Source organism: Leguminivora glycinivorella, chromosome 2 (genome assembly GCF_023078275.1).
Source record: "Leguminivora glycinivorella isolate SPB_JAAS2020 chromosome 2, LegGlyc_1.1, whole genome shotgun sequence".
In the NCBI taxonomy this organism is placed as follows: domain Eukaryota; kingdom Metazoa; phylum Arthropoda; class Insecta; order Lepidoptera; family Tortricidae; genus Leguminivora; species Leguminivora glycinivorella.
The window spans coordinates 16,052,509-16,117,052 of NC_062972.1; the positions used below are offsets into that span (position 1 = coordinate 16,052,509).

A 64,544-nucleotide genomic window follows, 5' to 3' on the forward strand; every position below is an offset into this window, starting at 1 on the left:
AACACACAGCCGAAACCACTGGTCCTAGAGATTCCAAATTTGGCACGTAGGTTCCTTATAAGATGTAGAGGAGCACTAAGAAAAGATTTGTCAAAATTCACCTCCTAAGGGGGTGAAATGGGGGTCCAAATTTTGTATGGTAAAACAAGATTAGTTTGACTATATCACAGGGGGTTCCCTAAACATATTTGACTTTAGTACGCTGGCGAAGTCGCGAGCAAAAGCTAGTTATAAGAAAACCATAGACAGCAGTTACTTTTTAATCCAATTTCTAGAGGTATTTATTAAATCGGATATAAAAATTATAAATGAGTTGACCGTGACGCGACTCAAGTTGAATTCATATAACATTATTATCAGAAAGTCGTTCAAATTCGTTTTGACAGTTCTTAAAAAGAAACTGATATAGCTAAAGGGAAAGTATCATAAACAGCAAACACCATATGGGTCGTATTATTTTGGAAAATTCAGTAATTGTTACAAAAAAAATATATCAAATTCTATGGAATTAAATACAGTTTTCATGCCTATAATGACAGAGCTTTTAATGGACATAGACAAGTTTTTTGTGAGAAACAGTTTTATAACAAAATTATTTTTTCACTACGATAGGTAAGTACGTCCTGAAATAAGTGCCTAAATGTGAGCTATATTTAACAAAATGCCTGGATTTACAAATTGGGATTAACTCATTCCACAAAGAGCCAGTTTAAAAACTAGCTTAAAACAAATACCTGGCGTTTGCTAAAACCACTCGTGGGCGTGTATAAACAACAGAACTAATATGCAAAGTGCATTAAGGAATAAACATACGACTAAAAGAGTGAAATGAAATAGGAGTTACTCACCTTTAGTACTTTTGTAAGAAAAAATACCGATTCAACTTCAAATCTGCACGATACGCTAAATAACTGAATCTGCAAAACAAAAAATAGTACATTACGATACAAGTGCGGAGAAGGGGAAATTCGAAACGAGTAGCGATTAATTAAAACAAGAGTGTGCGAAATGTCATTTGATAATTGCTATAGTCGCTTTTCGGTGAAGGAAAACATCGTGAGGAAACCGGACTAATTCAAATAAGGTCTAGTTTACCCTTCGGGTTGGAAGGTCAGATGGCAGTCGCTTTCATAAAAACTAGTGCCTACGCCAAATCTTGGGATTACTTGTCAAAGCGGACCCCAGGCTCCCATGAGCCGTGGCAAATGCCGGGATAACGCAAGGAGGATGATGAAGAGTGTTTTAAATCGACACGAGTTACAAAGTCCCTCTTTGCAAGTGTCCTGGTACCTATCGTACGACGCTATTTCCGTTTGTGGTAAATGTGTAAACTCTTAGTGCGTTTTCACATTATCCGATCCGATATCGGGTGTCGGACCGATATCCCATGGAAAAAATCCAAGATGGCGCCTGTATATTACAGGCGCCATCTTGGATTTTTTCCATTGAAATCGTTCCGACATCCGATATCGGATCGGATAATGTGAAAACGCACATACGGTCACCTATTATCCTTTACATACTAAACTGCCTCTGTTAATGTAGGTGTAGTCCTTTACCAATATAATATTTTTACAGAAACGCACAAAGGTACAAAAACATTGAACTCAACTAAAGCAGCAATACAAATGCGAATGGTTTCGAAAGAACATTTTTATATTAAAGGAAAAAATGGAATGGAAATTGTTAGTGTTAAAATGTTTAGAATCGTTAGCAGACGTTTCTGCTTAATAAAAAATGGTTTCGAAAGAAAACCATCATCATCATCATCATTTCAGCCATTAATCGCCCACTGCTGAGCATAGGCCTCCTTCGTGTACGCCACATATCCCGGTCCTGGGCTAATCTCATCCAGAAGTGCCCCGCAGTTTTGCGAATGTCGTCCACCCACCCAACGAGCCATCGGATGCCAGGCGCTTCTTACATCCGATAGCGGCCACCATTTGGTCAACATTTTGGTCCACCTGCCATCACTGGGAGAAAACCGTAACCGATTAAGTAGCTATAAAACATTTTGCACTACCTATACATCTATACTTACCTAATTGGCTTAATTGCACAATGCACATTGCACGTTCACATTTACACTTAGGAAAAACAAATAAATTAGCCACTAAACTAACTAAGTAATGAAATAATTTCCCAATATGTAAATGTCAATTGGACACTAGTAGTACAATTTTTTTCACAAAATTTTTCCATATTGTTTTTTGAAAATTCCTGTGAAAATGGCAGAGGGCATAATAACTACCATAGATTATAGTTTTTTTTTGTGAATATCTACTGAATATTACTGAGTAAGTTGAAAAACAAGGATTTTTCTAGAGTTCAATTTGGTTAAACCAAGATAAGTTGGCAATGGTTTTGCTTGGCCTAACTTATTATGCTGTTGTTATTGTTATAGTCACGTTATACTCCTTCCTGCGTAGGTTTTACGGCCTAGCCACGACAATGGTCTAAGGCGGCGAGCGGGGCGGCTGGGCTGCGCGGGAAACGCGCGCGGGCGCTAGCCATGCCACGTACTTTTAGAAGCGGCGGCAGGGCCTAGGAGCGGCCAGAACGTTTTCATATTTAAAAACATGTTTTTTACTGTCGAATATGACTCTAAAGTGCATAGAATGCTTTAATTAGTCAATTACATCTTGTACAAGGAAATATGTGTGATGAATGAAGTACATGGAATTTATTTTATGGCTAGTTAAATGATACTTAATATAAATAACACTTAGACATAAATTAATCGAGTAAATACTATACAAAAATATGTTTTAAAACATTATTACATACTACAATACGCGAAAGTACAATTCAATTTTCATTAAATAAAGGTTTCGGGTTCAAGACGCTCATAATAAAAACAAAATGTTTTGTTTCGCGCGGAATCGCTAGCCCCATCTAGCCGCCTAGGCCGGTCGCGCCGCTGTAATGTCGTGGCACCGCCCGCGCGGCGCGCTACAGTTGTTTGAGTCGCGCGCCGCCCCGCGCGCCGCTCCCGCGGGTAGGCCCGTAAAAACCCGCGCGCGATTTCGAACAGCGGCAAGGTCGTGGCATGCCTGGCGCGCGCTGCGTTTTTGTTTTTGTGACTTACCGCTTGCCGCTGCCGCAAGACGCCTTAGACCATTGTCGTGGCTAGGCCGTTAGGTAGGTGATAAACTTTTTGCCCGATAAGACTGCACTGGCCGTGCACTGGCCGCAACAAAAAAAGTATTTAAAAAATGACTGTTACCAAACTTCAAATATACGTTGACAGGAAATTTTCGCATTTACGTCTGTTTGTATATATTTACTTTTTTGTAAATTCAAATAATAATTAAACAATGCAGTCCGTCGTGACTTTCGAGAAACCATTACCTCATTTAAGCTTACCTGATTGGGATGCCCGTCTCTACGGGTTAAAGGTAAAGGCATTTTCCTTTGAATTTGTTTATTTAAAAATTAGGAGCATATTTTTATGATGCCTCGATCGTTTATGAGGAAATAAAAGTTCCCACGCGATATCGTGTTTTTATACAAATTTCCTTAAAGAGTAGGTATTTGTTGCTTGTAGAAAAAAGTGTAGCCTTAAAAACTTGAGTACAGAGAGAGACTAAAGTTTTAATAACAAAAGACATATAAACTAAAATAAAATTGTTTTTTAGAAATATAATCGTTTTATAGCTTTTTAGCGAAAACTCTTTAGTATTAGTTTTTTCATTATTTTTTTGACGTAGGTGTTAAGGTGCGACCACACCGCTGCTTAAAAAACGGTGACGGTACGGAATCGCAGTGACGCATCGTATCCGTACCGTTTTTACCGCATGCTCCACAGACCGCTGCTCAAAATACGCAGGCGGTACGGAATCGCAGTGACGCATCGTATCCGTACCGTTTTTACCGCATGCTCTCCACACCGCTGCTCAATATACGCAGCCGGTACGGAAACGCAGTGACTTTCGTATGGGACACGTCATGCGTTTCCGTACCGTTGCCGTTTTTTAAGCAGCGGTGTGGGGAGCATGCGGTAAAATTGGTACGGATACGATGCGTCACTGCCATTCCCTACCGTCTGCGTATTTTGAGCAGCGGTCTGTGGAGCATGCGGTAAAAACGGTACGAATACGATGCGTCACTGCGATTCCGTACCGTCACCGTTTTTTAAGCAGCGGTGTGGTCGCACCTTTACTCGGCAAAATTTTCAGTTGGATTCTATCCTTGCACTATACAATACATGTAGGCACTTCTCTGTCTGCTAACCTATATGTTCCCATATAACCATAATCGGTCGTCGTTCCTACGCAAATCGTCCTATTTTGTGTACACACAGGTCTTCGGGTCTCAATGCTTAGTCGCAGTACGGTCGACGTTTAGTCGAGGCGACCCAAATGGGGACGATTGGTAACAGGCACAAATGGTCACAGAAGTGACAGAAGTGTGCACTACGCGTGCACACATTGTTACCGTTTGGCGACTACATTCCCAAAATCATTCGTTCATTTCATTCTTTTCAAATGGCGACTGTCAGAGACGTCAAAGTAAAAAAGAAATAAAAACATTTGACATTAGAATGTAATGGCGTAAGAATTTGTTAAAGATAAATATTGTTTGCATTTGTAATATAATGTGGGCTAATTATCATGGCCAATTAAATTGCTCGAGTGATTTCATAAAATAAGTCTAAATTTATCAACGCGCCATCAATTTACCTCAGTTTAACCAGCAATAATATTATTGACTACTCGGTGTTTGTGTACATAACTAAATTTATTGGTGAAGTTTTAGTGCTTCGGTGCATATACTATACTGAAATAATAAAAATAATGCCTAGAAAACCAATAAAGTTGTTAAAATATGGATTAAGACTGGGTAATATTCGATGTAAAAAACAGTCGTCAAACGGTCACCAAACGGTCAACAAACGGTGCAAAATGGTCGTAGCGTATCTTTATTGGATTTACAAAATGGCTTCTTGTATTATTTTTTCCAGGTATCCTCAAACTTTATAAACAATTAAATATGCCGTCGTACTCAGTTATCCTCACTGAAGAAGATTAAAAAAAAATGTAATATGCGTACCGAGCTGCTGGGTTGTAAAGGATCGGGGACCATATTATTATGGTCTTCTATAGAGCAACTAGTATTTTGCGGCATTTTACAATTGACACTTGTTGAAGTAGTCGTCATTATTATTACTATCAACATTAATTTCAGCGATCTGAACTTCTTTTGTCAAGATTTTTGTAGAGATAAGTGTCCACAAATTTGTAATGATAAAGAGAGATAAATAAAACGTAGTAGAGTAAATAATTTGTTTTTTTTGTAACCCAAACAAAACACTTGTAGATGCAAGTGCGGAAAAGAGGAAAATCGATACGAGTAGCGATAAATTAATGCACGAACGAAGGGGGTATTTTAAATCGACACGAATTGCGAATGTCCTTTTCGCACGTGTATCGTACGACGATTTTCAGTACCTAAATCTAAGCTAAGAGTTTCGACCAGACAAGAAATGAATCATTGCTCGCACTACTGCGTTAAAAAAAGCAGCATCTGTACTGAAAAAAACTATTATTGCGCAACAGAAGAACCCAATACATTTATGTCAAACTGCGTCACAAGTAGCTACCAGCATTCATAACAATATAATATACGTCGATTTTCATTAATATTACTATCAACATTAATTTCAGCGATCTGAACTTCTGTGCCATTTCTGCCTAAAAATAATGAAGGTTAGAATAATACTAACTACATTATGTATAGGAGTTTACTCTAGTATGCACTTCACAAGACATCTATTAATATCACAGTAAATACTCTATTTCATTTGATACCTACTTTTATTAAGGTGGATGTACTAGTGCTCGACGCGGTACTAGTACTCGTCACCCATGGTTTAAATAGCGATTAATAAGATAAGATTACCGTTACATTCATCGCAATTAGATTTATTAGATGAGAAATGTTTGTAGCCTTCACATTTCATACGCCATATTATAAAATATAGAAACTTTTTTCAATTAATGAATAATATATGTGATGACATTGTCATGAGCAATCAATCTCTCAATTTTGTTAGCGATTTGGTTAAGCTTTGCTCGTATTTGCTGACTTATTTAAAATACTTTCACGGTAAGTTGTGAACATATTCTATAATTGTGTTGGTGCTAGAATGTGCGGGAAGATATTTAAGTAATTAAATGTCGATTTCGTTCATTGTTACTGTGATAAACAAGCGTGTCATTTATTAGGACTGAAAACCGTCGCAAGTCTAAAACTCGACACGGCTGACATTTATTGGGACTGTTACGTTATTTTCCAAGTCCCAGTGTTTGTCGAGCCGTTTTTTCAGGATATCACGATTAAAGTAGCCAAAACGAAACGTTTACAGTTTCATATTATCAGCATATTTTTCTGTAAGTCACATTAACTTTACTGAAAAAAACAAATTACATGCACATAGACAGTTTTTTGTATATCTTTTACGGTTTTATTGATATGTTTTCTCGTTAAATGTAGTGAAATCTGTATAATTTCTTTGGGTAGTGCTTGACATGTCATTTTTCACAAAACTTTGGGTATATTTTCAGAAATGCCGCCTGATAAAGGTCAGTGGAAGAGATATTCTCAAGAAGACTTAGAAAAGGCCATAGGAGCCGGCAAAGTATTGCAGAACCTGTGGAATACAATTTTTATTTTGGGGGAATCCCTATTTTAGTTCATTACATAATTTATTTTGCTCAAAATGCGGAGCCGACTTGTTCTATTTTATTACATAAATGTAACACGTAAAAAGTAAATGTTATCAACAGAATACGTTTTTTTTTTATTAAATTATTTAATTTTGTAGTAAATTTTAACCCAAAACAAGTGTTTTTTACTGTTTTTCCTGAATCATACTTAGATGTCATCTATTAGGACTGCCAGCAAAAGCACCTGTCAGTTATTCGGACAAGCGTATTGACTTACGTTTTATTTAATTTTGAGATTTTTTTATATTATCACTGTATGAAACTAATTGCATTTAACAAAGTTAAAGGTCACATCTCCCAAAAAAGATGGATATGTTTTGTATAGATGGGTAAATTATCGTAATATCACGAAACACATAAATATTTTCCCTTAACCTGTCGAGCAGTGGTACATCCACCTTACATTAAGTAACTATAAAGTGCTTATCTATTTGTATTATCGTTCTGTACTTTTCTTAACTTTCCCACATTTCTATAAAATGTCGAAGAGTGCTTAAATGGTCGTCGTTGTTTATTATTATTTAATTCGCTCATATTTAAAGTTACTACGATCGTCATAAAACCTGAACGAAACATGAAACTTTATATAGCCCCTGGCATGTTTGTGAAATGATAAATCATTGTCTCGCTCGATAGGCCGCCGTCGTCCCAAACGTTTTGAGGTCGTCCTGATTTCGGCTTCAAATTAGAAAAGTTTTGCTTGTCCCAGACCATGTCAGTGAAATTGCCTTGCAAACAGGAATCGAAAAGCCCCCGTGACATTGAGTATCTATATGGCTTAGATGCTAAATTGACAGTTTTGAAGTGTATGATATCTGTCTTCAGACGAAGCATCCATTTTAAATTTATAAATAGTAGGTTATGTTAACAAATGGTACAAAATAATAATTCTCTTTATTTACATGAACATATTTACATAATTATATAAGAAACTAAGACTAAACTTAAAAGCTAGCTAATGTCTAAAATAGGCCCTTGAGGCATTGTACCAAGGATACTGGCGACATTTCCTCGCTGTATCGCAATGCTGATACGTTGTGCGAGGAAGTCGCCAGCTCTTCGGTCACCAGTTACCTCAACCAGACGCTTCGCGATTTCTGTGAACAACTTGTTCGCGCTGGGGCCCCATGGACCTAGAGTTTCTACACCAAAGGGTACAAAAAGGTATTCTTTGCCAAGACTTTTGTATTTATTACGTTTCAAAATTTCGGCACTTTCTGCCGCTGCGCCGCTTTTATCTTGGTCCGTTGGAGGTGAGACGGTGCCAATGTGTCTACGCAGGTAGCATCCCACACTAACATTCGTCCCATACTCCAAGGGACCAAGGACACTCCATCAGGCCTCTTGCCATCATCTCTGATTATGCCAGTCGGCTCAAGGAGAGCAGGCACATTGATGGTTGCAAGGGACCGACGGATAATGTCATTAAGCGACGCATGTCTCGAAAAACGGCCTGCACTTTTTTGACAAGATAATCCATGGTGTCCCAGTCGGTCCACGTCCGTGCCACAAGAGCATATGTGTGGCGTACACACCGAAACCCCAAGTCGCAGACCGATCGCCAGTCTAAGGGAGGTTGGATCCAAGAAAGTACCAGTGTTTGGTGAGGGATGGGCATGTAGCCAGTAACCGGCTTCCCGGGCTCCGACCGCCAAAAGCCTCGCGTGTTCTGGACCTGTGAAGTTGTTTAGAAGAGTATTGTAAGCTAAATCACAATAAATATTATCCCAACTCCTTTGTGATTTTGGATTGTCTGGAAAGTTTTTGCCTGGGCAGGCAATTTTGAAAGCATTTCTGGCATCCTCAAAACCCGCAATCTCATAGTTTGTGGGCAAAGCCCTTAAGATATTTCCTATGAGATTTGACGCGCCATGAGTAGATGCCAAAAAGGCTGGGGAAGCGATACTGGTAATTTTGCGAATACCTAAACCACCAAACCGAATAGGAAGGGATGCTTGAGACCAGGAGGCCTCACTCAAATGAATATTTAGGATTGTCTCTAAACTAATTTTGATTAAATCATCTATGGGTGACAGTAAATTTTGATGTTTCCAGAAAGGACAGCAACGGAGCACATATGTAAATTTAGGGACAAAAAGACAGAATTTAAGAATTACGAGAGCATAATGAGGGCTAATTTCGAGTAACCGATCAGTGTGACTTTTGAATTTAGATATGGAATTAGAAACGTAACCGGGAAAAGATTCTTCAAATACGGGAGAACCCAGGAGGCTAAGGGAATACTTAAATTGTCTACTATTTTGATATTGGGGGCCAGAACGTCAAATTTTGGTTTAAAATCAGTGAACGTATAAGAAGGCTTTTGAATAAAAAGTTCACATTTGCTGAAATTCAGCTCTAGACCAATAAGTTCGAAACTGCTTTTTATGTAAGACAAATCAGAAAGTACAGTATTCACGTCGCCTCCTAGGGTACCGTCATCTAAATACCAAACATTGAATTTTGATTTTAAGTTTTTAATTATTGGATTTATCGCCAAACTGAAAATAGCTGGGCCGAGAGGGTCACCTTGCTGACAGCCAACTTCAGATGAAATTTCGTGTGTCTTATACATTAATTTGGATGACTCTGAATAGCAATAGAAAAGGTAATTGTATAGTTCTGGAATTTTATCTTTGACTTCTGTCAGCAAAGTGTCTCTACTAACTGAATTGAATGCATTTTTAACATCAATTTTGACTAAAATTTCACAGTCGTCTAGTGAAAGGTAGGTCCGAAGGGCATGGACGGCTGCCTCGCACCCACCTTTCGTGCCAAAACCAAGCTGAATAGGCTCAAAAAGAGATTGCAATTTGGATCTAACGTGTCTAACCGCAATTTTTTAATTAATATAGAAATTTAAGACGATACAGGAGGGGTCAATTCTCCATACAAACGCTCTCGGCTATTTCCTCCCTGGTTTTTGAAGAAAGGGCAATGATTTTTTCAACACAGATTATAATAGTTTTTATCTGTGTCAGACCGTTTTGATTTTTTGATATTCTTATTTTTAAAGATGCCAGAGAGCTCATCAAAAATTGTGTTAATTTCCAAAAACGGTGTTAATTGATTATGGCGTAAAAGAAGGTGTGGTATTCAAAATTGGTGAGAATCAGCCAAAAAAACTAAACGGTCCGACACAGATTATTTTATTGTTATTCAGATTCTCAAATTTCGTTACGATTGACTAAGTTTTGAAGGAGGAAACAGTCGAGAGCGGAACCTCGATTTTAAAGATTTTTTCGCAATATCTTTTAACTGAGTTGTACTTAACGGACAATTTTTTTTTTCGATAAATCTAGTTAATAACACTAGTATATTAAATTAGAATTCCCAAATTGAAAGGGCGGCTCCTTTCCATTTTAGCATTTTCGCTCCTGTAGCGTCTTAAGAAAGACGCGTGTTTCTATTGAAAGCTTTTAGACATCACTCTCAAACCTTTTAAGAGCATAAGGTATTCTCCCAGCCGCAACGCATTTCAGGTCATCTGGTATTGCAGGTGTTCATTGGCTGCGCTAATCACTTACCGTCAACCGGTGCATCTGGTCATTTCCCTTCTATATAATAATATATGAAAACTGTTTAATAGAAGTAAAGGCAAATATGTAGGTAATTATTTACCTATGGGCTTAAAAAACGAATTTCACTTTTATCTTATATCAAACTTTAAAGATGGGTACATCGCATTTAGTTAATTAAAGTTTAACTTGCTATTGACAAGCAGTTTTTAGCATAAGACAACTTAGTCTATTGGCTTTTAGAAAATTGTAAAATAAATTATATCTAAACAATTTAATATAGGTAATGACTGCGTCGAAATATTTAGAGCGTGCCAAGTATAAATAAAAAGGTAATCACGGTATATAGTCATACTAGTTATGAAAAAAAAGCTGCACTTTTAGATGGAAGCAAGCCGCTTTTGCATGGTGATAGTAGACATCATAGTAAACGATTTTTTCCGAGGATATCGAAATTTCATCCCTTAGGAAGCCGAGCGCAGCGAGGTGTTTTATAAAAATGAAAAAAATTCTATATTTTTATCATATGGTCCGATTTTGACAAATCGTATCTCGAATGAAAGATATTGATTAGTGCAACTTAAAAAAAAATTAAAAAAAAAAATTGTTCAGAAAAAGTAACAAAAAAATTGAAAAATGTAAATTTACGTATCGCATTAAACAACTTCAAAGAATGAATGACAAAATGTAGAATATCGATATACGAGTTTTTTTATATCAGAGACAGATAAATTCATAATTGAAAACTGAAAACCGCATCGAAATCGGATCAGTAGTTTTTAAGGTACATGTTGCCAAAGTTGGAAAAGTTTAGTTTATATGATCACTTTGCAATTCCTTTGCCAGAAAGTCAGAAATAATCTATTTTTCTTAGACATAAAAGTACACAGTGACAGTACACATCAAAATAAAAGTTTTTTTCTCGAGGATATCATAATTTAAGCCCTTAGAAGGACGAGCGTAGTGAGGACTATTAATAGTTATTTGTTATACAAGGGGGCAAAGTTGTATTTTAACGCCGAGTGTGGAATTGAAAAACGAGCAAGTAAAAGGATTCTATAGTTGAACCACGAGCAAAGCGAGTGGTTCGAGAATAGAATCCTGAACTTGCGAGTTTTTTAACACACGAGAAGTAAAATACATTTGCACCCGAGTGTAACACAAAACTTTTCCCCTCACTACAGCGAGGAAACTACAACGCAAAAAATGCGTTTATCACTGCTTCCAGTAGTTCCACAGGTGGTAAATCATCTTTATTACTAGATTCACCTACTTTTATCAATTTTAAAGCAGTTAATTTGACTTTATTCAAGGTCAAATTACTTTACCCACTAGTGGATAAAATGCGTTTTTACCCGCTGGTATTAAAGGACAAGACACGTGTTTCCGAGCTAGTGAGGGGAAAAATACATTTGCACCCGAGTGTAACACAAAACTTTTCCCCTCACTACAGCGAGGAAACTACAACGCAAAAAATGCGTTTATCACTGCTTCCAGTAGTTTCACAGATGGTAAATCTTCTTTATTACTAGATTCACCTACTTTTATCAATTTTAAAGCAGTTAATTTGACTTTATTCAAGGTCAAATTACTTTACTCACTAGTGGATAAAATGCGTTTTTACCCGCTGGTATTAAAGGACAAAACACGTGTTTCCGAGCTAGTGAGGGGAAAAAACTATTAAAAAAAATTCTATTATTTTTGTGCTTTGTCCGATTTTGACAAAAAATGTGTCAATTGAAAGGTATTGTTTAATGTAATAAAAAAAAAAAATTAAAAAAAAATTGCTAAAAACGTTTATATCCTCAGCGAAAATCATTTATTATGATGTCTTCTATCAATGCATACTCTTAGCTGTAAGAAAAATATATTATTTCTGACTTTTTGGCTGAATAATTTAAAAGCGACCATATAAACAAACTAAGCCAACTTTGGCAACTTGTATCTTAAAAACTACTGATCCGATTTCGATTCGGTTTTCAGTTTATAATTATGAATTTATTTGTCTTTGATTTTAAAAACTCATGTATCGACATTGTATATCTTATCTGTCGTTCTTAGCAGTTATTCAGCGTGATACAAAAATTTGAGGTTTTTTTAATTTTTTCTTACACGTTTTTAGCAATTTTTTTTTTAATTTTTTTTTTCGATTACCTTTCAATTGACACATTTTTTGTCAAAATCGGACAAAGCACAAAAATAATGGAATTTTTTTTAACAGTTTTTAATAGTCCTCACTACGCTCGTCCTTCTAAGGGCTTAAATTATGACATCCTCGAGAAAAAAACTTTTATTTTGATGTGTACTGTCACTGTGTACTTTTATGTCTAAGAAAAATAGATTATTTCTGACTTTCTGGCAAAAGAATTGCAAAGTGATCATATAAACTAAACTTTTCCAACTTTGGCAACTTGTACCTTAAAAACTACTGATCCGATTTCGATGCAGTTTTTAGTTTTCAATTATGAATTTATCTGTCTTTGATATAAAAAACTCGTATATCGATATTCTACATTTTGTCATTCATTCTTTGAAGTTGTTTAATGCGATACGTAAATTTACATTTTTCAATTTTTTTGTTACTTTTTCTGAACAATTTTTATTTTTTAATTTTTTTTTAAGTTGCACTAATCAATATCTTTCATTTGAGATACGATTTGTCAAAATCGGACGATATAATAAAAAGATAGAATTTTTTTCATTTTCATAAAACACCTCACTGCGCTCGGCTTCCTAAGGGATGAAATTTCGATATCCTAGGAAAAAATTGTTTACTATGATGTTTACTATCACCATGCAAAGCAGCTTGCTTCCATCTAAAAGTGCAGCTTTTGGTCAAAAATTCTCCATAACAAGTATGACTAATAGGTATACCATGATACTGAAATAAATGTCATTTACAAAGAAAAAATGTGTCCGGAGCTGGATTGCGTTCACCGTTTACCGGACGGATGCCTAAACCGCTCTGCCATTTGGTCACGGTGGCAAGGGTCGGGTACTTTGTATTATTATTCTGAAACCTTTCAAGTACCTACCTTTCAAGTACCTACTTGAAAGGTTTCAAGTACCTACTTGAAAGGTTTCAGAATAATATTTCGTTAGGGTAAATATAATATTTCATTAAGATATCTCGAGAATAATATTTCATTAGGATATCTCGATATGGCGATTAAAAAATGAGAGAAAATCATCGTATATTGCTACTGCAAAATACTGCACTACTTCATTTGTTACCACCCGGGATTTGTACGGACAAAAGGGAATATCACAAATAAAAGTAGCTCACTCTACCACTGACTTACAAAACGAAATTTGTATTAAAAATTCCATTTGCAGAATCAGGCATAAGCTTTGTTGCCCAGAAATGTACTGTAGGTTCAGAATACAGAGATTATTTGGTTACACCACAGAATATATAATAGTACAAATACAGAAGGCTCACTCCTTTGATGTTCACAAAACGCCGCCATTCTAAATTTTTACCTACATTAACAAGCGGACCGCACGCGTGCAGACGACATTGAATTCTATTGCGCCGCGCGAAGGTCGTCGCCACTGAATGGGCCGCGAACTCGCGGCCGCCGGCATGTACTTGTAGCGCAGCGAAAGGATCGCGGAGTGAGCCGCCCCTGGTTACACGTTACACGCTATTTTACATCATAATATTGCAACTAGTGTCGATTTCACTTCCGCTAGTCGTGTTTTAATTTATTGGCGCTTGTTTCGACTTACCTCTTGGCACTTGTATCGTATAACGTTTTATAGTACATATGGTCCTTTAAACTATGTTTGTATGTTATTTTGCGGAAATGTAGCAAGTACTATATGTACTGTAATTAAATAATTTATTTCCCTACCCAAAAGCGCTGGTAGCCTAGCGGTAAATACGTGCGACTTTCGTTCCAGAGGTCGTGGGTTCGAACCCCGGCTCGTACCAATGAGTTTTTTCGGAATTTATGTACGAAATGTCATTTGATATTTGCCAGTCGCTTTTCGGTGAAGGAAAACATCGTGAGAAAACCAGACTAATTTCGATAAGGTCTGATTTACCCTTCGAGTTGGAAAGTCAGATGGCAGTCGCTTTCGTAAAAACTAGTGCCTACGCCAAATCTTGGTATTAGTTGTCAAAGCGGACCCCAGGCTCCCATGAGCCGTGGCAAATGCCGGGATAACGCATGGAGGATGATTTCCCTTCCCCGGCAAAAATGTACTTACAGTTTAAGAAATAAATACACGTTTAACTGCCCTACAGGTAACAGCAGATACCCGAAGAGCAGATGCTTTCGACTTTCGTCATAGTGCCCACCAGCTTAGGAATGAGACCAAGATCAAGACTGATTGGGACAGCTACCATAACAACAATCGTCTTAGAGCCAGGTAACCGTCACAACAGTTTTACCTAAACAAATGCAGTGTATAACACTATACAAATATATATACAACTAGCTTTTGCCCGCGACTTCGCTCGCGTTAAATTCGCTAAAATTGCGGAATACTCCAATACAAACGTCAATCCCCTATTTTAGGTAATAAACTGGATGTTAGAAAGAGACAAGAAGTAGCCTATGTCACTCTCCATCCCTTTAATTATCTCCACATAAAAAATCACGTCAATTCGTCGCTCCGTTTTGCCGTGAAAGACGGACAAACAAACAGACACACACTTTCCCATTTATAATATTAGTAGGATTTGCCTAACCTTTGACAATTTTTGTACTCTTTTTGCGTGTTGGTTATAAAATAGATGTGCTAGGAGGCGTATTCAAACGTTAGTAATATGCAGAGATCGGAAAAATTTGCGTCATTTCTCGCAATAATGTGGACATGTCTCCAAAATTTATCAAATAATTATTCATTTAATTAATTTCTTACTTGACATATAATTTGATTCCTAATAGTCAATAAATACAAAAGTTGATGATGTTGTCGACAATTTACAGTTCATTTCACAACATTTCAAATCCATTTTGGTTGTAATAGAGAATTTACGGTCTTCTTCAAATACTGTCGAATACACTTTAAGTAAAATAAGAAATATAAACATTAAATAACTACTACTTACTGTACTACTTAAAATAACAAGTTAAAATATTTTCTATGAAAGTAATTTAATTTGTTCTTAGAGAAATAAGAAATATATTAAATAATCTGGACAGTATACCCGGAGAAATAGGTAACCGTTTGCAAAACTAAAATGAAAGCCGTCCTTGACAGAAATCCCGGTTTTGAGGTTATCGCCCACAACTTAGAACAGAAAATAAACTCTGAATTATACTGGAATATTCCTATAAAACTACTTAAGTTTGCCCCATTAACATCAGTGGATTGCGAGCGGAGTTTTTCAGCACTTAAGTATGTTTTTGATGTAAAAAGAAATAGACTGACTGCTGAAAACTTGGAAAAAATAATCAATCAATCAATTATTTTTTCATGATAATTACAATAAAAATTACAAAAAAAAAAAACAGAAACAGCAAATAAAAGAAATTAAAACATACAAGTTACCACGAAATGGTCCCGACTCAGCATAATGCTAACTCGATAAATACTGATTATTTTCTTTAATAAAACTTTTGTATTTATTGACTAGGAATCAAATTATATGTCAAGTAAGAAATAAATTAAATGATTAATTATTTGATTAATTTTGGAGACATGTCCACATTATTGCGAGCAATGACGCAAATTTTTCCGATCTCTGGTAATATGGTACCTAAGTATGTGACATTAATCTTATTGCGTCTCGCTCACACTGACCAATAGTGAAAGAGGGTCGTTCTAGGGTTGATATCAAGTAGGTAATCCGTTTTTAAATATTGAATGTCCATACAGTAGACAATTTGCATAACTTACATTCTCAAACGATGCCCTTCAAGTCGGGTTAACCGCTTGAATATCACAGGCTTTTCATGCTCCGAGTTCTTTCGTGAACGAAAATGAAATATTGTACGTCACAAGAATTAAAATATTAAAGTCGACAAATTCAATTTTGTTCGTTGAATTCACTGTGGTGTAGCACCTCTTATTTGATGTTAGTAAGATGTAATGAGGAAAACAAAATATTATAACATTTCGTGACTTTTGTTTGATGTTTTCTATTTATTTATATATTAAATATATCGTTGTCTGAGTACCCACAACACAAGCCTTCTTGAGCTTACCGTGGGCCTCAGTCAATCTGTGTAAGAATGTCCTATAATATTTATTTTTATTTCTTTTTATGTATTTAGGCTATCCATTTGGTTACATTTTCTTTACAACATGAAGACAATTTCAGATCGAGAAAAATCCGCAAACAAAAATTTTACATTTTATTTACTTTTTCCAGGGTATATGAAATAGATCAATGGCGGTCGACTCTTCAAGAACTTCTAGATCGTATAGACAGAGAGATGAACGCCTTGAAAGAGGAAAAGGCATCCACAGAAAGAGAGTTGGAACAGTTGAACTTGCCTCTTTTAGTTTGCTCTGAGTGTCTTTCTAACAGGGACGGGAGAAGGAGCACAGAGTTGACGTATGATCTTGCCGACACTGAATTAAAGAAGGTACTATAGATATTATTATTATATTTGACCATATGACAACTGCAAAATCGCATATTTATGGCAAATATCCCTATAATCGACGTAGTACCAATAATTATTTTTAAATAAAACTTCAACAATTTAAATCTCTTCTATGATTTAAATCAATAAATATAAACATTACTAGCTTTCGCCCGCGTCTTCGCTCGCATTAGAAAGAGACAAATAGTATCCTATGTCACTCTCCATCCTTTCGACTATCTCCACTTAAAAAATCATGCCAATTTGTCTCTCCGTTTTGCCGTGAAGGACGGACAAACAAACAGACACACACACTTTCCCATTTATAATATTAGTATGGATAACACCTGCGTGTGTCTGTTCTAAATAGAAAACTTCGAAAAAGTATTACGAGAGCCTGGATTTTTCTCATTTTACGGAGAAATTTAGTCTAGGTCAGGGTCGAGAAACAATTGCGACCCTTTCAGTCACTCACAGACAAGAGATAATAAGCTCCTTGAGGTCCCTACATCTAAACCATAAACCTAAACTACAAATTTCTACAAGAATTGACTCTTCTTCTCTTAAGTTAGCTGACCACTGATCTAATACATGGTAGATTCCAGGAAACTTGCTGATGTTATTGGTTTATGTTGGCCGAACTGTAAAGTTTACCTTTCACGCGAAACTTTGTAGTAGGTACTTTGTACTTAGAGATTTCAAAATACATGTATGAATTTATTAATTCAACATATCACCATCCACAGGAACTGTGTGTAACAGAGAGCAATAAAAAGATGCTGATCGATCGCTGTCAGTCAGCTTGGGAGAAAATTAACAAACTAGAGGTCGTAAAGTTTAAGCTCCAGTTGGACCTAAATGATAAGAACGAAGCTCTCCAAATTGACAAGGACATGCTTGGCCTGGATAAAGATTGCGCTAACATTACGTATAAGACGGATTCACTAAAAACTCCAAAGAGGTTTGTACCTACGTACAAACAGTAGCTGTTCCTAGTGTTTATATCCTGGTTTATCCGCTACCTGCAATTCCATTTTTAAATTTATGACCGTCACGTGCATGATTCGGTCGGGTTCGTCCCATTTGTTATCCTTGAGAACTCCGAGTTCAACCTCGGGAAGAACGGTGACTTTATAACAATCGGGTCTTTCTCGGTCAAGTGACTTGTAAAAGCATTCTGGGATTATTTGCCAGTACTTAAGCTATTGTCGGACGCAGTTTAATAGTTTTATTTATTTGATCACAGGTTGGAAGACCCTTTATATTGGATTTGATTTGAATCATGATACTTATAGAGTCAGGTAATGTTCTAGTGGCATTATTTATACTTTCATATTTATTTCAGAATGATAACCTACGACCAATGGTTAGACCATTGCGAAGCCACTAAAAAAATGGCGATTGATGAACTCCAAGAAACTCTAAGCCTTCGAGAGTCGCTATTTGTAGCTAGAGGTCGCGCAAGGAACCTCCTGAAGGCTCAAACCGACGCAACCAATTACATGATGCGTAGGCGTATTTATGATACCCAAAGAGCTAGGAATGAACTAGACTGGCAGAAACTAAAGGTAACATTTTCAGTAGATATATAACAGATGTTATATTTTCGTGGGACATATTTAAAAGACGACATGTTTCGAGTCGTATGGAGACCCATCATCAGTCATTAGTGGTCGCGGCGTCTAGACTCCGTGCACGGCGGCGGCGTCAGATATATTTAAATATCTCATAACGATAGGAATCGCATTTTCATTTTCTGTATCAGTTCTGAAGAAACTATGTAAATCGCTATTTAACCATATGCTACAAATGTTTGTACTTCGACTACTTTTCATCGACATTCGGAGAGGATGTTTTCAATTTGGTTGTACCTATGTTTGTTATTTCAGAACTCTGTTATTTCTTAGCCACTAACAATAAATTGATAATATGATTAATACGACTTATACGTATATCCCTCTATCCCCAAATTGTGGCGGTCAATAACACAGACGTTTTCCTGTTTTCTTATACATCTTAATAATGTATGATAGAATAATCAAATATGAGGTTAGGCTTTGATAATCAAATGCGTTATACATATACAGGGTGGGGCCTGTAACAAAAGCAAAAAATTAAACTGTAGGCTATACTCCTTAAACTGACCAACATTTGTTCAGTGACTTTTAAAAATTATGAAGTCTTTAAATTTTCAATTTTTCATACAAAATAAATATTAGCTTCAATGTACGCCATTATTGTTGTCATTGACGTTGTCTGTCACACTTTAGACTTAACAGAATTCGCAATACATTACCTCTTAGAAAAAACTTTCAAGGGTGATAAAAATCAAAATACAAGTTATTTTTAAAAGTCGCTGAACAAATGTTGATCAGTATAAGGAGAATAGCCTACAGTTTAATGTTTTGCTTTTGTCACAGGCCCCACTCTGTATAATCTTGTTATTTCACGCATGTTTTGTTAGCAATATCATTTGCTAGACGTCTCATATTTTGGTCGGTCAGATAATTCAACATGTTACCTACTTATGCAGTAGTTTTTGGACTACATATGGATCTGATTTGTCAGTGTTAATATCGTAGTAACATTATCTAATCCAAAAACCTTGCTTAACACTGACGGATCAGATCCAGTGCTATTTTCGATCTAATTCACATCTTGCCTGTACATTTTAATAGAAAATACAAGTGCATAACCATGTTGTGCAGGTTGTGCCTCATGTTATTTTTTGTCAAGCTGTCAATTATTAAATATTAAAATTAAATATCCAGTCATATCTTTATTATGATATGAAATGCCCATTGTCGACGACATACTCGTAGGGACTCCTCCTCCTATAAATAAGTAGTAAAACGCCTAACGAAAATTTTAAAACTTTTTCGTAACTAAACAATGAACCATTTTGTTTGCTTGCGAGCTGAAACTTTTTGTAGTAATTTATTTTATTGCTTCAAACTACCACACATCACGTAGAATTCAAATTTTATTAAATGATTATTCAATTTAGCATTTCATAGAATCGGCCACAACGCGGCGCGGCGGCCTGCCGCTGGAAGGGCTAATTTATTACCATACGCAAACCTTGTCATGTAGTAATAAAGAAAAGTTTACATATCTTTCAGATGGAAGAAAACATGGACAAACTAGCCACTGAACTGAAAGTAATGGGAGAGCAGTTCACCGACAAGGTGAACGCGTTGAAAGTCGCCGAGACCCGCCTGGAGACTCGAGGGTACCGGCCAGGCGCCGAGCTGGCTGCGGACGAGGCCGATATCGGCTTGAAGGAAGAAGTGCGCAATCTGAGAGAAACCATCAGGCAGTTGCAGGAAAAACTCGACTGTGGCAAGTGAGTTGAATTTCCAAATATTACTAGCGAACCGAACCGTGTGCGGCTTGCTCGCTAAATACTAACTTTCAGCGAACAACGCACACAGTTGACAGACGTTGACAGTTTAGATTAATATATCTGATACAAAGATAATTATTTGTAACTAACCTATTTAGTGTTTTTCAAAAATATTCGAAAATCGATTGCAGTTTTCAGCTTTGTTGCGTTATTTTGAAAACTTTGATTCTAAAATCTGTTTGAGATAGACCAAGCTAAAAAAACAAGTAAGATTTTCAAACGATGAAAGCCCCGCCAGTGCACGGGTTAAATATTTACGTCATTATACTTATCATCAAAGTTAGACATAAAATAAGTTTGCACCGGCGGGGCTGTTAGAAGTTAGAACTAGTCAAAAAATAGCTACTTTACCCTGGTAATCTAATAAAGATTGATGCATGTAGCAGCATTATTAAATCATTGGTACTATCAAAGACATATATAACTCCGTATACACAGATAAAGTCTAAGTAAAAAACGTACCTGAGTACCATACAGAAAAGGGTACAGTGGCCTAGATGGCATTACACCTTCGGGGTGCGGTTAGCTAGATGGCGCTAATATTAATATTTAACATTTTAACACATAATTATCAAGCCAAGAATATGGGCCAAATTGTCAAAACTGAGGTTCAAAAGTTTTAAGCCTGTGTCAAGAGAAGTCTATGCACTGTGATTACACATTTTACTTCGACAGTAACACTTTATAATACTCGATCCTCTTTGGTACTATTTAAAATATAAATAAACATACGAATCAAGTAAACAAAAGTAAGAATGCTTACTGCTTTTAAACGTAAAATAGATTGACATAAAAGCTATTACACTGAAGCTTGAACACAGCTTGTAAATACCCCGTTTTCCAATAACAACCAACGACCAACAGCCAACGATAAGCACCAGTTCCTCATTATCGGTCGTAGTGGAACATCGTTGCCTATCGATTTCACGCATTAACTAGGTCCAGAGCTAACGGATGAACTATAACAAGATTTGCACTCAAATGTGACGTTTTAAACTAAAAGGTACCATTGCCATGTACTTACTGAATGAGCTAAGTAGTATGTTTATACGAATTATCTGTTAAACCATCCATATGCTTAACCGTTTAACTGCCGTAAACCGATATTAAAGTCAAACAATGTCGTTCATTTCGGCGACATGTTATTGTGATAATTATTAAGATAAGTCTTCTTACCAGCGGCAGCAACACGAGCACAGCTTAGTGAAAACTTCAAAGCTGTTAAAAGGTTAAGCGAAAATGTAGTACCTTTTGTTTGAAATTGGCACAACTAACGATCGGCAGAAAGCGTATAGGTATAGAATAAATATAAAAAACCTCTTGCAAACAAATTTCTATGCAGCGGGTCACTTCTCTCTGCTCCGCACATCGGTGACAGGATAGGATTATCTTGTGCTGTGAAATTTCCAGACAGGTTTCCAGTGTTTTTTTTGTGAAACATACTATGAAATATTGATTTTATGTTACGTTATCTATGCATTATGTATTGGCTGCGAAGTATCACATTCCGGGTGTGTAGTATCATTGTGGAGTGCAACTTTGAAAGCCACAAATGTGCCACCAAGCTACAATGTCCATGAAAACGTTTATTTACAATACAGTACAATACCTCTTTATTGGACACCTCACATAGTTTACAAGTAATGCACAAGAAACAAAAACAATTTAAACAGAGGTAACAACAGACGGTCTTTTCGCTTAAGAGCCATCTCTTCCAGACAACCTTTGGGTACTGGAGTTAATATAATCAGAATATATGGTAGGTGGCTCTAAGAAACATAAGAAGTAGAATTTAAATACAACCAAAAAACACAAAACACTCAATGCAAATAGACATACATAAATAAGTATAACAATAAACATACGCACATAAATACATACATAAAAAGGTTTATATTAATAAAGAAACAAACAACAGTGTCATTCATAAAATTTAAGGAAGGGAAAGATAGTATTCTTTAAGGTAAGGTTAGGTTAGGTTAGTTTATTTGTGTAGTGTATAACTACAACTCTCTGCATATATATATATATATATATATATATACAGTCAACAACATTGAGTTCCGAAGAATACAGTATTAAGGGCATTTTCGCGAAAAAAGTTTTGAAAACTTCTTTTTTTTAAATAAGTAGGTAAATTTTAATGTTTTTCCTACTCAGAATCACGAGCCCTTTCGATCCTACTAGGTAAACCATTTTTCAAACACTTTGTACAGCGGTTACAAAGTGGAAAGTATGCAAAGTAATAAAAAAATTGGGACCATTTTTTTTGTCTCTTGTTTTTTGTCCTGGATCGAAAGGGCTCGTGATTCTGAGTAGGAAAAACATTAAATTTACCTACCTTAGAAAAAATATTTTTGGTGATTGTTCTCACGAAAATGCCCTTAAATGAAGACAGATAAATAAGGATCCTTTAATTGAGTTCCAAATATAAAGATAGATTAAGGCGGGTATATCTGACCGGTTTTAGTTAGAGTGGGGACTGTTTATACGTTTATTACGTGCTTATTTAGAAGCTCGCACTACCAATAAATAGGTGATCGTAATCAGCTGATTCTCACGTTTCCTTGTATGTTTTGGCTCCACTGCTACTAAGAATTTACTTCCATCCAACCATTTTTATAATTCCATGTCAATCTACTTGCCTCCTAGACAAATCAGCTTCTTTTTAAGAACTGTCGAAACGAATTTGAACGACTTGCTAATATGGAATTAATATGAAATCGAATTGCGAGTGACGTCACGGTCAATTCAGTTACTGTCAGCATTGCGATACAGCGAGGAAATGTCGCCAGTATCCTTGGTACAATGCCTCAAGGGCCTATTTTAGACATTAGCTAGCTTTTAAGTTTAGGCTTAGTTTCTTATATAATTATGTAAATATTCAGTTACTTTATATATTTCTACCTGACTTATTAAATAGAAATTCGATTTAAAAATATTTTTATAATTATCTGATTAATTATTTCGTGCATGATATAAAATATTTTATTTTAAGAACATTCAAGTTCCCTATTATACCATAAATAAAGTCAGACACCTACCGATTATCTGTATCGACTTCCCGTTTGTTCTTGTTTAAATAAACAAATCCTGTATACATAGATATTTCCTACCTACATATCAAAATACTTCTTGAAAGAATAACGATCGTTTACAACGAATACTTCTATAGTAGGTACTCTCAACTGAGTAAGGAACCGTGACACAATGAGCCTAATTTTTTTCTCGCTTGTGGGGTTCTAATGTGATGCCTAATAAATTATTCTTATCATGCACGGTAGGCTCAGCCACCCTCGGAAGTCGCAGTACAATTTTACCACTTTATCGTAGTTCCACGTCATAAAAAAAATATTCCTTCAAAAAATCACAGTTTATTAAGGATTGGGATCATTTTATAGCATGGAAAAACCTCTGAAGACCCAATGATCTATTTTAATATGAGTTTATGGCGAAAGGAAGTTAGGTTAAACGAGTTTCTGTTTTGTCTCAATATTTTTCCGTTCTTGTCCAAAACCAATCGGAAAAATTGAAGTACGGTTTTGTACGAAGTACGGTACAGGATTTCAGAGATTTTACTTTGATCTGTGTTATAATCTTTACTTTATCCTTTTTGACATCGATGCGACGTGATGAGTTGAAAGTTACTTCGTCGTTTCCGAATAGGTAAATGTAAGTACCAAATCTACGTGAACAATTGAACATATTAAGTACTAACTATAATCTTGTATGTCTAGGGCAACTTACAACGCTCTCGAGGCAACTTCCATCAAAATTGCGATGGACCTAGCTGACAAAAACCAGTCATTGGAGACGGACACTCGCGCCTTGGAAATGAGGGCGGCCCTGGAACCCAAGAAGCCGACTGGCACCGACAAGAACCTGGTTCTCGCCAGCATGGCTGATGAAGTTCCCAAAACGGAGCATTAACAAGACAAATATTCACCAGGAACCACAATCATTCACAGGTAGGGCTATATTAGAAAAATTCTCGAACGCGTGCATTCTTATACATTTTACTATTTAGTACGATTATAATATTTACAATTTAATATTTACATTTTCCAAAATGATTGACAGGAAAAATGACTTTGGTCGAGTAAGATTTTTCTCTTATTTCAATATAATTTTATATTTGCATGACTTACTTACTTAGCCGATTGAAAATCAGAGAAAGGTTTCGAAAAAAAGAATGTGAAAAAGTGGTTATAAATTCAAGTTAAAGTTAACGTCTTTTTTACAAAACTTTTTGATGGGTCTATCGAGTCAACGTGAAAAATTACAAAGTTGCTGCCCGAAAGTTACATTTGGTTGTTGTAATATTGTTTCCTTTTCTCGCAATAATTTGGCAGTAATTTCATATTGATTTCCGCCTCGAGGCAATTTTCTCGGTCACGGCCTGAAACATGTTTCAAGAGTTACCAAATTGCCCATTTAACTTTTTCTTTTGTCAGGTGCCGCATTCTGTGAAAATTACTAATATTATCAATTGTTCTATTATTTATGCACTAATAGCTACTAATAAATAATTATGGAATAATAATTCATTATATTTTTTATCACTTATCACATTATTTAAGACAATAATCTAACCTCCATTTTTGGGGTTCCGTTCCTCTCTTTTTTCCAAAACGGAACCCAATCTATAAAACAATGCCGTGATTGGCCTTATTGACATGACATGGAGACAATTATTGTCTCCTTGCAACTAGGATTAAACTTATTTGGGAATAAAAACATGAGTACAAAATAATTCAGCGTGTCCTTTGCTAAGGAATATAGAATTTATGTTGGAATCCGATAAGGGTTGATGATAACGACCTCTACAGTAACCCCAATTTAATTTGGGTTTTCTAGTTTTAAAGTTACTCTAAGATTAATATTATCGTTCGCAGCTCGCAGACATTTTTGCCTGTTACAAATTACATTTTCGATCAAATACAAATCAGTACCAGTTTTATTCTTTATCCTTATTTACACCATTAAAAAGTCAAAAATGCAATGTGGGTTGCTGAAGAGCAGGACATATTTAATATTTAAAGGGGGCAAAGTTCTTGTTTAACCGCATGTACCAATATTCATATCGAATCAAGCGAAAGATTCCAATATTGAACCGCGAGCTTTATAATTTATGTTGAGCGCTGCGAGGGTTTCGAGGCACGAAGTTTAAATACATTTGAACAAACCGAGTGAAACAGAACATTTTCATTAACACTAACACGAGAACTTGATTTAGTTTGATAAAAAAACATCATACTATATCAAGTACATCAAGTTATTAAACATGATTCAAAATCATCATTGTAATGTCAAAGGCCGTAGCAGGATAAGGGAACAAAAAATGCCCTTTATGATTATGAGCTGGTTTTTTTTTCTATAGTTACTTACACTTAGTAGTACGATTGTGCAAAGTTTTGTTGAAAAATTCTCAGTGGTTCAGCCGGCAGAAAAAAAAACCAAATTCATGAAATATGACTTTTCTCTAAAATTATTTAACTTTATCATACAATCTTTTTTTCATTTTGGTTAACTAAATGGTACTTATAACCTGGAATAAAATTGAGTCTCCAACTATAATTTTTTTCTGCAAAAAGTACGTAAGTCAACATTTCAAAAATTTTTTTTTTTTTGTTTCTGAAAGAGTGACCACTCTAAGTGATACTTCTAAAAAAGCCTTATTTAATGATCTGTCAGTCATATAAGTTTGACAGTTAAAATCGAAAAGCAACAGTGTCAAAATTAAAAAAATAATATTGTTTGGATTTTGTTACATTTTATTGTTATACCGTTCTAACACCGCTAAATAACTTAAAAATATATTTTGTGTGAATGTGTAAAAATAAAACAAATTTTCGACCATATTGGCTTTAAAAAGATATCTAGGGTATATTTTGATAGCGGGTCAGTGAGGGCAGCTACCAGATCCCGTGCTGGTACGCCGAAAACGGTCTAAGGAGACATTCCATATATTTCAAATTTATGAAGATTGGCGTTTACAGATTTCAGAAGTTTAAGTTATTTGACGGTGTTAGAACGGTATAACAATAAAATATAACAAAATCCAACCAACATTCTTTTTTAATTTTGACACTGTTGCTTTTCGATTTTAACTGTTAAACTTTATATGACTGACATATCATTAAATAAGGCTTTTTTAGAAGTATCACAGAGTGGTCGCTCCTTCAGAAACTAAAAAAAAAATTTTTGAAATGTTGACTTACGTACTTTTTGCAGAAATATTATAGTTGGAGACTCAATTTTCTTTCAGGTTATAAGTACTATTTAGTTAACCAAAATGAAAAAAAGATTGTATGATAGAGTTAAATAATTTTAGAGAAAAGTCATATTTCATGAATTTGGTTTTTTTTTCTGCCGGCTGAACCACTGGGAATTTTTTAACAGAACTTTGCACAATCGTACTACTAAGTGTGAGTAACTATAGAAAAAAAAAACCAGCTTCTAATCATTAAAGGGCATTTTTTCTTCCCTTATTCTGCTGCGGCCTTTATACCGCGGTAAGCTTGGGACATCAGGTTAAAATCAGTATGATATTTTTTGCACTCTTGTGGATAAAATGCAACTTTCAGTGGGTACCTATGATGAAATAGTTATTTCATATTTGTTTTACAAGGGGGCAAAGTTGTTGTTTAACCGCACGTGCCAATATTGATGCCCGAGTAAGCGAAAGATTCCAATATTGAACCGCGAGCGTAGCGAGTGGTTCGAGAAGTGGAATCTTGAGCGTCGCGAGGGTTTCAAGGCACGAAGTATAAACAAACTTTGCCCCCGAGTGAAACACAAAATTTTTCACCACACCAACACTAACAAAATACTGACTATAAAACGTCAAACTACATCAAATCTATCAATTTGTTCAATATTTATAATTCAAAATCATCATTTATAGGTCATTTCTACCAGCCAGCTCAAGACATCAAGTTAAAATTTTGGATGAAATTACTTTGCACTCTTGTGGATAAAATGCAATTTTGCTATCTGTTATCGAATAGCAAAGTAAGCCTTTACCCGTTGGTGTGTTGAAAAACTCTTTATCTTATTCTTAGTCTGATGTCCGTCAGCAGTTCTCAAAAAGTTTGTACAAAAATTAAGGAAAAGGTTAAATTTGTTTTTTTATCCTTTTTTGTTACCAAGATTTATTTGATGAATTGAGATTTTAGTAAGCCAATAAGGTTCTCAAGCACCTATATTTTCTTAATTATAACAATTATCCTGTATATATCTTACGAAAGTCGACTTATATTACTAAATGTTGGTAACAAAATAGGATCAAAAATTAAAGGAAATTAGGAGGAAATTTGCTGATGTGGCTATGTACAAACTTTTTGAGAACTGCTGCCCTAACCCCATCATTCCACTTAAATCTAATTTAATTACTTATGTCTAAGATTCAATATTATCAGAACCAACTTTTGTTTTCATGTATTTTATTCAAGAAGCTTTTTTGCCTCCCATAGTCGGTCGAGTCTTTGCATCAGCAAAATATAACTTGGTACTACACGCCCTGCTGTGCTTTTAGCTATGGTTCATTGGCAATAAGAAGTATATAATCCGGGTACATCGGCATATCCTCACATTCAATTTCTTGTCTTCGTCACGGGAGAAGTCTTTGGAAGTAAGTGCATATATTTTTTATACATATTTTAGAAGTTCACATCTGGCTTTTTTAAATTTCAATTTCTGACGCTTAGTAGAGATTTTACTTTGTATAATAATATGTCCAGTTTTACGCGCATTGTTCTAAAACATAGTCACAACATTTTAGTCATGCAACAGACAACAGAAACTACCCAATTGACTGTATAAGTACCTGCCTACATACATTATATCCTTACTTCCTTGGTACGTGCAATCAACATAAATGTATACTTTCCATTATCATACCTATACTTAATTTTAGGAAGGCACGCTGCAGTCGCTATTCGTGACATTAATAGAGAAATTTTATATTGAAATTACATTACTAGTGTTTTTAATACGGAAACCTAAAAAAACACATGAAGAATCAATCACAAACTTGCCATGAATTCCGGCATTATTTCGAATTTATCATTTTAATTTAGGAAGTGTTCTTACCACGTATTAAGTTCGATATGTAAACGATCGAACGATAAGTAGATCCGCTTCCTAAATGACGCAAGTTTATTCTCGATCTATTCTTTATACAATACTCTTACTACTGTAACTCGCATAGATAGCAAGCAGTAGCAGCGCAATGAATGTAAAACGTTGACTCTCGAAAGCTTATTGTATTACTACGTAGCTGCAGGTTATTTACATTTGACTTTTTGCCTGTCAACGCGGAAGTTAAATTACTTCTGTCGAAATGAAGGGCCATTCTGTTAATAAACATAAAGCACCGGCGCAACGTTGAAATTAACTTTTCTTTTTACTTCTCAGCTCTATGAAATGATGAATCAGCCAGGATCGTGCCGTTAAAATTAGGTTTACCGATATTGAAATGCGTACCTTAATTTTCGCCCTTGTCGATTTTCGTTGATTGCACTTAATTGAGTTCGCAGGAGCGCTTATTTGACGGTGTAAATGTTATGGAATAGCCCCGAGAGTATCATCCGAACAAGTATTCAGGCGCCCGAGGCACTGAAGGCCGGCTGGCTTAAGCGCGAAAGTATTGAGTGGACAAGTAGTCCTACTACCGTTGTATCGACATATTACGTTACTTACGTACTAACTTTGTTCCTTTACTATTAACTGTACTAGTATAAAGTATAATACCTTTATGTTCTACAAGCTAGCACAAAAGGTTATGTGCTTATCCATTCATTACTTTGACAGAATATAAAACACGTGTTTGTGAGTGCCTCGTTTAACAAGGAAAGGAAAATCTTTTGGGATTTTAATCTTATACATATTTTGAATCATATTTAAATTTAGGTTGAATAGCGCATACATCTAGGTATGCATTTATTATTATGATAAACAAAATGTGTATTAGCAAATTTACCAATACCAACCTATAAAAACCGGTCTTGGCTTAAACACAAAATGAATCATGTCTAAACACATACGTTGCAACTTGTTTGAATAAAAAAAGTACTACCTGCTTACGTCAACTATAAAGAAGTTCGATCCAGCAATTTATTCGTGAAATATGGTCTTGGTGGCCAATTTTGATTTCACTATTTGTTCGATAGCAAACAAGATTGCATCGAATGTAATGATCACAAAAAATCAGATTTTTTGCGAGACATCTGGCCATTATTTATTTGCTGTTGCCATGGTTAAATCACCAATTATCTATATATTTGGTCATAATCGATTGCAATAACCATATTGCATTTAATTGTGAAAATTGCCTGATAGCACAACTCAGAAGCGTATCAAAATGAAATTAAAGCCATACCGAAATTATTAAAACAGAATCAGCTTACTAAATTAAAGATGAACGTTTTTCATTCTTCTCTCATCGGTATGCAATGATTCACAAAAATAGCGGGATTGGTGATGAAGGACGATTTTTATAACACCTAATCAGGCAATCAAACCAAACATCTACAAATGAAAAAATCGAAATGGAGGTGAAATGAAAAACTCTGAAAGCTGGTTCCACCATCAGTGGAAAATATAGCTTGGAAAAGAAAGAGACAAATAGGTACTCCCAAACTTTATTGATCTGTTTTTTCATTCGCTGCTATTGATTGTACACAAGGGAAATAAAATAATATCGTCGAATATTCGCTCAGTCTAGCAAAAAGCTTGTGGACTCATTTCCGTTTAACCGATAGCTAAAGTTGCAAGAACTAAGTATATTTTTTATTCATGATTTATGAATAAGATTCAGTCATTGATTGTGATTTTTTATTGAATTGAAGAATTAGTCGTTTGGATTCCACGTAAATCGAATTCCAGGAATTTAACAGAAGATATACCTTTAGAAATAATTATTTTGAAATAAAAGCAAAACAAACTTTTATGAGTTCCCATTCAAAATCAGACTTTAGTCGATAGTCTCTGTAGGAAGAGGTCACAGAAATTGTAAGGCCCCTTGCATTCCACGACTCTTCTCCTTGCGAAAATACCTACTATTTATCTTTTGATTCTGAGTGCATTTATGCAATACACCATTTAAAGATTTCAATTGTTTAGCGTCGCTGATAACGAAAAAAAAAATGTCTTATCCACACAAAGCGAACGAGTACAAATGTCACCACTTCCTACTTAGAAATTTTGGGCTTTCGCCGGTGCAATTCAGAAACGTTTCCTGAGGAATCGAACCGTGATATCGTCGCTCTGTAGATCGGTCACTGATGCTGTATTGCTATGACAAATGCTATTTATATTAGACATACCTATTCGGAAATTCTCACTCCCGACACTACTCGTATTCTACTCGATATGTTTTCCTAACGTAAGTGTCGGTTTATTGGTCTCTCGAACTCGAAAATGCGTTCCTAAATTTGTCCGATTCTGCTTTCGTCAGACCGATTCGTTTCGTTCTGTACTCGTCATAAGACAGTCGGTTTTTACCATCAAATATGATAGACGTATACTGCAGACTAAGTTGGTGAAGAATGGCTGACGAAAGCAGAATCGGACAAATTTAGGAACGTGGCGAAAAACGAACGAGTCGACCCAAGAGTATACCAAATATTAAAATTAATAACTAACCTAACCTAACCTAACACCGCAGGTTCTAACTTCTCCGAGATGTGCCATTGTAACAAGTTTGTATAACAGACATAATTAACAGTAATTTTAAATTGTGCTTCAAGAGGAAGCATAAGGATCTTATTGGACAGATAAACATACCTAAACTTTTTCTATTGTCCATTGTAGATTCCACATTGATATATCGAGCCCCAGGCAAGGAAACTAAGAGGGAACAAGACCTTGCCACGGAAGAAAAGGCATTTTACTTGTATCGAAACTACTCATAGAAAATTCCTCTTTACTAAGGTTGCTCGTCGGTATAACGATATAATAATATACAGAGTGGGGCCTGTAACAAAGGCGAAGAATTGAACTGTAGGCTATTCTCCTTATACTGATCAATATTTGTTCAGTGACTTTTAAAAATTATGATGTCTTTAAATTTTTAATTTTTCATACAAAATATAAAAATTTTACCTTCCAATAAAATTGTTATTATTTTGCCTGGTATATCCGAGGTCTTATATAGAGAGTACGTCGTAGACGTCCCATCGGACCGATAGATGGCGCCACCGTTCGTTGTAAGTCGCTCCGGCGTCACACCGCCGCGATGTTGGTAGTCCCGTTTTCCCCACCTGCAACATAAGGCTCCTACGCGCCCCGACCCGCCACCAGCCACCCTCATTGTTGAGGAGAAGTGCCGACGGTATATTAAGCCTACCAGGAAGGCATCACTCAGACCTCGGATATACCAGGCAAAATAATAACAATTTTATTGGAAGGTAAAATTTTTATATTATTTGTGCCGTTTGTATATCCGAGGTCTTATATAGAGACCTGTTTATTATCTCCTGGCGGCGAGTCAGCTGGCGCGCAAGCCTTTGGTAGCCCTATTGGCATAGCATAGAAGAATAAGTGAATCGGTTGTTGAACCGATTTGACAGATGTATCAGTCGAAATCGCCTTCGATCCGCGAATATCTCGGTGCCAGAAACGCCTAAAGAGATTTTCGTGATGACGTTTAGCTTTAGTCAGCGAATAGTTAGAGAAATGACATTATTATACATTGTAGGCGAGGCTGACTTGAACAAGATACAAAAACCTTAGATACACTTTTATTATTAACAGACACGTTATTTTATCAGGTTATTATAAACCCAATTTCAGACACAAAGTGTGGAAATTAACTGTAAAAGTTGTGTAACTATCTGTACTGTAGCAGGGTAACGTAATTGATACTGCTTTTGTCAACCCTTCGTAAAAATTATCTAAATCAATATTAGCTTTGATATGACTATTTAAAGTCCAACGTCTTACGTCCATATCAAACAGAAAAAGGTCATCACTCACGCGCCCGAGGGCTATTTGTTACGATACTGGTATTTTCGATCAGACTATTTCGCGTCAAGCGAGCGCGGTTACAAGCGAGACTCCTGAACTCTGAACTCTTTTTAGTGAGGGCATTTGAGGATACTGATCGCTCGGTAAAACTAGCCTAGAAGATGAAAAGTACGAGCGCTGTCGATTGCTACTACACTGGACGGAGGTATCAGTCGATTTCTTCAAGTCAGTCATTGACTCTTAGGGTGATCCATTACCTAATCCAAAACCCGATGCGACGGATTTCTACTTCGTGCAATGAAGGTCGACAGTGTAGACTGAGAGGTGACGTCCGTGTCGCATCGCTGGTGGTTGCTGAACACGTCGTGGTAGCAGGTCAAGGGGTGAATTAAAACACCGCCACACATGCGCGCTTTGAGAGCGTAGGCGGAGCGCAATAATGGCGGTGCACCGCACAAACGCTGGCGTTGCGCCCAGTGGGCACTAGCGGGAACTAACGAGCGCGGATTGCGAGCGCAACGCGCGCGGGACGCGAGCGGAATGCGCGCGCATTCAGCGCGCTGATAGCGTAGCGTTAGCGAAGCGGAATGCGCTTTATGTGTGGCGGAGGCTTAATACGTACCGTTGTACGGCGTAATGCAGGGCTCTCGCAGACGAAGAGGTACGATGACGGGCGAAGCAGAAGAAGGCGAGGTCACCGAAGGTCATTTACTTGGCTCCCAGGGGGTGCATACTGACCTCGTACGACAGTCTATTGGAGTCAGCAGTTACTGTCGTAGTTACTCGTAACAGAAGAGATGTAGTCCTGCCATCGTACAGCATAACATAACATACAACCGAACTGTGCATAGCATATAGTGCTATGCGAACCTTAATCCGGCTGCATGTCACTTCAGTCGCCAGCGCCACCGCCTGTTGAAGATTATTTTCCATCGGAAGAGCTTTACTTTGTACAATATTCCGATTATTGAAGGTCTTATCGGGCTGCAAATGCAAGCAAACAGGAGCGATTGGCCTACAGCTATCGGCAGCTGTACGAGGTAATGCTGGAAACCAACCTCCCTCTGTAGACTACGAAAGTTGTGAAATTGATGAAATCAGGTTCTACGATCGAATCAAGCACTATATTAATTCAGTATAGTCGAGCCAGATGATAACTACTGAAGTCCTCCTGAGTTCCTGGCCCCTTTCGCTTTGAGCTGGAATCTCAAGTTCATTAAGGCGAAGCGGGTTTATTTTTCCCAATTTGTTTATTAGAGGCTCGGCGAATAAGTTAATCTCTCGAATGGACAGGGGGCGCCACAAGCCTCCGGGAAATCGTCGTGTACTTGGAACCCCCGCGGCCAGATTACCGATCGGTTTTGGTGTCCGCCCGGTAAACAGACGCACGCTCAGGATGCAGCACGCTGGCTCGAATTCAGATCTGGACATTCTGAAAGAGTTTTTTTTTTTTTATTCCGCAAACCTTTACGATGTCTTTGACCTACACAATCAGCGACGTACAGGAATCACAGGGTCGTCTCGCGAGGCGCCTCTCCGATTAGATAGCTCGCGAACATCGTCAGGACACCCTCGCAGCAGTGCGGCTCCTCGTCCGGTTATTGACGTCTTACCTCGTTCAACTATGGGTGGCCAAGCCACGTTAGGACGTAGCATCTTTAGAATTTATCTGTTCTCACTTCGGCGACGGAGGAGTCATTGGTCAAAATAGAGTGTAAATACTGTCGAAGTACTTCACGGGAACTGGAAAGAGAAGAGTGGATACCATAGTGTACGGGATGTCAGCTGATAGCGGCGCCCGGCGTCACATTGGAGGGCAGTATCAGCCTGGTCAGCAACATAGTCTGCAACGATACCGTAGCAGACGGAGCCCGGATATGGTCGTGGCACCATTGTAGGGGAAGACAGTGCTCGCGGTGAGCGTGACATCTTAGGCGCGACGGGCGTTATCAGCGTGGCGGCTAGCAGTACCAAGGGACCACATCAGCAATCTTACCAGCTTGTCACTGCAGCAGACGATGTTACGTTCGGCGGTGAGATTGAAACGGCCGTCGTCAGCTCGAAAGGCGTCTTCGATGCCCCTGTCGCGTCACGCAGTATCGTGCTCGGTGGCCCTCTCGAGGTCGCCGCCGTCAGCGCGGGAGGCACCGGCGCCAGCATGACAGTCAGCTACATCGGTGAACAGCATCAACAGAGTTCGCGGCGTCGTCACGGCAGACGCGGCAGGAAAATTAGCGACGCCTTCGCGGCAGCCGCAGTATTGCGCTCGGTGGCGCGATGAAGATCGCCGCGTCTGCAATCTTACCTCGTGCGATCGAGGCGACATCAAGGCGCCAGCATCAGCGTGTCGGCCGACGACACCGGTGGAAAACTTCAAGTAGCTTGCGGCGATGTCACGGCAGACGCAGCAGAAGGATTGCGACGCCTGTGCAGCGGTTAACAGTATTACGCTCCGCATCACCACTGAGGCTTGTCACGGCAGACGAACGCTCTGCATCACCATCGAGGCGCCAGCATAAGCGTGGCGGCCAGCGATACTGGTGGACAGCTTCAGCAGGGTCGCGGCGTTTTCACGGCAGATGAGCGCGCTGCATCACCATCGAGGCGCCAGCATAAGCGTGGCGGCCAGCGATACTGGTGGACAGCTTCAGCAGGATCGCGGCGTTGTCACGGCAGATGAGCTCGCTGCATCACCATCGAGGCGCCAGCATAAGCGTGGCGGCCAGCGATACTGGTGGACAGCTACAGCAGGATCGCGGCGTTGTCAGGGCTGACGCACGCTCTGCATTACCATCGAGGCGCCAGCATAACCGTGGCGGCCAGCGATACTGGTGGACAGTCAGCAGGATCGCGGCGTTGTCACTGCAGACGAACGCTCTGCATCACCATCGAGGCGCCAGCATAAGCGTGGCGGCCAGCGATATTGAGATAGATAAAGATAAAGATAAGATAAAAATCATTTATTGTATAAACCATTCTACATATGGCGCCTTAACCTACGTTACAAGAACAACTTCTCTAAACATTTAAGGTACTAGATACTGATTACACCTAAAACCAGTTACACAAAGATAAACGCAAAAATAGATGGTGCATCAGTAGAACAAAAATTGGTGGACAGCTTCAGCAGGCTCGCGGCGTTGTCAAGGCAGACGCACGCTCTGCATCACCATCGAGGCGCCAGCATAAGCGTGGCGGCCAGCGATACTGGTGGACAGCTTCAGCAGGATCGCGGCGTTGTCATGGCAGACGAACGCTCTGCATCACCATCGAGGCGCCAGCATAAGCGTGGCGGCCAGCGATATTGGTGGACAGCTTCAGCAGGCTCTCGGCGTTGTCAAGGCAGACGCACGCTCTGCATCACCATCGAGGCGCCAGCATAAGCGTGGCGGCCAGCGATACTGGTGGACAGCTTCAGCAGGATCGCGGCGTTGTCACGGCAGACGAACGCTCTGCATCACCATCGAGGCGCCAGCATAAGCGTGGCGGCCAGCGATATTGGTGGACAGCTTCAGCAGGCTCGCGGCGTTATGGCGGGGGCAGAAGGTGGCCGCGCTGGTAGCCTGCATATTGACGACAGATCACTAACGGCGCGGCGCTCGCGTCGGGGCAGCAGCAGACATACTTACAGCGTCGCACGCGACGCCTATGTGGCGGCCACAACGTTGTTCGGCGGCACCGCAGAGATGGCCATCGTTAACGAGGAGGCAACTTCTACGCAACTTCGGCGGCGCCGACGCGGCGGACAACACTGCCGCGGTCAGTGGCGCTATCGCAGCGCTACAGTAAGTTCCGGCGCCGCGTGGCTTGGGGCCTCCGCACCGAATCGGAAACCGAACATGTTCTTTCTAAAATAATATGAATCTGCTCACCCATTCGTCGGAGAAATTCAAACCTCCTTGGAGCGCGGTATTCCTCCACCGCGCCCGCCGCCGCCGCCGCCGCCGCAGCCCGCAGGTCGCGCTGCACGCGGTCGCGAAGCACGTGGTCCCCGGAGCACGTGGTCCCCGACGGAGCAACTTACCTACGTTACCGCTTATATTCTCGCGCGAAACTTTTAATACGCGGATAACACTTCCTACTTTAGTCTCGGAAATGCAAATAGTTTAAAAAGAAAACTGATTAACGGTAACGATTTTTGCAGCATGGAACTTTCTTACAAAAAAGTGGGTAGAATCATAAAGCACCGCTCGTTCATTTCTATCGTGAGAACCCCGAAAGACGAATAATGATCGCTAGCGAGGCATAATATATCTCATTATTCAAGACGAACGAGCGTAAATTAAAAGGGAAGAAAGAATTGACGTTGAAAATTGAAATTGAAAAATTTCATAATTCCGAAACGTTATAAGCCACTTTTTAAATAAAAACACGAATAACTCTGGTTTGACCAGGAGTAACAAGGAAATAGAAACTAAAAGATTAATTTCGAGACACCATGCTGTAAAAATGTTCGAACGGAATACGCGACAACCGGTCACTTCGGCGTTCGACGAAACAATGTGGGTGGCTGGTGGCGGGTCGGGGCGCGTAGGAGCCTTATGTTGCAGGTGGGGAAAACGGGACTACCAACATCGCGGCGGTGTGACGCCGGAGCGACTTACAACGAACGGTGGCGCCATCTATCGGTCCGATGCGACGTCTACGACGTACTCTCTATATAAGACCTCGGATATACAAACGGCACAAATAATAAATATTAGCTTCAATGTACGCCAAACATTATTGTTGTCATTGACGTTGTCTGTTGTTGTCTTGTTGTTGTTGTCTTAACAGAATTCGCAATACATTACCTCTTAGAAAAAACTTTCAAGGGTGATAGGTACAGCAACTGGCGTATATGCTAGCTTTTGCGTAGTTACTTAGTACATAATTACATCTATCGCATACTAGTGCGAGTGAGATGTAAACAAATTATGAAGACGACAACAAATAGATTATGGCACACTTGATAAAAGTGTATTTTTTCATTCTGAGGTTAGGCTTTAATTTAAAACAACAGCCAAAAATAACAGGCATGAATATTCAAGTATCAAGTAACTTACACATCTGTATAATTTAAAGTATGTTATGAGATGTTGTTGTTGACAAAGAAAATTGGTCGGGTACCCTTTTTGTTAAGTACATAAATGTTCATGCAAACTTTTTGATGTTATTTCAGCCTGTCGTATGAGTCCACTTTAGTTATAATGACAGAATTGGGTTCTTGTAAAGCGCCTGTAATTACGGAACCCTACTTTTAACATTGTGCTGTGCAACATATTAGTCGGTTAAGTACTTTTATTTTATAACTCTTTTGACAAATGGTTTACTGAGGTAGAACTGAACCGTAACATAGTTTATGGTTAAAGTTCAGTACATACTTAACAATGAGCATGGCCATTAACGGTTTCTGGCGACATTTTAACCGTAGGTATTGAAATTAAAGAGGTATTTAATTTGATTTAATGAATTTCATAAATAGCATTCTAAACATTTGCCCCGAAGGAGACTGGTAATCAAAGGAATGTAGAAAACATAGGTGTTTCACCCTTACCTAGTTCAATTACCAGGTGCATTGTCCTCAAAAAGAGTAGCTTAGGCATTTAAAAAGAAAAAATAAATGCCTACCTGGTATTACCACCTGTTTCAGTCATATGTATAATTAGGTGGGCGGGAAAAACACGAGCGTAGGTATGAAAAGTTTTGATTTGGTCCTTTCCTTAGAAGTGTACGGAAAGATTTACCCCCCCTCTCCCCAACACACAGGTGTATAAAACCATTTTAACAGCGTGGCCGGCTATGAGTCAAGACTAAGGATTTGTTTGGTGGGCTTGTCAGTGATTACGATCCGTATCGGATGCTGTGTGGATTGATGTCGTGAATGATATCTTTACAATCTAACTCCATGTGCCTCGAAGTAAGTGTTTACGCTTTAATTTATCGAGTTTATATTATCATTGTGTCAATTGAGTCAATATTTATGTATAGTAGTAGTTAGGTATTTGCATAAATTAGGATTTGAAAAATACCGGCAGCCTTTCAGGTTAACCATATCAATTTGATACCTGGAAATTACTTAATATTACTTATAATTTCACCGAATAAATATATTATGTTAGTCATATTTACCGTGGTGTAGGTTAAATAAGATAACGGTACATTACCATTAGGTATTTTCAGGAAAAGTAGAATTCCTCATCTGGATTCTAATTGATACATGTTCAAATACAGTAAAAATTTCAATCCGTTTCTTTTCCTCGATGTTAGGGTCGTGCGAAATGAAATATTCATAGAGCAGTGACAGAATGTTGACCCTTCTAGAATCGCTAGTTGCTTGTTTTAACATAAGGGTCTCTATTGAATAAAATTATCTTATGGGTCGGTACTTATGGAAATAGACAATGGTCCTCTTGATGTTTTTAACGAATCGGAGATATATCCTCAGAAAAAATAAGTGTAATACTTTAAATGACATGCACGCCTTCAACATCCCGGACATCCCGGTCCACAAATGGGAAGAGCTTGCACTCGCAAGTAAGTGAGCCAAGCGTTATCAGCGCGATACCTCTTCACCACTGGTACACTACACCTGCCAGAGTTGTGGTCGTTTTTGCCGCTCCCTTATTGGCTGTGTAAGCAGCCACGAAAAACGTTGTCGCCCCACCTGACACTGCTTGAATAGTCTGTTAGAGACTTGAAGGCCGATAACATAACGATGACTTGACTTGAGCACTAGATCCTATCGTAAAATAACTGTAGTATCATATTTCTGGTGTAGTGGCAATATGTTTACCTGTTTTTTTTTGACTCATCTGAGGAGCTTAAATCCACAACCTACTTTATTGAACTGAACATTTCGTTCATCTCCTGATATAATTGTCTTATACTGGCATTTTAATTTTGAGGCAACCGTGTCAGGATATTTATTATGGAATTCCCCTGAGAGTTTTCCTCATTTTAAAGATACTCTTATTATTAAGTGCAATCTGTTCAAGCGTTAAAAGTCTTTACGTGCCGTATATACCTTCGTCGAAACAAAGTTTTTCTTAAGATATTGTACTTTAATATTATTTTGTTTATACTTAGTCAATTACTCACATTCACACTTTACTAAGCATCTTAGTAGTGCTAAGGGATCTTAATTGATTTTATTATAGTGCGACATAATTTGTAGAAATTAAATAAAACAAACATTTTCAATTCAAAATTATTTCCATGTTTTAGTATTCTACATAAAAAGTTTAACAATTGCGTATCTACAGGGTGTTTGGCACATGAACCGACAAAGTTTTTGTGGGGGTTTGTGGTGTTATTTCCCTCGTTTCCGTCTTTGGTACGTTGGTCCTAGAAGCCTCGGTTTTGGAGATACGATTTTTTTTTCCTTATTCATACAAAATCTCTCAATTAAAATTAGGTTAGATTTAATGACAAACTCGCCAAAAAATTTTGTTGGTTCATGTGCCACACAATTTGTACATTGCGTACCTATTTCAATTATTTCAAGTAAGTGGCATCAAGTAATTTTCTACAATTTTATGTCCTTATCATTAAGAATTTAATGGTTGATGTATTTACAAAAAAATATGGATTATAAAACAGACTGGAACACATCATGTAACTCGTAATTACAGATCAGCTGACAATGTCTGGAAAGTTCTCAGCAGCCCTGCTCCTCGCCGTTTTGGTAGTCAGCCTCGGCATCATAAACTGCAGTCCTGCTATCGGTGAGTTTTTAACCAAGTTTATTTCCAAGCTGAATGGCTGAATGGGATGGAAGGAAGTAATTTCTAGTCTGGATTATAAAGTGAAATAGATATCGATGGCCGAGCTGGGAATCGAACTCGACCCGTCTTCAACATACTCGAGTAAGTAGTCTTTACCTTTAGACCATCAGGTCTATGTACCTATCTATATCAGTTTTTAATTTTATGCAAATCTAGTGATTGCAATTTATGCCAATCTAGTGACTATTGAAAACAAATGAACATACGAGTAATTGCATTATCTAGCGCTTGTCAAAACCTACGTTATTAATTTATTATATTACTTATTTCACTATATCTAAGTACTTACGAAATATTTGTCTCATAAATTATATGTATTGCTTATAAAGCCAATAAAATATCTAGTTAGGTTAGGTACCTAGTACGAAGCCTGGATAAAATATTACTTTTGTGTTATAACCGTCATAAATTTACCGAGCTTAGATATTAAGCCCCAGGATAGTAAAATAATAAAACGCATACTCGATATAATACCTACTGATCTACTGCCTGTTATTGATATAAAACATTACTCATTCACAATAAAATATTAGTGATGCTGTTAAAGCTCAAAAAAACGTGAGTCATTATAGCAAACTCATAATGGACTGGAAAAGAAACCTTTGGTAGGTTCGGTAAGGTCTCAAAAGATTAAAACAATGTAGATTGTAAATCGCAAAATATTGGTATGATTCGATCCATATACAATTTCATTTCATTTCATTTATTCAGTCACATAATAAACTTACAGTAATATCACCAACCAATACGTAATAGGTTAACAAAGCAGTTTCACAACTGCTGGCCTAGCCAAAGTGACGATCGATTGCAGCTGGTATAACCTAATAATCTTAATCATTCAATGAAAATGCTTTGTGTAGCTCTATCACTCTTTTATATTAGTGCGACAGTGAACAGTTTGCTGCCATTCGCTACGAAAGTTTAACGATTGATAGTTACGAGTATATTTCTGCTACGAACTGGTAGCTATATTTTATAGATTATATTATATTCACCTACCATATGTAGGTACCTACTGTCATACCACGTGGGAATGACTAAAGAATTAAGAAGAAGCATAGCTTGATCGTCATCTACAACTGAAATTGTTATCATGGAAAATGATGACTTCGTAGATACGTGTTAATTACCTTAATAAATTTCCCATAACCGCTTACTCACAATAGCTATGTCCACGTAGTACAATAATTAGCCAATTAAATATTGCCCCATAAGTATTTAATGACCCTGACTTGGCAAATACCTAGAGAATAAGTATCAAACTACATAAATTATGTGTACGATGAATAAATATGACTCATTTCTCAAACATTCCATTAATTATATACATCACACAGGAAACATATTTTTTTTGCTGAATTCACATAGCAGCAGACAAAAAGTTGCGCCAAACGAAATTAAGACCCAGACTGTTTTTTGTGACTTCATGAGTCAATTCTATGTAATGTAATTCAGATGCCCAGGCTCATATAACTAGTGATATCTATGTAGATACATAAATAATTATTTTGTTAAGTAATTACTTAGCTACTAACGGATGCTACCTCCTACGAGCGCGAGAGTAGACGTCGAGCTTTTTAAAATTTCAAACGCATTAGAATAACACCTTTAATAGTAGCGCTTTATTGCTACATAGAAAATATTATTTCATTTCATTTATTTCGTGTTATTTATTTACGTACAAAATTGAGTTCAAAATAAACATTTCTTATTTTTCAATACATTTAATTAATAAAGAAACTATCGTAAGCTATTAACTATCGTCATTAAGAAACACCAAGGAATATATTTTTATTAATTAGCTATTAAAGAATTCCTTTCGAAGTTCTAATTTGATTCTAATGGACATTTTTGAAAAGATACGCCGGGACAAGAGTCACGTATCCCTTTTAGGTCGATCTCCCTTGTAGACCGAAGCGTAGGTCTTCGCTTTGTATGTCCGGATGCAATCTCCTTTCGTATGTCCGGATGTTCCCATTCAACAGGTCGAAATTTTCAACCGATTCTCGTGATTAAATAAATAAAAAGTTCGATACATCATTTGGATTCTTTCCAAAATGCGGATGTATTGTTTTTTACGTTTACATTTTTTAAGCATAACGCAGAATCAAAATCACTAAGTTTGTATGAGCCACAATACCTCTCACGAGTCACGTGCAATAAGCTCCTCATTTAGTGTCTGTCTGGCGTAAATCAAATAAACCACACTGAGATTTAGAAATTAAGTTACATTGCGGGGTGAGATCAGGTTTGCGTAAATCAAATAAACCACACTGATTCGTTTCTTCGAATGTGATTATCTTATGGCGTATCCGGTTTCATCAATATTTAAACATCCCGATTCGAAGAACGTTTTTAAGATATCACACCGAAACGATACTGATCTGTCCGTAAAAAGTTGAAGAAATACCACTTTGTCACTGACGACGATCTACGTATTTTACTATAGGTACTATTAAATTTATGAATTGAGCCAAAGACAAATGCCAATACGAGATTTAAAAACTAATCAATATCTAGACAAGTTGTGGAAAGTTTTCCTTCTGTTAAGTCCTTCAGTAAGGTACGAGTAAACACAATTTCATTGCTCTCAATACTAAACAAATAATACCTACTTCTTAGGTATCTATTATTACCTACCTACATAAATTAATATATCGCATTCTATCAAAATTTCAAAACCATACAAAAATATTGAGAATCGACGAGAGTGTAACAAACTAACATAAATACTTGGGGAAAACATACTGCGCTATTTAGCCAATAAAGTACCGGGCGAAGGGTTTTTACCGAATCGACCTCATGGAGTGGAAATGAGATATTTTATTTACCTAGTTGTTTAATTTGTCTTGTTTGATATAATGGATTTTGCCGTTTTTCTTTTATGCAAAGTACGTTGTAATATGACGATGTGACGTGTAAATTATTATTTATGAATAAATGATTGATTGATTGATTGATTACGCCACTTAGATATTACCAGCCAAAAAATGTTTTGTGATTGTCTAGAACTAATAGTAAAATACTGGATGAAATAAAGTAAAAGGCCGTAAACTTTTTAAGACCAAATATACGATGTGTTTACTCTTTCGTCTGCAGACTAGGTACCTATTTACATCCAGCCGCAAAAAGTCTCCGGATGTTTTTTTTAATCGGATACTTTAGTTATATTAGGAAAGAATAGTACGTCTCGTTAGCTTGACTTAGTATGCAGGTATATATCCGGCAAAAAACACGATATGGCATGCATGTAAATATTGCTTTTACGTTATAAAAATAATATAAGATACTCCTTTTACAATTCACGCACAGAAATAATGTAATGTTTATGTGTTATTAGTTATAGATATATAAGCTACATAGCTTCCTTGGCCTGGACTAGGGATTGCAGTACCGGTACTGTTTTAAAGAACCGGGATTTTCGGTACCGAAGCAATATGGAACCGGGATTTCCCGGGATTTTCGGTACTTTCGGGACTGGTCTAATTTTTTCGCTTTTTCAAATGAAACAACATATTTTTTGGCATTTTATATCTTTTATTATTATATTACCATAACCGAACCGCACCGCCTTCGCTCGGCGTATTATTTTATCTGCCTTTTTTATTTATTAATATTATAATGAATCGGGAGAACAAGCTAAAAATCGTGAAGTATTCCGCCTATCTGGCAACCATAGGCATCAATGGTTACCGTTGCAATACATTGCTCCGATTAAGCGACCTGCCATTACTAGGAGATGTTTAATCGCTTAGTAAAATAAATAAGACAAATACTATTAAAGAAATATAATAATTGATTATAGACTGGCAGTAAAACCTCACAAAATTCCCCAAACATGTAATTTGAAGCTAAGAATGTAACCTAAAGGAAACAAAACATTTCAGATGGTGCACTATTTTTTTGCTAGTCAGAGGGAACGTTCTCGAGAAAATTAGTCATTTTCTGGAAATTTCTGTGGAATATACCACATTATATGTAAACATTTTTTAAAAGTTAAGCATGTTTATAGCAGTTATCCTTAAAAGTTAGACTTAAGCCATTGCCGACTTTTTAATAAGATATAAATAAAATAAAATAAATAAATATTGGGGACACCTTACACAGATCAACTTAGCCCCAAACTAAGCATAGCTTGTACTATGGGTGCTAAGCGACGATATACATACTTAAATAGATAAATTATACATACTTATATGTATACATAGAAAACATCCATGACTCAGGAACAAATATCTGTGCTCATCACACAAATAAATGCCCTTACCGGGATTCGAACCCAGGACCGTGGCTTAGCAGGCAGGGTCACTACCGACTGAGCCAGACTGGTCGTCGATATATAAGATAATAAGATATATAAGATAATAAGATTTATAAGAGCGACAATTCCATACATTATTTTGTTATAAGTTGATCGGTACGTACGGGCAGGGTTTTTGATTGTAGCTCTTAAGCAGCGTGATTTTTACCGACTTTTAGCACATGTTTTAATAATCAATTTATAATAACAGATCATACATAGGTGAAAAACGCATAAATATCCGTTTAGTAGTTTTTGAATCTATTGCAAAATTCGCGAACACAGTTTTATAACATGCAGAGAAATCAGTCAAATGAGAAATGAGATTGAGAGAGAAAAAATAAATACACAAATTAATATAACAAACCTTCACCAAAAATACAAAACTCGACTACTAAACTGGCTACTGGGGCTAGCTAGGGTCCTAGGGTATCGCGGTGGCCACGGCTGCAAGGCAGCCACTGCCACCCGCTATTAAATAGTGACTAAGCGCGTGTTATTGTACCTATGCCTATTTTTTAACTGTTTAAATAATATAAAGAGAAATAAATAAATTTTGTAGCAAAAAATGTCACTAAAAAGAATTTCCCGAAAATACCGAAAGTACCGGGATTTTTCAAGTTGATTTCCCGGTTCTTTGCTTGGCCAAAAATCCCGGGAATTCCCGGTACTTTCGGTACCGGTATTTCCCGGGAGCAAACCCTAGCCTGGACCAATATGCAATTGGCTGATTTTTATTTAGTTTCTGTTATCGATTTAATCATGTCTCTGTCGCTAATAGAAGAAAAAGCCTAACGCAAAACCACTTCACTGTCAATCGACCACTCGTAATAAGTATCAAAAACAATACACTCTTTTTTGGAGCAGTCGTGTAAAAATACCAAATTGTGACACTGCATTCTAGAAACAAATTGCAAAATCCATGTGGGAACGAATGTGTGAGATTTCACAAAAAGGCATTAAAGGATGTCACGTAAACAGATGGAAAGCAGTCATAGAAGAGTCGCATGCGAACCGAGGCAATGACCCCAATCGGCAGATTTGACCGGTTTGCTTTCGCCGTGTGTTTTGTTACGCAATTTCACCTTAGCCGCTTACACTTGACCTCGTGATGACAGTTCGAGTTACAAACGACGAGCTCAAGATAATCTGGCAAATATGGGCCCTGACACGTCCTCGGCTTATCCGGCCCAAACAATTGTGCACCTAACCTTATAAAGAAAACTAAAAAAAGATAACTTAGATATTCATATTAATCAGGTACAGACTACATTATACAGGGTGAAATAAGAAGGACCAGCCATACTTTACATAGTGACTTTTAAGATCATAATGAACAACTTTTAATATGGAAACAATGCTGATGCAGCAAATAAAAAATCTGGCTGTTCCACAGAAATAACCGGCATCACGTCAGTCGGAACGTATGGAACAGTAAATTTTTGCGATTTCAGCATTGGTCAAAAAAGTTGTTCATTATGACCTAAACAGTCATTATGCTATGGCTGGTCCTTTTTACATTTCAGCCAGTATAAACACATAGGTCATCTCGGCACAATATTTAATTCTGTAGGTACATGCTTAAATATTAGATTAGATACCTCCATGTAGGTAATTATTTGAAAGTTACAACTAAGTATAATATGAAAATACACCTACATAAGTTTTAAGACAATAATATGTAGTGGCATCTATACTTAGTAGGTTCGTAAAAGCGACTTTACGAAAAGGGCTTAGTGAGTTCGAAAGTTCCGAAGAGCCGAATAGAATACGTAAAGTGCTTTGCATGAGCATTTCAGCTGTCGCCTAAATAGAAACTGAAGTGTCCTTTCCGAAGGGTTAGAGAGATTTTGTTTTTCATAAAGGACAAAAGATGGGTGAAGGAGGGTCCGCACTACAGTTATAGGTAAGCAATGGCGAATTTTTTCATCTTTGAGAATTTCTAGGGAATTTGTAGTTCTCTGTAATAATTTGAAGCGAATGCTTACTAAGGGCCGATTGCATCAAACCGTCTGACATCGTTAGCGTTCGTTACATTTTATTGTATCGGAAGTTCCATAGACATCTGTTGCGTGACGATGATGTGTGTCTGTCAAATGTGGTTGGTGCAACTGGCCCTAAGAGCAAGAAATATTCAGGTTACATCTAAATCTTAGGGTGTCTAAGAGCCCTCCAAATAAGCAACGGAGTATAGTTAATGAGTATAATTTTCTTTCATTGACTTGGTAAGCTAACTACGCGCTTTTACGACGGGGATTTTAGGCTGAGAAGCTGTATGTTTAGTTAAATAAGTAAGTACATCTACTCATAAGCTCCTACTCGAATTAATTTTAGATCAGGGTACCTAGCCGAGGTCACAATCGCTCTCCCTATCGCTCTTCTGAAGTGGCACGACAGAGCCAGACTGCATTTCCTTTGCCACGTAGCGTCAACGATTGTCACCTTAGCTAGGCCGGCGGGTAGTCTTATGTAAATATCTTTAAAGCGGGTCTACTTATGTGAATTTGCGATGTTTATTATAATGAGCAATGATAATGAATTCATAAATTTTAATCTTAATAACTTTCTGTCTAGACTTCAAGAGTGCCTCTTACCTTAACAAAAACACTTACAATTACTTAACAAACTTACAATCTTTCTTCGAAGTACTTATACAGCAGTTACAAAAATCAAGAACTCTTATTTTTGGTGATTTTAACTTCAACCTACTCAATCAAGACCGATATACCAATGAATACATAGACATAATAGAAAGTAACGGATACACAATTTTAAATAAAATAGAAGACAACTACTCAACGCGGGATACAGACCTGACAAAATCCATAATTGATCACATCTTTACTAACCTAAAAGAAAATGATTTTCATTTGGCAATCTTAGACACACCTTTATCAGACCATAACAGTTGTACCTGGAAATGAAAAATTATAAACCAAAGCTAATAAAACGCACAGAGTATGTCGCAATAGACTATAATCATCTGTATAAAACAATAAATGATAATGCACATACCAATTTAGACCATGAATACTCCTTGTTAGAAGATCGAATATTAACTTGTATAAACAGCAGTAAGGTAAATAAAACTAAAATACTTAATCCTCCGCGAAATGACTGAAATGATAAGCAAGGACATACTGGATAAAATTAAACAGCGAAACAAACTTTGGAAAGAACACAAAAACAATCCAGATATAAAAGAAAAGAAAGAGGAATTCATTAAACTAAGGAATGAAGTTACTAGGATCATCCAAAGACGAAAAAGCTCCTATTACCATAAATCTTTTGATGCCTGCAGGAAGAATCCAGCCAAAATGTGGACTCTAATAAACTCACTGTCGAAAAATAAACATAAAGAAGAACACGTTCCTAAATCGCTAGAAACCGAAGCCGGCAGCGTGACGAACCTCAGTGACATATGCGACAGTTTCAACGAGTATTTTTCAAATATTGGGACTATACTAGCAAGTAAGATACCTATGCAATAAACAACCGTATCACTGCTCCCCATCACGAACCGTAATAGCTACGAATGTTCTTTCAGAGTTCTCTCCCTGTACAATCGAAGAAATAACTAAAATAATCAATAATCTAAGTGCTAATACTAGTTCAGGTTTGGATGGGATGACTACAAAATCGCTAAAATGTATCAACAAAGCAATAGTGCAAGAACTAACTGATTGTTTTAACAAATGTTTAAGAGAAGAGGATATTTTCCTGATAGCCTTAAGCTTGCAAAAATCACTCCCATATATAAAAACGGTAAAAAGTCAGACCCTTCCAATTATCGCCCCATTTCAGTGCTTCCGGTTCTATCAAAATTACTGGAAAAACTAATAAAAAATCGCTTTGAAACACATTTGCAATGAATTTCCTTTACAATAAACAATATGGGTTTAGGCAATACTCGAACACACTTACTGCAACTGTAGACCTAGTTACTAAAATCAAAGTAGCCATAGATAGTAAAAAAGTAGTCCTAGGAGTGTTCATTGATTTAAAAAAGGCCTTTGATACTGTTAGCCACGAAATACTTTTGAACAAACTAAAATGTATCAGGGTCACTGGTGCTGCGTTTAAAATGTTCCAGTCTTATCTTTCCAATAGAAAACAAATAGTTAAACTAGGGAACCAGAAAAGTAAGTCTCTCCCTGTCACATACGGGGTTCCACAAGGCTCGATACTCGGCCCGTTACTTTTTTTTGGTTTACATAAATAACATACACGAGATCGGACTAAAAGGTGACCCAACACTATATGCTGACGATACCAGCCTCTTCTATTTCGGTAATTCAATCCAGGATCTTATTTGTGAAGCTCAAACAGACTTAAATATACTAAACAAATGGTTCCATAGCAACCTTTTAACTATAAATGTTACGAAAACGAATTACATCATTTTCGCACCAAAAAATAAAAAACTTCATTTTGTAGATTCCTTAAAAATAAATAATCAGCCTATCAATAGAGTAGAACAAGAAAAGTACCTCGGTCTTATATTAGACAAACAACTAACATGGCAACCGCATATTAGCAAAATCAAAACTAAAATAAATTCCCTCACAGGCGCATTGCGAGGTATAACCCGTTGTCTCCCGATGCGAGTTCGTTATACCATTTACAACACATTTGTAAAACCACATTTAGACTACCTCATTGAAATATGGGGCTCTGCCGCTGCCATACACTTGAACGCTATCCAACGCGCACAAAATAAGCTAATAAAGGTCCTGTTTAATCTCGATTACCTTACACCCTCTATAACATTATACAAAAAGACAAAAATAATGAATATAAGTCAAAGTTATAAATACAATACCTGTGTACTAATACGTCAAATAATACAAAATAAACTTCATATTCAAACATCATTTAAAAAGAAACAAGATATACAAAAAATTAAATTAAGAAACTGCAATAACTTGGTACTCCGACCGCCCCGTACTAATTACGGAAAAAAAACTGTCCTCTATGAAGGTGCAAATTTGTATAACAAGCTACCCTTAAGCATAAAAGATGCAAAATCAATGGTACTTTTTAAAAAATTACTTAAACATTACGTGACTGACCAAGCACGCTCTGAGACACGCAACTCGCTTTAAGCCACATCTATCCAACCTTAATCTGTGTTCACCGCGCGTTATCTATCGCTTGGGTTTAGTGTAAGCGTAAAGTCGTAAACACACATTTTTTTGTGCAGTTATATTTTCTGATCTTTATTTTGTTTGTCTACCTACTAATTTTATGTTTACCCTACGAACACATACCAACTCTTTTTGTATACTATTAGTTTAGAAACTGGTAAATTATTATTGTACCTACATAATGTAAAAAAATAAGTTATAATTATTTAGGTTAAGCACTTCTTTTGTAATCAAATTATAATACGCATACATACGCTCAACATAGTTAAGTTAGTGTTAATTTCTCATGTAAGTGAATTGTAAATATTCTTATGAGAAAATAAACTTCTTTAAACCGAAAACTAACTTAAATAGTTCGTATATCAAGCAAGTTTGTTATTATTAATTGCCTAGGTAGGTATAAGATGTCTAGGAGGTTTGAAGTGCCGAATGGTCTAAATGATTATATAAAACGAATTCGATACTTTTTTTTACCTTTTGTTTATCCAGCCTGACCAGAAATATATGACTATTGTCAGGAGGACGCTGTTATTCTGATATATGGGATGACAGTTCAAGTGCCGTAGCCGAATGGCATTTCTGCGACGCGAAACGAAAACGAAACACCGCGAAAGGTTGTCTGGCTCTGTCGTGCCAATACGCAAGAGCGATAGAGATATTAGAGATAGATATCTACGAGCGTTTCGTTTCGTGAGCGTTTCGTAAGCGTATGTGCCATTCGGCTACGCACACATGCTTTACCTACCTATGACTTGACTCCCAACACATATTTCATGACCACCATGTTTTACCATTGCAGCGTCCGGCTTCGACCCCCTGGAGGTGTGCATAGAAAACTGCGCGCAATGCAAGAAGATGCTGGGTGACTGGTTCCAGGGCCCGCTTTGTGCGGAAACGTGCTTCAAACTCAGGGGCAAAGTCATCCCGGAGTGCGAGAACTTCGCATCCATATCGCCTTTTATTGTCAACAAATTTTAATGCGTTAAACAAAATGTCGAATGCTCGATAAGACGGCTATTCTTTCTTGACACTGATGATGTGATGATTCGAATGGGTTGTTGAGATTTGTAACATTTTTAAATTTTAGTGGCACCTATTGATATTTATTGGAAGATGTTACTAGCTAATCTTGCCGATAGCTTTAGGACCAGAAACTAATCCTATACTAGTTACGCAACCTGGGCAATCTAGGTCAGTTTAAGTAAAGATACGTTATACAATCTACTTATGCTATTTCAGTGAAAATGTTTGCATTGCAAATTGCTAAGTGACATAATTTTGGCATCTTTCGTTTGCTCGAATATCAAATTTCGATCTTTTCTTACTAGGAAATTTTATTGCTCTGTGTATAGCGTGTATTAAGAATGACGGGATAGGAGAAACACACATATTTTTTCTAAGAGCCAATTTTCGCATGCGATTTTCATTTTAATTACATTGCGGTATTTGATTCGTGTGCTGAATTGTATGTAAAATCAGTCCGCGATGTAACTAAAATCGCATGCGAGTTCGGGTTCGGACGCCGTCTAAATCAGCCTTAATAAGAGGTTAAAAAGTCTAATCAAAGTTAAAGGAAATTGCGCGGCCCTCGCATAAAGGTTTCATAACGCCCATGTGATCATAAATACAACGTTACGTTATTCTAAATTACCCCCTAACGGGTGATTACCTTTAAATCACTTTTTCACGATTAAAGTTTGCGAGCGCTCGAATAAATAGGTACGTAACTTTGACCAGTGTTCTAACTTTGTTCCGCTTTTCTATATTTGTACAAAAGCTATTTAAAGAAAGGTCTTTTGACATTCCCAAGAAAAGGGACCTCTTAGCGTTTCCGATGTGAGCGTTTACGGCCCCTTAAACGCGGCTTTTCAACCCATTATCGGGAACTCAGAAAATTTGTCAACTAGTAAATCAATGTGGATTTCGTGCACTCGACGACCCGAATATGAGTGAGCGTCAGAATGGCGGGTGTACATCAAGCAATCCTGGTGTGGTATACGTCAGGAGTTAGTGCTAGCAATGTGCCAAATGTGCGTCAAAATTCGAGCAATGTGCTCTTTGAACTCTAGAGATATTTAAGAAATTAATGACACCCGCCATTCTGACGTCAGGTTGGCGGGTGCACTTCCAGTTCTAGCTAATGGCTGCCTACTCAATGGTGAAAGTACTGCCTAAGGTTAGTGCTCGCAATGTGCTTCCACATGTATGAAACACAAACTAATTCAGAGAGCCGTTGAAGAGTAATATGGGATTGAATAAATATATCTTAATAAGTATCACTTTTTTGTGAAAAGCGCCTGCATGTTAATGCTGCATTGCAGGCAATGAACATTGCTATTTTATTTCAGCAGGCGTTATAGATATATTTATTCAATCCCGTATTACTCTTCAACGGCTCTCTGAATTAGTTTGTGTTTCATACATGTGGAAGCACATTGCGAGCACTAACCTTAGGCAGTAATTTCACCCTTGAGTAAGCAGTCATTATCAAGAACTGGAAGTGCACCCGCCAACCTGACGTCAGAATGGCGGGTGTCATTAATTTCTTAAATATCTCTGGAGTTCAAAGAGCACATTGCTCGAATTTTGGCGCACATATGGCACATTGCTAGCACTAACTCCTGACGTATACCACACCAGGATTGCTTGATGTACACCCGCCATTCTGACGCTCACGAATATGAACGATTTTTAAAGATGAACGACAAAGCCAAAGTATTAGCTAATATACTCATTAGTACTTAATTATTTACTAAGCTTATTATTATTATCGGTAGCTATAAACTTATTTTTAATGTTTATACAGGGAAATAATAAACCATGAATATTCTAAAATTGTTTTATTTAATTCATTGTATTTTATAATCTATAAGATTTAGATATTTAGACCACCACGCATTGACAGCCATGTAACATGAAATATTTATAAGGTAACCCTTTTTCAGGCCGCACCAATGTACAAAAAGCCAAATTTATTCCAATTAACTTGGCTTTTACTTCAACCTTTATGTTATAAGGGTGTTGGATTAGAAATTATCACTTAGTTAATCTTTTTCACGCCAAAGATGTATTGGCACTGCAGGTGCAATGTCAATTTGAATGACAACGTACCTATGCCTGGAAAAGGGTTAAGCACTGGCACTGGTTTAAGTGGCGAAATCTGTTTTCACCTTAAATTTTGCATAATCGCGTTTAAGCGATTATTATGCGCGGTGCGGCAGGCATAATAACGTGCTGAGTACAATAGGTACCATTTAATAAAATAAATTTTAAAATAATTATTTACAAAAAACAATCCTGATACAGTTGATTTTAAACGCGCACGTAAAATAGATCTTTATCTAACATGATGAGAATGACATAAAAATGTTGATTGAGAAAATATGATTTTTGTAGAAAGGGGATACCTGTGAGAAGGCAAACTGCATGACAATTTATCATACCAGGCGGCGCCACCACTATTCCCTGCTGTCAAAGCAGATTGGGTGCATTTCTTCGAATATTTCTTTGACTTATCAACACACTCGCACTGGTTTAAGTGGCGAAATCTGTTTTCACCTTTCAGTGTGCATTGTCATCGGTCAAATTTGGCATGCTTTATTGAGTCTACAAGAAGAACTATTGCATACCGAATTTCATAATTGTAATAATGTGAGGTATCATTCTGCCTTTCTAAGCTAAAAAGCGATATTTCAAATTAAAGTAGACTTACAAACATGTTTATATTAAATTTTCGTCGAATAAATTGCTTTTCGGGTCAGTATTTGAAGTACATATCACATTCAAACGTGATAATATGTGATCATATAAATTGTTTCTTTTGTAAAAAAAAGTGTACTTCAATATTATAGATTCCACCATCCCACCCATAAAATTCTGAACACAGCTCTGCGAATCTTTAATATCGGTACCCAAGCTGTGGTTTGCAGGTGCTATGATAGTGATTACTTTTTCAACTTGTAATATATCTATTAGTCTAAACTTAGACGTACGTGACGGTTAGATTTAGATTTCAAAATAGTTTAACCCTTTAATGCATACTGTAGCCAAACGGCTACAACTGGAATGACGCATCAACTCAATGTCTCAAATGCGATGTCTATTTTTCGCATATTAGACATTTCAGAACTAAAATAAAGGGTACCATATGCATTTTAAGGGCTAAGGGTACGTTCTGTGGTTTGAACTGGACACACTAGACTTTACTTAAGAGCTTTAAAGCTTACCATAATTAAAATTAAATTACTAAGTCTTGCATCTTGAATGTGAAACTAATTCACTTCAATACTAGGAGCAGTTTCTTGAGGTATTTCAGGCATCTGAGCAGGAGGAGCGATCTCCATCGCAGCAGAGTCTTCAGTTCCTGGATAAAATAAAAATATTATATTATAAAATTCCGCAATTTGGCTAAAGCTAAATAAAACCATGTCAGGATATTGAGGGTATATAACACGAGAACGAAATATTTCTAATATACTGGCCTTAGCGTCTATTTCAGATGATTAATGGTGCAATGTCCGAGAGACATCGCTTTTGATGACTAAAGAGACCTATGCGAGAGCGACATATTTTGCCACATAGCTGACAAGGGAAGCTTGCAACCGATTGCGACGTTTCGCTATGGTGTCTTCTATTTCTAATATGGCTTTTTTACAAGGGCTTTTTTATTTCTCTATTAAGAATTGAAGACAAAATGAGGTACAGTCAAGTGTAAAAATATGGGTGCGTACAACTTATCAAAAATATGTCCCATAGCACTTTATGTCGGCGGAATAAGGTCTCGGTACATATTTTTGAGCGGATAAAATCGATACGTATTTTTGCACTTGACTGTACTAGGCTAGGTATACAAGAATAAATCCTTTTGAAAAGACGCTAAGTACTACTCAATTATAAATACCAAGCGGTAAGAGTGTACGACTTTCAACCTGCAAGTCGCGAGTTAAGCTTATATATACCAATGAGTTTTTTTAGAACTTATACAAAAATTTATAGATAATTTTATATTAGCAAATAGCTTCTCAGACGAGGAAGACATCGTGTCTTTTGTGAGGAATAAGCCCAATAAGGCCTAGTTTACCCTCTGGGTCGGATGTCTAAATGGTAGTTTTCATAAAAGTCTACGCCGATTCAACAATCTCAAGGGCTTAATTTCCAAACGGCCCCTTTCCCGTGAGCCTTGAAAGAGATCACGCATACAGGACTCCGCAATCATAAGCACGGCAATTATTTCCTTACCAGTCGCAGAGGGTGTCTCGAGGGCGGGCGTGTCTAGTGAGGGAGCCGAGGTGTCCATTGATTCGTTTGCCTGATCAGTGGTCTGCGGAGGCAAGGGTTCAGGGCTTGGCGGCAGCTGAAAGAAGATTTAACGTCCAGGCTTACATGTTCATAAATACAGAGGAATTAGATTATAAATTATGCTTTATATAATTTGGCAGGAAGCTGCGCAGGATCGGGATAAGTAGCGTGCTCTCTTTTTGGAGGCTAAGATCCTCTTTGGATCACAAAGCCATACTAGTTAGTTTAGTTCTAATTACGAATTATGATATGATAAATTATGATTTTCTTCAACGCATATAAAGCTTCGTGCAACCCGCCTGATGTCATGCCTATAAACACATTTATATACAATGTAGATCTGCAGGCGAATGTTGCTCATTCATCATTAATAAATAGTAGATTCTTCTTTTCTTATCTTATGCGCAATCATTTCTTTTGCCTCTATTACCCAGCTCATCATCCATACTAATATTATAAATGGGAAAGTGTGTGTGTCTGTTTGTTTGCCCGTCTTTCGCGGCAAAACGGAGCGACGAATTGACGTGATTTTTTAAGTGGAGATAGTTGAAGGGATGGAGTGACATAGGTTACTTTTTGTCTCTTTCTAACGCGAGCGAAGCCGCGGGCAATAGCTAGTATATGATAATCCAGCAACTTTCAAATCAACGGTGAACAGGCATCTGGGTGAGCTCCAACATAACGTAAACGTAAGCCACGTCTTTGCCTCGGCTAGTCTTTGGTCATGAGTGAGTCCATTTATAGTAAAACAAAAGATAGTAATCAGGCAGGGTACTAAGGGTTATAAGTCCGATTCGGAGGCATGTGTAGAGCGAAATATAGTGTGCGTGCGCTTACTTAAAGCCAAAACTGATACGGCCCTAGTTGCAGTTTCTGGATGAATCCTATTATATCATGAATTACATCTGGATCCATTCTGGGCACCTTGCCCACTTTGTGCCGGAAACTGAAAGGCACGCAGCGCTCGTAGTACCAATTCATGAAGTGGTACGGCGGGGTACGCCTCGCCAAACTCGTAACCTAACGTACACGATCTATTTACAGTTACCCATGCTTTACCCTCTTGCCCGCCTGATATTAAGCAGCCACTACATCGTAAGAGCGGTGAGTATATTACAGGTATGAAGCCAAATGTCGCTCATTCATCACTCATAAATATTAACTACTAAGAGTTTTGAATTATTCACGGTTATTTTCATTTAGACTTATATTGACCGGGATATAGACCGTGATTACCTACTAGCTTTTGCCCGCGGCTTCGCTCGCTTTAGAAAGAGACATGTCACTCTCCAACCCTTCAAATATATCCACTCAAAAAATCAAGTCAATTCGTCGCTCCGTTTTGCCGTGAAAGACGGACAAACAAACAGACACACACACTTTCCCATTTATAATATTAGTAGGTATGGATAGTAAGTGCTCATCGCCAAAGTATTTGGACATTTTATAAGCGCATATAATATAAGCACTTAGAAGCGCGTGTACGTCAAATGTGGCGCGAAAATACACTGAATCGTGTAAAGAAAAAACAGTCTAAAACCGCCCCGCCTATAGTAACAGTTCATGTAGGAACCCTACAAGTACAATTTTAATGTGATTTATTCTTACTTCTCGTGATTTACTCTTACTTACCTCAAGAGCCATCCTGGGCACCTTACCTGTTCTATAGACATCAACTAGCGTATTATACGCGCTTGTAAGCCCTCTTACTTAGCGCCGAAACTACAGTACACGTAGCCAGTCTGATACAGCCCTTACAGTTTGTGGATAAAGGCTAGTTAATGAATTACCTCAGGAGCCATCCTGGGCACCTTGCCCACTTTGTGCCGGACGCTGAAGAGCACGCAGCGCTCGTAGTACCGGATCATGAAGTCGGGGTATGTTTCTCCAAACTCGTGCCCTGGCACTACGTCGAACTCTAGGCAGTCCTCCCTGGAAACATATTGATATGCGGGTATTACGTTTTGGTGATATTTTAGGACCGGTTTGCTGGAATGAAAGCTTATTTGAGTGGACCTACAATCTACTATACATAAAGAGCGTGACAGATTGTTCTCTTGTCTATGCATCCGAACTTAAATGTTAGTTGCTTCAAAATTATTTAAAAATTAACACACACATGTGATCTTGTAGCAGTTGCAGCTAAACTTGTGTTGTGTCCACCCACAACAATTTATATGCCAAGTAAGAATGGCCACATTATGATATAAATTTTTATGTTCTTGTTCTTACCATTTCACAAGAAAATAAAGGACTCCATGGAATAACTGGGCAGCAAGAATCTTCTCTGGCTGGAAACCACGAGCCAAACCTCTGGGCTTGTCAATTTCCTGTAAGGAAAAATAGCAGAATTTATTATTTTATCAATCAAAAATAAAGTTTAAAGCTAACCAGGGGCGGCTCACTCCGCGATTCTATCGCCGTGCTACAAGTACTTGCCGCTGGCCGCGAGCTCGCGGCCAGTCAGTGGGTGACGACCTTCACGCGGCGCAATAGAATTCAATGTCGGCTGCTCGCGTGCGGTCCCTTTGTAGGTAAAAATTTAGAATGGGGGCATTTTGTGAACATCAAAGGAGTGAGCCTTCTGTATTTGTATTATTATATATTCTGTTCTGTGGTTTTACCCACGTTTACCCCCTTTTCTAGGCTCCAATCTATAAAATGTTTACAAAAATCAATTATATACCAAACAAATGCATTACCCGAAAGTGCAATTTCAATAGACACATGCAGTTCTACTTTCGCGTATGCGGTCTATAAATCGTACTATGCATAGTAAAGGGCGTTTTTGTGTATTTTAGGAATCAATATCATATTAACCTATATTTGCAGCTCATTTACCATCAAAACACAACATTTTTAGTGAGTGTTGGTACCTACTGTTGGTACAGTATACACGCGGCTATCTGTTTCACATAGACACAGTGAACTGACAGAGTGAATAATCCAAAAACTCACTTCAATCTTTTTCTTCTTCTCGGCAGCGCGGCGTCCTCGTTTCCTTGTGCTATAAGTTTCCTCCACAGTTTCTGGTGGAGGTGTAGGAGTGACGGCAGGGGGTGCCGCAGCAGCCGCCGCTGCAGCAGCCGCAGCCGCCGCTGCAACTTCCGCAGCTGCAGCTTCTGCGGCCGCAGCCACTTCTGCCGCTGCAGCAGCTCCTGCCTCCGCAGAAGTGTCAGCTGTAGCTGATTCAGCTTCTGCGGCTTCTCGCTTTAGACGAGCTTCTTCGTATGCTGATATGAGCTCTGGACAGTCGAGGTTGTCTTCAGGTTCCCAGGTGTCATCCTCACTGTAATAGAAAAAGCATTATGTGCATATTTGCTTAAGCACCATATGAAGATGGACCCATTATTGTGGGAGAAGCAGGCAGCCGACCACCCCGTGTGGAGATCTTTTGTCGCTAAACAAATTAACGATTTTGAATCCCGTCCACTTAAGGATATGATTATCAGACGGGATGACCTAAAAACCTGTCCACCAGCAGCTATTAGTTATAATTATGCCAATGGTATGCTTTGCTGCCAGTCATGTGAACGGGTATTTATAAACCAACTTGACTATGCAAGTCACATGCAAATGCACCAGATGAAATGGAAATTGAAACAGTTGCCATGGCCGAATTCGGCCCGCAGAGTGTACTATACTACATACATCAGGAAATAAAACTATGGAAACGGATTAGATCCAGATATAATATTAAAATATTAAAAAATATGTGGGGCTAAATAGAATCCAAATTGCCAGAGTCAAAGATATTATTGTGGAAAACAAGGAAATACAGGGTTATTGCAACACCAAGGTGGAAAAGTCGGCATTGTTACAAACTGTGCTAACATACCAGCTCACAGAATCATTAACAATTTTGTGGTAGCTAACAAGCTCAAATATCAACATATTCACTGCCAGGAACATGCTGTGCATGTCCAATAGAGTTGTGCCTGCTCATTCACTGAAAATATTGCTCCAGTGTACTACTTTGTTCTTTTAGCACATTTAGTACAGTAGTAGACCAAGAGAGTGAGAGACAAATTGTGCATATGGTATACAGAACCGGTCGCTCGTACTAGCCGAGAGCTGATCGGCCATTTTCGCGCGCTCTCAGTCCGAGACAGTCGGTTCTAGTTTGGTTGCGGTCGGATCACAAGGATCGGTTTGCTGTCATTGTCACTTCTCGGCTCTTCGTTCCTCTGTTGCGTGTGTGTGAGTGTACTAAATGTACTAGAGAGCAGTTTGGGAGTAGTTCTGTCTAGTACAGTGCAGGGAATTCAGCTGACAAAGCCAAGGACCCCATGCCTCATTTAAACTAGATTGTAAGACAGCGGAAAAACACCTGAATATGAACGTTGTTCACCAGAATATTCAGGGTTTTTCCAGCAAAGAATTAGAAGTAGGATTATTTTTAGATAGTAATAATGTTGAAGTTATGTGTATTACTGAACATTGGTTGAAACAAGAACAGTTGATATTTGATTATGTTAATTTTAAATTAGCTAGTTTTTTTGCCAGAAAATCTGCTGCTCATGGTGGCTCCCTTATTATTGTTAAAAATTGTATGAAGTGTAAAGAGCGCAAAGATGTTGTAAAATATTCCATAGAAAGAACTATAGAAATTTCATGTGTTGAATTAGACAGATATATTATTGTATGTGTTTATAGACCACCATCAGCTGACTTCAGCATATTTGAATCTACAATGAAAATGTTCTGAATTTAGTATGCAAGGGCCAAAAACATGTTATTGTATGTGGAGATTTTAATGTTAACTTGCTCGAGTCATCTAGTAATACTGTTAAAATGTTCTGTTTGTTTAAATCATTTAATTTATTTAATTTATTTCTTGAACCTACCCGGGTAGGTGTGACTAGTGCAACATGCCTAGATAATATTTTTGTAACTGTGAATGTATAGATAAGAAATTATTTAACTGTTTTCATTCCGATCACAGCGGCCAAAGGGCAGCTTTCTTAAACGTTATTCATGATACTCCACAAACAATAACATATAGACCCATTACTGGATCTCGCTTGGAATCATTCAAAAATGAAATTCTACATAGTTTGTCTATAATACCATTTTCGCATTATGACTGTAATCATTTGTATCAAGATGTTTTCAATGTAATTCTTAATCAATTTAATAACAATTTCAAAGTGAAATCTATTAGTGGGTCAAAAGTTAAAACAAAGTTTAGTGAATGGGCTACTGTAGGTATTCACAAAAGTAGAAAAAGACTTTATGAACTTTATGGTGAGAGAGAGCTGAACAAGAATTCAGAATTCCTGGACTATGTAAGAAACTACTCAAGAATCTTCAAGAAAGTGTGTTTAACTGCCAAGAAAAACTTTATTAGTTCTAAATTGAAAGTGTCGGACAACAAAGTGAAAACAACTTGGAGTATTATAAATAAAGAAGCTGGTAAATGTAAATCACGCGATTGTCAAGTCAACATTGTATCAGATAATCAACAAATAGTGTCGAACAGCGATGTTGCCTCGGCATTCGAAGATTATTTCTCAAATATAGCCGTTAACACCACAAAATGTTTACATTCTTCTGCGGCTCAAGCCCATTCATTACTTTGTGCTAATGTTAAGAAATGTAATAATTCATTTGAATTTAGTCAAGTAGACTCTGTAAATATTGTTAAAACATTCAAGTCACTCAATTTAAAGAAAACGGAAGACTTATGGGGAACATCAGTTAAAGTAATTAGTCATGTCATAGATATAATAGCACCTTACTTGGCCGTAATATATAATATTTCAATTTCACAAGGCACCTTTCCAGATCTTATGAAATGTAGCAAAGTCATACCGCTTTTTAAATCGGGTGATTCGAGTGATATAACCAATTTCCGTCCCATATCAATACTTCCTGTACTAAGTAAAGTCTTTGAGAAGCTAATGTTAAATGATCTACTGGGACACTTCAACAGACATAGATTACTTACAAGCAAACAGTTCGGTTTCACAAGGGGCCGTTCCACGACCGATGCTGCTTCGGTACTCATTAAACATATATATAATTTTTGGGAAAATTCTTGTGATGCAATTGGCATATTTTGTGATCTTTCAAAAGCCTTTGATTGTGTGGATCATGGAACGCTCATTTTGAAATTAGAACATTATGGTTTGTCTATAAATGCCCTAAACTTTATGTCTTCTTACCTTAGCAATAGAACACAAACAGTAGTTGTTAACAAAACTCGCTCTAGCGGGACTGTAGTCCAATTAGGACTGCCACAAGGCTCAATTTTAGGTCCATTCCTGTTTTTGGTTTATATAAATGATTTGCCATGTATAGTGAAAAACTTTTGTGAAATAGTACTTTTTGCTGATGATACATCACTGCTTTTTAATGTTGACCGAAAATCTACGGATTACAATGTAATTAATAGCACGTTAGCTGATGTACTGCAGTGGTTTACTGTCAACAATTTACTTCTTAATTCTAAGAAAACCAAATGTATTCGATTTTCTCTGCCGAATGTTAAACCAATCGATACAAAAATACTTTTGAATGATGAATGCTTAGAGATGGTAGATACAACACTGTTTCTTGGTTTAACATTGGACAAAAATCTACAATGGAGTCCTCATATAAAGAAACTAGCAAGCAAATTAAGTTCAGCCGCATACGCCGTTAGGAGAATCAGGCAACTGACTAATGTTGAGACAGCTCGCCTAGTGTATCATAGTTATTTTCACAGTGTAATGTCATACGGTATTCTGGTTTGGGGCAAAGCAGCTGACATACAGACTATCTTTGTATTACAAAAGAGAGCCATTCGTTCTATTTACAACTTAGGAACACGTGAATCAGTAAGAGAACTCTTCAAAGAAATTAATATCTTAACTGTAGCTTCCCAATACATTTATGATAGTATAATTTATGTTGTTAAGAATTTAGACTGTTTCACTAAGAATTCTGATATCCATAATTATAACACTAGAAACAAAAATAAGCTTGCCATAAAGAAGTTTCGTGTCCGTAAAGTACAGAAGTCATTTGTTGGGCAATGCATTCATTTTTATAATAAGTTACCTGACACTGCTTTGAGATTACCCCTCCCAGCTCTTAAGAACTACTTAAAAAAATCATTGATGTTAAAGGCTTATTACAGAGTCGAGGACTATTTGACAGACAAACATGCATGGCCCGAACCAGAAACTACAAAAAACGAATAGCAATTAAATCATGTCTTTTGTACTATTAGTACATGTACTACACAAGCCTAATGTCCAATTTGTATTTGATATGGGACCCTTGACACTCTAAACTGTCAAGTTTCAAGTAAATGAATTCATAACTTACTGAGAATATCCCTTCCACTTAAGTAAGTATTCAACTTTCCCGTTCTTCACACGCCGGTCCAAGACTTTTTCAACAGAAAACTCTTCATGTTTACCACTAGGGCCTAGTGTGCCTGGAGGTACTTGATTAGTTTCCATTGGTTGCACCGGTTCTTGACTAGGCTGGAAGTTTAAATCAACTCCAGCTTGCATATTGCTCTCAGAGAACGACTCGATAGCTTCCTCCATCGCTGAAAACAAAACTTGTTATTGTTTAACTATTGAATTGATTAAGAAATTCTCAGAATAAAGACTTAAAAATACATCTGACATACCTTATTATATTTTAATTTAAAAAAGTAGTTGAAATGTAAAATAAAATATGAAAAGTTATAAAAATAAAACAGACCACACACAATAATCAACAAACGCCAACGCCAAGCCAATGGCTTCACGGCCTTGACGCCTTTGACTTTGACGTCTTTGATTTTTTTTTTTTTTTGGGATTTTATGGCCTGGTTACGAGACTTGACGTCTTTGACATTATGTATAAATGTTGTCAGTGTAAAATCGATTGTCAATGGTAGTATAAAGCTAGGAACATACTACGCGGACGTCCGTCGTAAATCGACCGCGACCGCGACCGATCAGTGTGCACGGAACAAAACATCCAGCGAGCCAGATTTCGATCGGACGTCCATGCGCTCAAGGCCACATCCACGTCCGACGACCGATAGTTTGCACGGTTATGTGTAATTTCATTGTCCAGATTCCCGTCCGCGGTCGATTTACGACGGACGTCCGCGTAGAATGTTCCTAGCTTTAAGCTAGTAGGTATTTTAAGTACAGTCACGTGCATAGGTAAATATTTATAAATAGAATCTAAGTCAAGAGTCGTGAAATGTATGGGGTCCAATACATTCCACGACTCTTGACTTTCCGAACAGTTTCTAGCATAGGTAAATATCCCAAAGAGTATTGTAATATAAAAAATATCCTTAATTATAAAATGAACTTATTGAAATTTGCAAAGTAAGAATCAGAATAATCTGAAATGTATTTTAATCAAAGGTATTCTTTGTATTTATGTGTAGGCTTGGAAGTAATATGCAGATTGTTTATTATACTTTTTACGTTCAAGTGTATATTTTTGTTCAAATTAATAAGTAGGTACCTATTTGTATACATATACGTACTTTGTAGTGTAGTCACATAAATGCAAGCTCTGTCTACCCCGCAGGGGATACAGGCGTGATTATATGTATGTATGTTTTCACTAATATCCATCATTACCAATATTATAAACCAGAAACAAAAAAGATCACTAGTATTAATAAATTACTATACGTATTACGTAATACTCAGAAAAGCAGTACGTGCCGCGCGACTATACAGGCGGGCGTTTCGCGGCCCTCTGCCACTTGTTACGCCGGCGGAACGGCTAGGGTGTAGGTACTTAATGCAGCACGAACCGAACTGAGCCGATCGCTCGAGCCGATCACGCTTCTCTCTCGTTCGTGCCGCGCTCTCGCTTGCGGAACGGGAAAATGACGTCAACTTTTTCGTGCATGCAGCCCGTAGTAACAAGTTATTAGACGTTATCACGTCAAAAAAAAATGAAATTCGCCTCGACGACCTTAGCAGACACAGGGTGCGCGCCCACGGGCGACGACTCGCTCGGAGCCGCTCGACGACTTTTTTGTCTCTGTCGTCGCTCCTCGCGACAATCTGCAAGGTGCGCCCACGGGAACGACAGTGATGCAACTTTTTCTTAAAAATTGTACTTAGTAACTCAGTATCACCATGGATTTCGAAGAGACAGCTGTGGTTTGTTTGTGCGCTTATCATAAAAAAAGAAGAAAAAGCGAAAAAGACGATATTGGGTTCATCCATTACGGTTGGATAGGATGATAACGACTAATATCAATGTCGTCTTCAACAATCGGCATTTTAAATTATAATTTTTTCGGATAATAACATACGTTCGCCTAGGCGGTTGAGTGATAACTGTCAAAATGACAACCGATCGGCAACTATTTTGTCGCCGTGTGCGCATTTGCATTGAAAGTATTGAAACCAATAGGGAAGGAGACAGTTGCGTCGCAGGCTTGTCGCCGAACCCGCAGACAAAAAAGTTACGTCGCAACGGTGGGCGCACTTTCATACTAGCCCATAGGCCGATGATGTGAGCGACAAAAGTCGCAGGCAAAAGTCGCCCGTGTGCGCGCTCTCTAAGGCTGGCGCGTCCACTTGACTTGAGTATAGTCGAGCGTCGATTCGAGACGATCAACCAAATCTTGGCACTTAAAAACCGGCCAAGAGCGTGTCGGGCCACGCTCAGTGTAGGGTTCCGTAGTTTTCCGTATTTTTGAAACTACTAAACCTATCAAGTTGAAAACAATTTTCCTAGAAAGTCTTTATAAAGTTCTACTTTTGTGATTTTTTTCATATTTTTTAAACATATGGTTCAAAAGTTAGAGAGGGGGGGGGGGGGGGGGCACTTATTTTTTTTCCTTTACGGTGTTTCCGGGAGCGATTATTTCCGAAAATATTAATATTATCAAAAAACGATTT

The 64,544-nt window shown here is 37.6% G+C and overlaps 3 protein-coding genes across 6 annotated transcripts; 2 read left to right on the top strand and 1 right to left on the bottom strand.

Annotated features, from left to right (window-relative positions):
• The first annotated feature begins 3,269 nt into the window (after positions 1-3,269).
• LOC125240882 (tektin-B1-like) lies at positions 3,270-27,835 on the top strand. Of its 3 annotated transcripts, none has more exons than XM_048149034.1 (8): positions 3,270-3,398; positions 14,499-14,623; positions 16,575-16,791; positions 17,538-17,752; positions 18,137-18,359; positions 19,914-20,137; positions 23,935-24,165; positions 27,735-27,835. In XM_048149034.1, exons 1-7 carry the CDS (start codon positions 3,318-3,320, stop codon positions 24,125-24,127), a joined length of 1,278 nt encoding a protein of 425 aa, XP_048004991.1. In that variant the 5' UTR covers positions 3,270-3,317; the 3' UTR covers positions 24,128-24,165; positions 27,735-27,835. The 3 variants fall into 3 exon arrangements, with proteins under 3 accessions (XP_048004991.1, XP_048005007.1, XP_048004999.1); XM_048149050.1 differs by lacking the exon at positions 27,735-27,835 and adding an exon at positions 27,105-27,130; XM_048149042.1 differs by lacking the exon at positions 27,735-27,835 and adding an exon at positions 24,652-24,740.
• Positions 27,836-37,927: 10,092 nt separating this feature from the next.
• LOC125237705 (eclosion hormone) lies at positions 37,928-51,234 on the top strand. The gene is made up of 3 exons (XM_048144866.1): positions 37,928-38,066; positions 39,781-39,873; positions 50,180-51,234. The coding sequence occupies exons 2-3, from the start codon at positions 39,792-39,794 to the stop codon at positions 50,356-50,358; spliced, it is 261 nt and encodes an 86-aa protein (XP_048000823.1). The 5' UTR covers positions 37,928-38,066; positions 39,781-39,791; the 3' UTR covers positions 50,359-51,234.
• Positions 51,235-52,205: 971 nt separating this feature from the next.
• LOC125237692 (heterochromatin protein 1-like) lies at positions 52,206-62,427 on the bottom strand. Of its 2 annotated transcripts, none has more exons than XM_048144854.1 (7): positions 62,380-62,427; positions 61,993-62,221; positions 57,637-57,967; positions 56,911-57,008; positions 56,469-56,610; positions 54,619-54,733; positions 52,206-53,743 (listed from the first exon to the last, which is right to left on the bottom strand). In XM_048144854.1, the coding sequence occupies exons 2-7, from the start codon at positions 62,217-62,219 to the stop codon at positions 53,652-53,654; spliced, it is 1,005 nt and encodes a 334-aa protein (XP_048000811.1). In that variant the 5' UTR covers positions 62,220-62,221; positions 62,380-62,427; the 3' UTR covers positions 52,206-53,651. The 2 variants fall into 2 exon arrangements, with proteins under 2 accessions (XP_048000811.1, XP_048000803.1); XM_048144846.1 differs by having other exon boundaries at positions 62,306-62,423.
• Positions 62,428-64,544: the final 2,117 nt, after the last annotated feature.

Excerpts from the sequence above, each read along its gene's own strand:
- LOC125240882 (XM_048149034.1), top strand. The coding sequence starts at position 3,318 with ATGCAGTCCGTCGTGACTTTCGAGAAACCATTACCTCATTTAAGCTTA. Across the intron at positions 16,792-17,537 it reads CCGACACTGAATTAAAGAAG|GAACTGTGTGTAACAGAGAG; the intron begins GTACTATAGATA and ends CACCATCCACAG. Across the intron at positions 20,138-23,934 it reads GAAAAACTCGACTGTGGCAA|GGCAACTTACAACGCTCTCG; the intron begins GTGAGTTGAATT and ends TTGTATGTCTAG.
- LOC125237705 (XM_048144866.1), top strand. The coding sequence starts at position 39,792 with ATGTCTGGAAAGTTCTCAGCAGCCCTGCTCCTCGCCGTTTTGGTAGTC. Across the intron at positions 39,874-50,179 it reads AAACTGCAGTCCTGCTATCG|CGTCCGGCTTCGACCCCCTG; the intron begins GTGAGTTTTTAA and ends TTACCATTGCAG.
- LOC125237692 (XM_048144854.1), bottom strand. The coding sequence starts at position 62,219 with ATGGAGGAAGCTATCGAGTCGTTCTCTGAGAGCAATATGCAAGCTGGA. Across the intron at positions 56,611-56,910 it reads CTTTATTTTCTTGTGAAATG|GGAGGACTGCCTAGAGTTCG; the intron begins GTAAGAACAAGA and ends ATATGTTTCCAG. Across the intron at positions 53,744-54,618 it reads CGAGACACCCTCTGCGACTG|GAACTGAAGACTCTGCTGCG; the intron begins GTAAGGAAATAA and ends TATTTTATCCAG.